The sequence below is a fragment of the Ailuropoda melanoleuca genome, chromosome 7 (genome assembly GCF_002007445.2).
Source record: "Ailuropoda melanoleuca isolate Jingjing chromosome 7, ASM200744v2, whole genome shotgun sequence".
NCBI classification, from domain to species: Eukaryota; Metazoa; Chordata; class Mammalia; order Carnivora; family Ursidae; genus Ailuropoda; species Ailuropoda melanoleuca.
Window position 1 is genome coordinate 88618306 of NC_048224.1, and position 69851 is coordinate 88688156.

The 69851-nt window shown below is 40.7% G+C and overlaps 1 protein-coding gene and 1 long non-coding RNA gene across 5 annotated transcripts; one reads left to right on the top strand and one right to left on the bottom strand.

Annotated features, from left to right (window-relative positions):
• The first annotated feature begins 7355 nt into the window (after positions 1–7355).
• LOC117803099 lies at positions 7356–58407 on the top strand. 3 transcript variants are annotated; one of them, XR_004626751.1, is made up of 6 exons: positions 7356–7415; positions 18973–19094; positions 19190–19248; positions 53262–53374; positions 55530–55630; positions 58125–58407. It is a non-coding gene; the product is annotated as an uncharacterized LOC117803099 (long non-coding RNA). The 3 variants fall into 3 exon arrangements; XR_004626749.1 differs by having other exon boundaries at positions 58173–58407; XR_004626750.1 differs by lacking the exon at positions 19190–19248 and having other exon boundaries at positions 58173–58407.
• FAM216B (family with sequence similarity 216 member B) lies at positions 38360–46438 on the bottom strand. 2 transcript variants are annotated; one of them, XM_019796014.2, is made up of 5 exons: positions 46213–46438; positions 45328–45596; positions 43591–43703; positions 40859–40979; positions 38360–39010 (listed from the first exon to the last, which is right to left on the bottom strand). In XM_019796014.2, the coding sequence occupies exons 3-5, from the start codon at positions 43693–43695 to the stop codon at positions 38811–38813; spliced, it is 426 nt and encodes a 141-aa protein (XP_019651573.1). In that variant the 5' UTR covers positions 43696–43703; positions 45328–45596; positions 46213–46438; the 3' UTR covers positions 38360–38810. The 2 variants fall into 2 exon arrangements, with proteins under 2 accessions (XP_019651573.1, XP_034521116.1); XM_034665225.1 differs by having other exon boundaries at positions 43591–43709.
• Positions 58408–69851: the final 11444 nt, after the last annotated feature.

Consider the following 69851-nt stretch of genomic DNA (forward strand, 5'->3'; position numbering starts at 1 on the left):
ACACCCAGACTGCCAAGGTCTGAGCACTGGCTGTGCCACCATGAAGCTCCTAGGTGGTAAATCTGAGAGGCTTCTCAGTGGTCCCCTATTCCTATTCATGAGATCTCTCCTCTCTCCATCTTGCCGGCCATGAAATCATTTCCTGTACTGAGTGACATGGGGACACCAAAGATCCTATTTTTCCAAATTTGTACCATCTTGTACCTGCACTTCAGCTTGTCAAACGTGAATAAAATATTTGACTCCATTGTTCTCTCCTCTGCTTCTGTATTCCAAAGGCTGTGAGTAATTCCTAATGTCTCACTGAGTTGGGGGAGACTCCTTGTGGAACATATGAAGAAATTCCAAGGAGGGAGAAAGTTGATGTGGGAAGGAGATTGAACTTGATTAAAACTTAGAAAAATATTACCCTGCCATATTTATTTTTAGATATACAAATAATTTCTTAAAGTGTATGGGACCTTGGGTAATTAATTTAACCTCTCTATGGCTCCATTTTTTCATTTTTAGCAGGTATAAAATTTGCACGCAATTCCTAAAGTTGAGAGTATTGAAGGATGTAATGCATACAAAGTACTTCATCTAGTACTGGGCATGTCACATAAAGGTAGTTCATTGTGAGGGAGAAAGCTACCTTTACCACTCTAGCAGGCTGAAAAGCTGATCTAGCTTCCAAAAGCTCCTTGCCACAGCCAGGGATTGGGTCATGTTCTCAGCATTGGAGCCATGTGAAAGGGAAACAGATTTGGGATTTAAAGTCAGAGGACCTGGATTTGAATTCTGGATGACCCTCTTATTACTATTTGACTTTAGGCTTATTTCTCAGTGTAGTGGTTTCCTGTGCTGAACAAATTACCACACACTCTGGCTTAAAATAACAGAAATTTATTCTTCTATCGTACTGGAAGCTGGAAGTCCAAAATCAGTTCCACTGCCCCAAATCAAGGTGTCGACTGGCTGCACTCCTCTGAAGGCTCTAGGGGACGATCCATTCCTTATCTCTTCCAGCTTCTGGTGGCCGCTAGTGCTTCTTGGTTTGTGGCTACATCACACCAATCTCTGCCTCTGTGGTCATGTTGCTTCCGTGTGTGTGTGTGTGTGTGTGTGTGTGTGTGTGTGTGTGAAATCTCCCTCTAGGGACTTCCCTATAAGGACCCTTATTGATTACATTTAGGGCTCAAGGGCTCACTGGATAATCCAGAATCTTTCCATCTCAAAACCCTTAGTTTAATCCCACCTGCAAAGATCTTTTCTCCTTATAAGAGAGCATTTATAGGTTCCAGAGATTAGGACCTGACATTCTCGAAAGGTCATTATTGTGCCTGTTACCCCTGACTTGCCTTAGTTTTTTTTTCAGCTGTAAAATGGGAATAATAGCACCAAACTCACAGGTTATTGTGCGGATTAATCCAATAACATGATAAAATGTCTTAATGCTAATGTGTTATACAATAGTTGCTGAAAGATCTTCAAACATCCATCTGAACTCTCACAGCTGCAGTATGCATCCTGCAGTCCTGTGGCAAGATGCAGCAGGCAGCCTGTGTTTTACAAAATGCTGTTAGAATCATCTAAAATTGAAAATCATAGGAAGTTGTCAGGTTTGTTCAGTTCAAACATTACAGGCCTGCTCTTTGCTGGACACTCTTCTGAAGATGGGAATTACAAGGATGAGAAGCTGTGATCTTGAAAAATTCTATTCCTGATCTATTCCATTTGGGGTGCACAGACACACAAGCTTGGGGACACAGTGGTGGGTGGCATGACAGCATGGTGTGAGAGTGCTGTGGTTCAGAGGCGTGTGGAGTAGGCAGGCTGCTCACCTTCACGGGAGGTAGACCTGGGGGAGGATCCCCCAGTCTGCAGGTCTGACCCACCTCAGTGGCTTTGTCATTGCAAGTTGAACAGATCGTTCCTATACCCTTTGGCTCCTGAATCTGGTGATGAAATAAGTGACAATGTTGTAGAATGAGATACAAACACAGACTTTGCTGCTTGACTCTTCTCCAAAGCTTGGAGGTCACGGAGAGCTGTATCAAGGGGGATGCTATCAATTTAGCACAAAGAGTCCAGGAAGGCTTTTAGTCCTTTTCTCCCACTTCCCAATTTAAACATGCCTGAATCTTTAATAATCAAACCAAATAAATTATAAAATACCCAGTGACAGCTGGTGGGTTTGATGGAGCTGGCCCTGGAAATAGATTTGTAATTCTGTCATGTTGATGGGAAAGAAGATGTTGATCAGCATGTTCCTAATTCATTATCATGCTAGCAAGGGCTGCTGCTTCGAGATTTCCTATCAGGTCCCTTGTTGAGCCTGCAATGGGAGGGAGACGTGGGAATGTGTCATTCATACCTATTGGGAAAAATGTTGTTTTCTCTTTCAGGCGTATTGTTCCAGCACTCTAAGTAATTATGATATGAGAGCTAACAATTGTAGTTCCAGTTTCAGAGGACTGATAATTTATTTTATTTGGAGAGACAGGGCATATTTATCAAAAGATAACAATTCCTAGTAGCGTATTCCCAAGTAGCAAATGAGTGGCTCAGACAAGGAATTCTAAAGACATTTGGAAGAGATTGGTGTTTGGGGAAGACTCCACTGAAGAGGTGGGCCCAGAGCTGAGTTTTAAAGTGTTGGCAGTTAGGAGGCAGTTAGGAAGGGCTTCCGAGGACACAGGAAGTGTTAGAAAGGGACACAGGCAGCGATGTGCTGACATGCTTTGGGGACCATTTATATCCATGTTGATGTAGTATGATTAGAACCATATGATTGTAAAATAAGTTTGAATAGAGAATTGCAGTCCAGATTCATTCATTCATTCATTCATTCATTATCAACTTTTTTTTTCTTTTTTTAAAATTTAAATTCAGTTAGCCTTTGTAGAGTACAACATCATTTTTGGTATGATGNGCATTCATTCATTCATTCATTCATTCATTCATTATCAGCTTTTTTTTTCTTTTTTTAAAATTTAAATTCAGTTAGCCTTTGTAGAGTACAACATCATTTTTGGTATGATGTTCAATGACATTAGTTGTGAATAACACCCAGTGCTCATCACATCACGTGCCCTTCTTAATGCCCATCACCCAGTTACCCCATTCCCCCACCCACCTCCCTTTTCACAACCCTCAAAAACTAATGATATACTATATGTTGGCTAATTGAACATAATTTAAAAAAATAGGGTATCTTTCATCACCTACCTATTAAGAGCATACTATGTGCTGGCGTTGACCCTGAGATATAGACACGTGTATTTTATCATGTTGGCAATGAGAAACTGAGAAGGCTTTTGAGCATTGGAGTAAAGTAAAATAATGTAAAATCATGAAGTAAACTAAAAATCATGATTTGGGAAGGTTTGTTTGGCTGCCTTGCATACAAACAGTGGATTAGATTGGAGAGAAACTGAGAATGGAGAGATGAGCTAGGGGAGAATTGCAGCTGATAAGAGAGGATCTTGGGTAAGAGAGGTAGCAGGAGGAATGGATGCAAGAGATACTATTGGAGGAGAAGTGGCTACTCTTCTTTTTCCCTAATACTTTGTAGGATGTGTTGTTTGCTTACATGTCTGCTTCTCCACCAGACTATGAGCTCCTCAAGGACAAAGACCACACCTAACTTACTGCGTCTCCACAGCCCAGGCTCTGGGCCTGGCGAACTAAGTTCTTCCACAAGGGTCTGTTGACCTTCTGATTATTCAAAATGGATTGGATGTGAGAGGTGAGGAGAAAGAATTTCAAAACTGGAACAGGGGAGGTTTACTTGTCATCAACAGGAGAAGATGGTTACAGCAACACCGCTACTTAGACATATTCTGCTGCTCTCACTGGTCAGGCATTTGTGACATTGAAGTAATAGACACTAGGACTGACTTAAGTTTCTACATTACATTTAAGAAGAGAAACGAGCAGCTGGGTGGCTCAGTCGGTTAAATGTCTGCCTTCAGCTCAGACTCCTGGGATTGAGCCCCACATGGAGCTCCTTGTTCAGCAGGAAGTCTGCTTTTCCCTCTGTCTGTTGCTCCCCCTGCTTGTGCTCTCTGTCTGTCTCTGATAAATAAATAAGTAAAATCTTAAAAAAAAAATAGGAAGAGAAACAAAGGGGCAAGGTTCCAAGAGACTATTTCAAAATCTTGGATAGGAGGGAGACAGGGAGTCAGTGTAGTCTGTAAAAGCATATTTTTTATTCTCACATCTGATTTTATACTTGGGAACAATACAAGTTATAGAAAGGGACTTAAATTTTGCTTACCGACAGGCAAATGAATTTCAAAAGATTAATATACTTTGATAAAAAGTCTAGCCAGATACTTTTCCTAACACCTTTAAATCATACCTCATAGATCTGGACCATCCTCTTGGAAGATGGCTTGGCAGGCAGGCCTAAGAGGAATCTTTTACCCCAGTTTTAAGTTTTTACATACAAAAAAAAATGAGTAACTTGGTGCCTATTGTGATTAGTTCAGTCAAGTGATTCAAAAAATGAAGGCGTATGGAGCAGAAAAGTTCAAGTCTCCTTCACAGCCTTCCATATAATTTGGGGCACCTGGGTGGCTCAATTGGTTAAGCGACCAATTCTTGATTTCAACTCAGGTCATGATCTCAGGATCTGAGATCAAGCCCCAATGTTGGCGCCGTGCTGGGTGTGAAGCCTGCTTGGGATTCTCTCTCTCCCTCTCCCTCTGTCTCCCCCTTCCCCCGCATGTGTTCGCGTGCATGCTGTCACTCTCTGTCTCAAAAATTAATTTTCATTATAGCCAGCTATTGATAAAAGTCTGGTTTGTTTTTTTCTTACATATTTTAACGTGTACACATGCACACACACACACACACACACATACACGGACATGGAGGCATATTTTTTTTTACACATAAGGGAGGTCATACTATACGTATTTGTTTTGGGATCTCTTTTATTTAACATCTATGATCTTTGATGTCCGTACACATCTGTCTTGTGCTTTTAACAGTTGTATAGCATTCTATTGTAATCATAACAATTAATCTTATTTAGACATTTTCTATGAGTCAGCATCTATGCTAAGCATTTAATATGATAATCTCATTTATACTCATACCAATCCTAAGGGGTGGGTATTTTTATTATCTTCATTTTGGAGATGAGAAAAATATAAGATTGGGTACATTTCCCAAGACTACAGAGTCAGCAAGTATCCGAGACAGAATTTTATTCCAGGCAGTCTGATTTTAAATTTTTTATTCCATACTGCCCTTTTATGAATCTACCATAATTTATTTAAATAATCACCATTAATGGACTTTTACGATGTTTTCACTTTTTCAGTTCGTTCATTTATTCATTGAGCAAGTATTTTTTGAGTGCCCACTACCTATCACACATTATTTAGACACTAGGGATTCAACAGTGAACAAACTAAACAAAAATTCCTCCCCTCATGGAGTCTAATGGAGAAAATAGATAAAATAAATATGTAAATATATATAATATAATAAATAAAGAAAAATATAGCAATGAGGAGAGATATGAACTGTCATGGGTAGAGAGCTGGAATTTTAGATAGAGGGTTCAGGTTAGGCCTTTTTGAGAAGATAACATTTGAGCAAAGACCTGAAGGAAACAGGAGCACCAGTCTTGTCAGTGTCTGGGGGAAGAACATTCAAGGCAGAGGGAACAGCATGAACGAAGGCTTTGAGATAGCACAAAGTGGCCAGTGTGGCTGGAGTAGAGTGAGCAAGGGGCATCGTGGTAGAAGACAATGTTAAAGAGGCATAGGTGCCAGATTATGTAGTTCTTCCAGGTCTTCTGGTACAAATTTTGGCTTTAACTCTGGGCGATTTGGAAAGTTATTAAAATTTTGAGCAGAGAAGGGACAGAATTTCACATTTTAACAGCATCAGACTATTGAGTATAGACTGAGGGAGATAAGGGCAGACACAGGGGCTCTTGCTATCATCTAGGCAAGAGAAGACGATGGCTTGGACAGTGCTGGCAGTGATGAAGTAGTCGAATTCTGGGAACTTTTTGAAAGTAGAACCCACAAGAGCAGATGTTGCACGTGAACATAGAAGAATCAATGGTGACTCCATTGTTCTTTACTTAAGCAATGAGATATATTAAATGTGAAAGATCTGTTAGAGGTCTACAGGGAGATAGCAAGTAGAGAGTTGCATATAGAGTTCTGGAATTTGTAGAAGTTCAGACTGGATTATAAATTTAGGAGTTGTCAACATACAAATGATGTTTAAGGCTATGTGCCCAAGTAAAATCACCTGGGAGTAAGCGAAGATAGAGATAAGGGCCAAGAATGAAATCCCGGGTCATGCGAACCTTACAAAAAGGCTGCAATCAACATTCTTGTATGATTCTTTGCATATATATGAAGTTATTTTGTTCAAGATATTTCTATAGAAGGATCAGAGGGCATTTTTTTTCTTTTTAAATTTGGTCGTTGCTCATAGACTGACCTCTATATCAATCTGTATTCTCAGTTGGAAGCAACAGAAGTCCAGACTACCTTAAGCAAATAGTTTTCTTATATATTCCCTTGCACTGAGAAAGTGCAGGGGTCAGTACTGGCTAGAGGCCAGAGTAGTAGGTTCACAAATGAATGAAAATCAAGGGAGCTCTGTGGATGGGGCAGCAGGAAAGGGTTCATCAAGATAGTACTGTAGCCACGGTCAACACTGCAGGCAGATGTGCTGATTGTGGCTTTGACCATTGCACCATTGGCCCTGCAACTGTCATCCCTAAATGAAATTGAACCTTGCCACCATAAATCAGAAGTCAGCAGCTACAGTCCCCTTGTCAAATCCAGCTGTCCACACATTTTCATAAGTAAAGTTTTACTGGAACAGGGGCCACCCGTTCAATTACATATTGCTTATGGCGGCTTTCACGTTACAGTGGCAGAGTTGTCATGGCAACAGAGCATCAGTGGAACACAAAGCCAAAATTATTTACTGTCTAGCTGTTGATGGAAGTTTGCCGACCTGTGCAATAAATGACATTCAACACTCAGTTTGCTAGGGCTGCTGTAACAAAGTCTGTACCACAGACTGGGTGGCTTAAAGAACAAAATTATTTTCTCACAGTTCTGGAGGTTAGAAGTCCAAGATCAAGGTGTCAACAGGAATGTATTTTCCTGGGGCCTCTCTCCTTGACTTGTCGATGGCTGCCTTCTCACAATGCAACCACATGGTCCTTCTTCTGTGCATGTCTGTGTCCTAATTTTCTCTTCTTATTTTTTTAAAGATTTTATTTATTTATTTGACAGAGACAGCCAGCGAGAGAAGGAACACAAGCAGGGGGAGTGGGAGAGGAAGAAGCAGGCTCCTAGTGGAGGAGCCTGATGTGGGGCTCGATCCCAGAACGCCAAGATCACACCCTGAGCCGAAGCCAGATGCTCAACGACTGCGCCACCCAGGTGCCCCTAATTTTCTCTTCTTAGAAGAATACCAGTTAAATGGAGGGTTGCTGGAGGGAAGGGGAGTTGGGGGGGGTGGGGTGGCTGGGTGATGGACATTGGGCAGGGTATGTGTTGTAATGAGCACTGGATATTATATAAGACTGATGAAGCACAGACCTGTACCCCTGAAACAAATAATACATTATATGTTAATTAATTTAAATTTAAAAAAAAGAACAACACCAGTTATATTAGATTATGACCCACTCCAGGGATATCATTTTAACTTGATTACCTCTTTAAAGACCCTACCTCCAAATACAGGTATATTCTGAGGTACTTTTGAGGCAAGCACTTTGTTTCAAAACTTGCTTGGCTGCTCCTTTTTTCCCCTTCAAATAAACATTCAAGTAATCATATTAAATTGTCTTTGCAATGTTGTCTAGGATTTTTACTGGGATTGCATGGAATTTATAGATTAATTTGGGAAAAATAAATGCCATCATCATATTGAATTGTCTCAGTGAGGAGCATTGTATGTCTCTTAATTTATTCAAGAATTCTTTTGTATCCTTTAGTAAAGTTTTGTCTTTTTAAATATGGGTTTATATACCTTTTGCAGTGTTTATTTCTGAGTACTTTATAGAACCTGTTGCTGTTACGTATGGGATATTTTCATTACATTTTCTAATTGGTTATTGTTTCTATATGGGAAAACTGATTTTTGAAAGTTTATCTTTTATTTGAATACCTTACTGACTTTCACAGTTCCAATTAAATTGTTGATTTTTTCGGACTTTCTAGTTGAAAACAGCATTAACTCAAATAAGATTATTTAATCTCTTTATTACACATACATGTACATATATATTACATGTACATAAATATGTGTACATATATAGGAGAGATACAAAGCAAAAGAGGGAGAGAACTTATTTCTTTTTCTTATCTTTTTTCATTGACTTAGGCCATGTAATATTAGTTTTGTCCATTGTGGAAATATCTTTTGTCTCTAAGCATTCATGTATCTTTCTTCCCTTTCATACTTTAGAGAAATACAGACAGGGAACAACAAATATAAAAAGATGAAATGCCTACTTTTGAGTATGTTGCTAACCGCAGTTCTGGAAAGCAATAAAAATTGACATAGAAAATCAGGCAACGAATGCCCCAAATGGATGTGTGATGACTTAGTATTTATTGTGGTCTAGATCCGGACTATCTAGTAGAAATTTAAAATACTTTCACATAAAATAGCCCATCCTTTACTAGAACACACAAATGAATGGATGCACTTCATATAAATTGTTGCTGATTAAGGGAGGAAGGAAAATGGGAATGGGAAATGAGCATTCAGAGGAATGAATAAATAAATAAGAAAAATTTTGAAATACTGCAGAAAAGAAAAAATAGGAGTCGTCTCCCCACAGCCATGCCAACTCTTATACATGTTTAGTTAACATAATATTAACAAGCTTGGGATGTACTAATGCAAAGCTAAGTTTCCTGAATACCTGTCAATATTGAATTATCAAGAGTCTCTTCCTTAGCCCGGTGAAGGGTAGTAAGGAGGGCACGTATTGCATGGAGCACTGGGGGTTATATGCCAACAATGAATCATGGAACACTACACCAAAAACTAATGATGTGCTGTATGGTGACTAACATATCATAATAAAAGAGTCTCTTCCTTAGTAATTGAAGTGACCAGAGAATTAGTGCTTTGTGGTTTTGGTAACTCCTTAGGGGGTATAGGTGAACTATAAATATCAGAGAGCAATAGAAGAAGGAGTCAAGTTGGTTTACTTTTACAGCAAGCTACTCTGGGGTGGGGAATGTCTTCACTCCAAGATAATATGGTGACACATCTTTGCCCACATGTTCTTTCCACCAGCCCTTTCTTTCTGACCCCTGGGAGCCAGGATGGCTCTCTGTTTTGAGAGAGATGATGTACTATTGGCAAAATCTTTCCTAGAGTCTCTTCTAGCTAGGGTTTAAGCAAACCATGAGAGACTCTCAACTGTAGGAAACAAACTAGGGGTTGCTGGAGGGAAAGGGGATGGAGGGATGGGGTAACTGGGTGGTGGATATTAAGGGCATGTGATGTAATGAGCACTGGGTGTTATATGCAAGTGATGAATCACTAAATTCTATCCCTGAAATTAGTAATACATGTAAGTAATATGTTGACTAACTTGAATTTAAATAAAATCTAAAAAAAAAAATTCAAATGGAGTGGAGGAAAGAGCTCTGTGTTGGGTGGTCACCATGAGGAAGCCAAGACTTTTTTCCCCCCAGGGTTGTATTCCTTTCAACAGCCTGCACTGTTTAATTATTCCTCATAGTGTTCTAGGCAGGAGTAACTGTCAGATAGCAAAAAATGAACTCAGCAGGGTGCAATCATAAAATAACTTTATGTTTCTTCCTGTGGCCCTTTCAAACCAACTCAGTGTGCTTGCTTAAGTCCCATGGATTTTCCAGTAACTCTTAGATTATAAAAAGTCCTCAATCACTTCAAGTCACAAGAATAATCTCAGTTCAGCAATTTAAGGATGCAACCCAGTTTAATAACAAAACTCTGAACTTCGCTTGAAGTTTGAGATTCTCCTCTCCCCCAGCTTATACCACTACTTTGAGCTGGGAATCTAAGACTAGGAGAGGTGGGCAATATCGTTTTCGTTCTATCCATTTATGTGTGCTTTGTCTTCACGTGCATCCTTCACTCTACCCCACTTTACTGACTCTGCCTCCATCGGGGCTGAAGCAGGGGCAGGAGAATGAGGTAAGGGAAAGGGAAATTCTTCCTTCATTGAAAATGATGTTATCTGACATTGCAGATAATTCCTCTGCAATTTCTACTTTTACAAATCATAGAAATATAAATTCTTCCAAAGATCTTTTTTAATGAAGTGAACATAACACTGTCATCCAAATGTGAAAAAAATTTATACAAACATTAAGCCACAAGTTTTCATTTCAATAGTAAGACAATTATCCTAAATTTAAAAAGTGAAACAGAATTCAATAATACTCTACAAGATAATACAGCCTGACCATGTAATATGTATTTGAGTCATATGCAGCTGGTTTGTCATAAGAACATACATCATAATATATTTGACCATCATATTAATAGATGTACATTGGGGAAATACTATAATAACATAGATACCAAATACCAAATAATATAGATAATAATACAGATACCAAACAAGCATTTGATAAAGCTTGACATCCATTCTTGATTTAAAAATTCAATGAAGCATTTATGGATCCTTCTTTAACATGATTCTTTAAAATGCCCATCTCCATCAGCAAAATAGCATCATACCTAGTGGAAAAACTCTAGAAACATTTCCACTAGAGTCAGGAAATAAGAATGTCCAGTAATACCACTGTTATTTAACATTGTTTAGACTGAGGTACTAGATGATATAAGTAGGCAAGAGAAAAGCACATTGTAATTGAGATAAAATCTTTACATATGATGTGATTTTTAAATCTGTGAAACCAAAGGTCAGTTGAAAAACTACTATAAACAATAGGATAATTCAGGGAGATGACAGGTACAAAATTAATATACATAAACAATTAACTTTTATATATATGATGAAGCACCAGAGAATAATGGAGGATGCCATTTAAAATCGCATTAACACACTGTGCAGAGTCAGAGTCCAATGTCAAGAAGAGGTGCTCAGTGTTTCATCATATCTGTGAAATGCAGTAAACATTTGACACACTGTAAAATGTAAAATAAATAAAATGAAACAGCAATAAAAAGATGAATTTCTTAGAATGAACTCAAGAGGAAATGTTCAATGTCTATATAAAGAAAACTTCATAAGACCCCTAAGAGACATGAAAACGATGACTTGAACAAATGGAAAGGTCTGCAATATTCTTGGAGAGGAAAATGCTATCTCATAAGTAATATTTGTCAAGTTAAATTATACATTTAATAAAATTCCAATGAAATACTAATAGGAAATCATTGATAGACAAGCTTATGTTTCTGTACACAAATTTTATTGTTGTTCTATATATATATATTTTTTTAAATTCTTTTTAAAGAATTTTATTTGTGAGAGAATGAACCAGGGGGAGGGGCAGAAGGAGAGGGAGAAGTAGACTCCCCACTGAGCAGGAAGCCCAATGCATGGCTTCCAGGAACCCAAGATCATGACCTGAGCAGAAGGCAGATGCTTAACTGACTGAGCCACTCATGTGCCTATATATATACGGATATATGTATAGGTGTGTGTGTGTGTGTGTGTGTGTGTGTGTATATATATATATATATACACACACACACACATTTTTTTTTAAGTGGTCTCCACATAGGGCTTGAACTCAGGACCCTGAGATTAAGACCTGAGTTGAGATCAAGAGTCGGATGCTTAATCAACTGTGCCACCCAGGCACCCCTGCCAACATTTCTGTTTATAGTAGAATGTTCATCTAGGATCACATTCTTTCTTCCTAAGTATAATTTTTAGAATTGCTTTTATTGAGAATTTGCTGGTGATAAATTCTCTCCCTCTCTCTCTCTCTTTCAATTTTTGGGGTCCTGGAAATGATTCATTTTGATTGTGTTAATGTTTGCTTAGCTAGGTACTGTATTTGACTAACAGATTTTTATTTTGGTTTTTCAATGGTATTACCTTACCGTCTTCTGATTTCCATTCTTGCTATTGAGAATTCACTTGTCAGATCAATTGTTGCTCTTATGTAGATGATTTGTGTTTTCTCTTTGACTACTTTTAAAAATGTTCCCTTTATCTTTTTTTTTAAGATTTGTTTATTTGACAGAGAGAGGGAGAGCGTGCGCGCGCACACACACACACACACACACACACACACACCAGCATGAGGAGGGAGGGGAAAGGGAGAACGGAGAGAAAGTCTTAAACAGACTCTGAACTGGGCACCCAGCCTGAGGTGGGACTCGATCTCATGACCCTGAGATCCCGACCTGAGCAGAAACCAAGAGTCTGGCACTTAACTGACTGAGCCACCTAGGCACCCCTAAATATTCCCTTTGTCTTTGATAATCTGCAAATTTACTCCGATGAATCTAGGTGTAGATATAATTTTCCTATCTTATATAGGACTAGTTATCTTTCCTCAATCTAAGGAGCCATATCTTTCATTAATTCTAGAAAGTTCTCATCCATTATTTCTTCAACTATTGCATCTTTCAAATTCTTTTTGCTTTTTTTGGAATGTCAGTTAGGTCTTTCATAGACATTTTTCCATCTATCCTCTATCCTACACATCTCTGATCCTCTTTTCTCTCTTTTTCTTGATGTGTGCTACATTCTGAAAGATTTTTTCTGTTCTATATCAAGCACCTACTTACCTCTAATCAGCTATGTCTGATCTACTCTTTGGGATGCTACCATTTTTTTAAATTTTAGTAATTATAGTTTTGGGGGGAGATATATTTGGCCTCCAGATATATTCTTTTCAATAACATGCAATTACTAGCTCATGTTTTTTATTTATTTTTTATCTCCCTAAATATTTTAAACACATGTATTTTTTATTTTTTATTTGATTACTTTACTCTATGAAACAGGTATGGGTCTAATAGAGCTGTTTATTGTTTATGCTTACTCTTGTTCATGGTAGCTTATTTCCTCATATTTAGTAGCTCTTAATCTGTGAAAATGCAAAGAGGTCCAGTTTGAGGGTACTTGGGCATTGCCTACCTGTGACCATTCAAAGTTACTTGTCTTGATGCTTCATTCTTTTCCCCCCTGACTTATCTTCCAATTCACTAATTCTTTCTCAGAATGTGTAATCTTATACTAAACTTATGCAGAATTAATTTCAGTTGTATTTTTCAGCTCTAGAATTCTCATTTTTTCAAAATGTTTCCATTCTTTGTTGAAATTCTCCATCTAATTTTTTATTTTCTTGAACACATTGGGTATAATTATTTTAAAGTATCTGTCTCCTAACTATTTTATTATTTGCTATTAATCTGCTTATATTACATGTTATTTCCCTTTAATTTTGTTCACATTATCTTGTCTTTGTGTGTGACTAATTATATTTGGTGGAGCACTAATCTTTACTCATGAAAAAATATAGGAATAATTTGAGGCTTAGGATAATTTTATCTTCCTCTGGAAAGGATCTACATTTGTTTCTGGCAAGAGACCAGGGTCTTTAGCCATCCTGAACTACCTTGATTCAATTTCAGGAATTGAGGTGAATCAATGTTGGGCTTCAGTCCCTGTAAGGTCCAGTTTATTCCTGAGTTATCTTTACTATTAGGGTATATTCCTTTTGTGAATACTGAAATCCTTGGACTCTAGTAATTGTCTCTTTACTCCACAAGGCTGTCAAACTTCTTATCTTCTCAGCTGTATCTTTCAATAGTAACAGACACACCTAGAAGGAAAGCAACTCCAGATGTGTGTCTCACTTAATGGAGTTTTCTGTTTTCCATAGGTCTGGTCCTCTAATTCCTCATTGTTTTGTTAGTTCTCCAAATACTTCGAGTATATATTTGTTATATGTTTCCAACTTTTCAAGTTGTCCTCAATGGGAGGGTAGTTCTAATGACATACTACTCTACCATTGTCAAAAGGAGAAGTTCTTTTTTTTCTGTTAAAAATATTTTCTGGGTTTTGTAGCAGTTCTCTGTCAACGTTTGTGGCCAGCTGTTATTGCTAGTCTACTTTGTCTGCTTATGTCTAGCTACTGTTTCCCTTAAGTGCATAGTTTTTTATTTTTCTACGTATAATATATATTATCATTCCCTCAACTGTTGAATCAGACTGTGAGCTTCTTTGTAGAGTTTACAACTGGTAGAAAGGTAGTGGAAGGCACAGCAGTGCTACTGTCAGCAGCTAACTAACAATAAACAAACCAGAGAAAATCTTTAACCCTCTGCTGAAACTTGGAGAGGAAACTTGTTACTGCCAGGTCTCCTCTGATCACAGTCATAAAGACTTTGCAATATTCCCTTCTAGTTTCACTGGGATTGGAAGGATATAACTCCATGAGCAAATAGGTAGTGACTTTCCCCAAAAGGATTCACGGGCCTCTGCCAGCTAATCTACCTCACAGAACCGTGAAATCTCAGACTTAGATCCTGATATGAAAGAGAAGTAAGTCCTTGATTCTCTGGTTACTTCCTTAGCTCTTAGTAGGCTCTTAGAGAGGTGGAGTTTATCGCTAGCTTTCTGCCCTGACTCTGGGAGAATCCTTGGCCTCAGTGGCACCATAGGCTGCTAGCACTCTGCCCTGGCTTCTCTCTTACACCAGAGAAGGAGTTGTTCTGAAGTCCCTTTCTTCTCAGAGCCCTTCTCACCTTCGTGAGTCTACTTTTATGGTTCCAGCTATTTATCTTGTGATGAAATATGAAGAGCACTGGACTGGGTTCTTTTAGAGGAAGAGGATGATAATGATGATGATGGTGATGATGGTGGTGGTGAGGATGATAGTTATGAGGATGGTGGTGGTGATGATGATGATGGTGATGATGACAGCATTGATAATGACAATAATAGCTGGAATGATTTATTGAACACTTATTAAATGATAGCCACACCACTATATGCTTTATGCGTGCTGCTTCATTTAACCTTTTTCAAGAAGATCGAATAAAAATGTTTTATTTCTCTTTACAACTGAAAATTGAGGCTTAGAAAGATGAGCCACTTGGAGCACCTGGGTGGCTCAGTTGGTTAAGCGTCTGCCTTCAGCTCAGGTCATGGTCCCAGGGCTCTGGAATGGAGCCCCACATCCATATCCAGCTCCCTGCCCAGCAGGGAGTCTGCTTTTCCCTCTGCCCCTCCTCATGCTCATGCTCTCTCTCGCTTTCTCTCTCTCAAATAAATAAAATATTAAAAAAAAAAGAAGAAAGAAAGATGAACCACTTGCCTATGGTTCATATAGTTAGTAAGTAGCAATGCTAGGATTTTAATACATAGAAGTCTCCTTTTTTTTTTTTATAACTCTGGTACATTTTCTAAATGAAAATTGTGTGAATGTGCTGTGATAAATAATTCTTAATTTATGTACTTATTTTTGTAATAGTGCTGTAAGGACATTTGTAAAATGTATTACAAATAAACACATTTAGTATTATATTTAACTAGCCATTTAAAGACTCAAAGTCTGAAATGTAAAGATAATCTTAAAAATTTGGCATCTGTTATTGCAAGACTTTTCACTTCTTCTCTCCCACTAACTAGCTGTAGAAACATGGGAGAATTGCATGACATTTCTATAGGTCTGCTTCTCAACTGTATAATGAAAAAGGGGAGCTTAAATTATCTCTAACTCCTTGAGTTCAAAGACTTTTTACATTCTTAAAAATATAAATCAAATGACTTTTAAAAACAATTTAAGAAAGTTATTTTGTAAGCTCGGTGGTCAAGTAGAATTTCCCCCTTTATTTTTAAATCAAATTGTCATATTTGGCATACATGTGGTTTGCTTTAAACAAGACATAAATTTTCTTAGGTAGATTTTAGACGTTGGAAAATATGTATGTGGCAGACACTATTAGCAGCTTTTCTTCTATCTATCCATTCTATCTCATTAATAGAAGCTAATTTATTTAACTTATAATTGAGATATAATTGACATAAAACTGTAAGTTTAAGGTGTACAGTGTGTTGATCTGATAAACTTATAGGTCACAATATAATTACTACCATAGCGATAGCTAACAGCTCCATCACATTACATAATTATCCTGTGTGTGTGTGTGTGTGTGAGAGAGAGAGAGAACATTTAAGATCTAGTCTGTTAGCAACTTTCAAGTATATAATACAGTATTGTTAGCTATAAGTGCGATGCTGTGCATTGGATCACCAGAATTCATTCATCTTTTAACTGCAAGTTTGTACTCTTTGGCCACCATCTCCCCAGTTCCTCTATCCCACAGCCCCTGGTAACCACCATTCTACCCTCTGCTAATAAAAACTAATTTAGTTCAGCATGGCAATGTGCCCAGCTACAAATTCTAGCTTCATCATCACACATGAAATGGGTGAACATGTGGCACGGTACTACCTGCCAATCAAGTATAAAGTATAACATTGTAATAACTTTGTATGGTAACGGATGGTAGCTAGACTTATGATTAGGGATCATTCTGAAATGTGAAAAAATATAAAGTCACTTTGATGTATACCTGAAACCAAAAGGATATTGTATGTCAATTATATTTCAATTAAAAAAATAATAACAAATAAATTTCCCATCTCCAGTCAATACATATATACATATATACATAAAGTGATAGTTTCTGGGAAATATTTGCTTTCCTGATTTAGATACCCCCATTCTTTCTTCCTACCTGGAGTGCCAATGGAAGCCTTACAGGGCAGCAGCCATCCTGCCACCAACTATAGACAAAAGCCACATGCTAAGGGTGGCAGGGCAGAAAGAAAGAAACGTGGTCCCTGATGGCCCTAGTGACCATCTGAATGGTCTACCTCCAAGTTTTTCTGTTACATGAGTGAGTAAAGCACCATATTTTAAATCACCAATAGTAGGGTTTTGCTGCCAAAGGAGATCATAGCTGGTAAAGCAGGTATTGATTTTAGTCTATAATAGTAGAATGAGATATGAGGCACACAGCCCTTTTTGTTCTCAATCAAATTTAGTCTGCTCTGAGTGTCCACTTACTTGGTTGGTGGGAAATTCATCCTCAGTCATTTTTGTGATTCCTGTTGTGTCCTCTCAGGAATGCCAGACTTATGAGGTACTTAAAAACACAAAAACAGGGCAAATGTCAGATCCTTAGTCCACAGTGGCTATATTCACTGAACATTTATTTACCTATTTTCCAGGCAGTGTAGCAAGAAAGAATACACAACGAAAACACCTATAGTTACAAATGTATTGCTGGGTACTCAGCTCCAGGAAGACTTGGGGACACCCACCATGTTTAAGATTTGCCCATGAGATTTTTGGCCCCTGGTCTCCTGACCAAGGTACAGAGTCGTGGGTTCTGGTATCCTTCAGTCTCCCATCAGGGCACTACCTGGTCATCCCCACTAGGGGAAATGTGTAAACTCCTATCCCTATATTCGATCTTAGGACTCTAAACCTTCTAAGGGTCCAGAAACTTCTGCTTTGTCCCCTTCAAATATTTCCTGCAACTCCTCCCTCTATAGAAGGGACCCAACTTAATTTTCAAGATAATAGCAAACACTGTGTGCTCTCCCAGTCATGCAGATAAGGAAACTGAGGCACCAAAGTCAGGGCTGAAGTCAACCAGTTAATAAGTAGCAGAGAGAGAATTTGGGTGCAGATGGCCTGGTTTCCATCCCTGCTCCTAACCATGTATTGTGCTACTCTCTTCCTATAACATGAAGGCTACTCACTTCTGCTCACTCCTGGGAATGGGTAAACATATTCCTGTTGTTAGAAATGTAATGCTGATCTTCCTTTCTTGGGTGTGTTGAAGGCAGGGGTATAAGCTCTCAGTACTTTTCTTAATAACTCACTTTGTTATATAGCCAATGAAAAAGAATGTGTTACTTTAAAAAATGCATTAGCTTAAGCTCCCTGTGTCTTGGTTTTCTCATAATAAGTGGGAGATAGTCATTCAACTATGACTTTGCCTCTATATTTTACCTCATCAAGATTCAGTGATAGGATAAAGAAGGTATTGTCTAAGAAGGTGTTTGAAATCTTCAGGGAAAAAAATGTGATATTATAACTAGAAAATTGATGCAACAAGCAGGTACTATAACTAGTAAAATGAATTTTAGGTTGGTATCCCTAGATGCTCCCTATTCAATTCTTAGTAAAATACATTTCAATCTAGAAGAAAACAGGGGCCCTGCCAACTGTTATTAATGCTCGTTGCCTTTTAATTGAAGCACATTCTTGGAAAATGTCGTATATATCTGGGGAAATAGAATGCATTCAGCATAAGAATAAATCTTTTTTTGAGTGAGTTACATCCAGGGATTTTTTTTTCTTCACTTTTCAGTCGTTCCACAATCTCTCTGCTTGATCAACTCCTTTTTCTTTGCTAAGCGGTGATGGTAATGCACACATTTGCCTTTTCCAGTAAATCATCCTTTTATAATTTGGCTTTCTTTCAATCTCAGATTCCCATCAGAAGGGTTTTACCTCGAGGCATATTGCAACCAATTTCCCTCGTAATTAATGCCATATCTGCCTCAGAGTCCATTTCAACTCCCAAATGAAAATTGATGAGGCAGCCAACCACAAATAAAGATCACATACCACTGATTAAACTCTCAGTCTAGTTTCCAGACTGTCACCTTATAGTGCTGCATCATAACCAGAGGGGAAGTTTTCTGGTCTTTTGCAATGTATATTGCTCATAGTAAGTGTCCATAAATTGCCATTAGCAGATGAGGAGAGGATTTTATGTGACCCCTATCAAATTCTACCAGAAAGACTAATGATTAAAGAGGTTTGTGTTACAGGGACCGAGACTCCACAGCACATGAAAAAAACCCTCAAAAAACAAAAACTGTCTAGGCTTGATAAAACGAGCCATGAACTGTGACAAAAATCTCTAGGAAAAGAAAAACTACTCACATAGGTGTTTTTTCTCATCCAGGTGGAATGTGGATGGTTGAGCTGCTCCATGCTGCCAAGGGAACATGGAGACCAAATCCTCTACCCACCAGCTTTCAACTCCAGACTTCAGGGTGGGAGTAGGATTGGAAATTGGTGTTTGAGGTGAGTATTCAACAAATGGTCAGAGCACGAATGCATTCTTGAGTTTATTCCATTCATTCATTCATTCACTTACTCACTCACTCAATGTTTTCCAGGCATTGTGAGAAGCATGGGAGCACATAATGAAAAAGATTCTTCATCTGTTCTGGTGGAGGTGATACTGTAAGGGTGGGTGGGGGGGTGGGAAGTAAGGAACCAGATCATTCAATCCAGGGGATTGAGTGCTAAAGGGGAATTAAGCATGAGGTACTAGTCAGGTATGCAGGTGTTTGTGAATGGGAATACTTCCTGGAAGGGGTCACTAGAGCTCTCAACAGATGGAGATAGTTAGCCAGGTGAAGAATAGGGACAGGGCAGGGCATTCAACGTAGTGGAAACAATTTGAACCACGTATGGGATGGACAGACAGTAGGACTTGTTTGGTAGCTTTGAAAAGTTAACCATAGCCGGAACAGGAGAATAGCTGTGAGGAGAACCTTGTGGAGAAAAAGAAGACTAGAGGCAGGTTGGCAGATGTTCTCCTCTGAAAAATCCCACTGACCCATCAGTGGGAGCAGTTTGGATACAGGAGCAGTTATGAAAATATATATATGTATGTGAATATACATATGTAAATTTACCGTAAATGCATTACTTATTCAATCATTAGCTTGTGCTTGTTATTTGGGTACCATTTTGAAATATTTTTAAGAAAGTCATTTGAAAAATTCAGGGCAACTGTAGATCTGAACCCCGTCCCCAAGAGACTGTCGTTGACACTCTCAAGCAGATACTTTATGTCCCAATTTGAGTGACCTGACTTTGGTTTATCTCACTAATATCAATAGCCACCCCCAAAGTAATGGCAAGTGTCTTCTGAGATAAGAAAATTCCAGAGCTTTTTCCTATTACAGAACAACCTGCATCGGTGGGGACCTAAATCACATTGACTTACTGAATTAAAAAGGTTGACCTGTCCACTTTTCAAAGGCTCAGCTACCCTGTGCAATTTTCTCGCTGCCTGTGAGCACTGAGTAGCACAGTGTGTGGAAGGCTGTCATGGCAGTCCGCGGGAGGGAACCATGTGGCCTGCTTGTCAGGTATGTCCCGCAGAATCAGCAGGTCCTCAAATAAGACCCTGGTTCAAAAAAAAATAAATTGAAAACAAGAATACACATTGAAAAATGGCTTCATACTATTGGCTACACTTGCACTTTTTAAAAAGCTGTTTTGGTTTTACAGTTTATTTTAGGCCACAAACATCTTGTCTCAAAAATGATAAACTAATTTTATAGCTATTAGAATTCTTAAAACTAACTGATGATGATGATGGTAGTAATTACTTGTACAGTCACATGCCCAAGACAAGTCCCAAGGGAAGAACACAAACAGAATCAAATGGAGAGATTTGTCTCTGCCCAAGGTCCTCTGAACTAGAAATTTCTAAAGGTTTTTTGTGTGGCAAGCTGCACTATTTGCAGTTTTTAGCTTTTAAACTTCAGGGACGTCAAAGTATTGGAAGAGATTCAAAGAAAGATAATAAAAGTCTTCTGAGGCTGCCTTACAGACTTGGGCTAACTGCCCGAGAGAACAGCGCTGTTGAATCAGCCCTTGCTGAAGAAGTTGCCGCCCTGGGCTGCTGAGACCCCTCTATCTCCTCCAGGGGACAAGGGCTGAGATGTTATTCACTGCCTGGCTAGCCTTGAGGTGGCTGGTACACGTTAGAAGAAGAGCAAGGGCAGCCCGTGCCCAGAGCTCAGAGCCATGCTGGGGGGTTTCCTCAAAGTATTTAACTGCAGGTCTGCCTTGGAGTCCTCAAACAATTACAAGAGGGAGGACGTCTCAGGATCTAGATCATGACCTAGACTAGATCAGTGAGTGCCACGACTGCTTCAGAACAAGGCGTGCCTTCCCAGGCCACCTGCCATTGGGTCTACATTGTAAAGAAATGTCCTTAGTTCCGTTCTTGAGAGCAAGTCTCTGCCCAGGAGGCGGGTAAAGACCCTGACACTAGGTCTGGCCACTCACACAGATGGTGTGAAAGTGAAGAGGAGGCAGATGGCAAGGAACCCGGGTTCACTGGGTTTCCACAACGTGCCAGGCACTGAGCTTAAGGTCCTGTGCATGTTCTTTCATTCAGTCCTCGGAGGTATGCTGTAACCTGCACTTTAGTAACCTCTTGCTGGCTCATCCTGCTAAGGCGTTATGCCTAAGGCTTCCAGGGAGTAGATGGTGGGCCTCAGGTCACACACATCTGGATCCATCTTGTTCCTAAGCCCATGCTACTACCATTATGCCACATTTCTTTTCAAGGACATAGACTATCATGGAAACAAACAAAAAAGACTTATCTGTGCTCAATATCCAAAAGTACTAAACCTTCTTCGGTGACCCCTGCTTTATTTACTTATTTTTAAAAAGAGAATAATAACCAGAGAAATGAGCAAGCAGAAACTTCCAGATCCTGCTTCAGGATGAAGCTATTTTGATTAAATAGCTCAGTCACTAGAAAAGGATCTATTTTAAAAAAATTATTCTAACTAGTTTCTGTCTCAGAACAGATTATTCAGAAGCTTTCTGGATTTCCAGTGTTTCTACATTTTGTTCATTAGATCATATGGATATTTTATGATTTTGTGATTACCAGCAAACTCTTAATAAAAAAACTTATCACCTAATGGAGCCCTTAATGTACCCAAGAATAGATTTCCGGGGCCAACTGGCAGTCTCAGTAAATCCCTGCCTTCTACCACTTTAACAGGAACCAAAAGAACTTAGAGCGAGTTGGTTCAAACATGAGTAAGATCCATTGACTCAATATTCCCATCAGGAATCTCAGATACTTCAGTTGCCCAAGTTAGTTTCTCATGTCTCTTTAATACTGCACCACCTAAAAAGTTTAGGATTGGAGCACATAGAGATAGAGGTCAAGGACAGAGGGTGTCAAGTCCCTCAGGTACTTGGGGTTGAAATTCCTTCTAAACCCCTGCCCGTGATCCCCTATGTGGGGAAATGCCATAGCAGAGGTAGCTGGAAAGTTACCCCACGGATTATACAGCCACAGTTACATACGTATTCAGCATCGCTCAACCCACCAGAATAATGGCAAACTAGGAGTAAAAGGAGGTAACAGATAAAGATACAAAGGCTGAATAATAAAATGGATGAGTCAGTTAGCCAAGCAGAAGAAACGTAGGCTTGCAAAGGTTATAATTATCAAGCTCCGTGAGTGTCAGTTCCAACAAGTACTGGGAAAGCAGAGCTAGGAAAGAAAATGGCAGAGGGCAAGGTTAAGGTGGGAGTGACATGGACAAGGGAAAGGGAAATGAGGCCAAGTCATTAGGGATGAATCACAAGAAGCAGAACCTGTGACAGCAGAGAGCAGAGATCAGGAGGAGCAAGACTGTAACAAAATGAGAAAAGGAATGAATTGTATGTGAACATTGAGTTTAGGGGCAAGACAGACATAAATCCCAATGCCTTCTGAGGTTGTCATCACTGGATTATAGCAAAGTACCTATGTTGCTTAGAATGATGAGGCTGAGCCATCGAGAACATTTTATTTTTTTAGGTGTCTCCATGCCCTGTTTGGAGCCCGATGTGGGGCCTGAACTCACAATCCTGAGATCAAAGACCTGAGCTGACACCAAGAGTCAGATGTTTAATGGACTGAGCCACCCAGGCGCCCCTATTGAGAACATACTAAAATATGAATGTATTTTATAATACATATAATACATTTTAGAAGGATTTTAATAAAATATAGTTGAATTTAAGTTTTATTAGTGAATGCATAAACAATTTAACTATTTGCAAGTATAACCAGTTCCTAACCATCCTAGGTAAACTAAAGCATAGACAAAGAGATCACTTGCCACATTTCCAAAAGCACAGAAATGGAAAGGAAATGGATTCCTGCTGCTAGAGTGTAACGTCCATGGGGGAAGGGTGGGGAGGTGGTGTGGAATTGCAAGATTCGGGAGGCGTCTGAGTGTGTCAGGATGTTTTAGCAATAATGTTCTGGCAAGGTACTACAGGAACTTGCATCAGGAGAATAATTGCCAGTGGAGTAAGGCAAGTTTGGCACTCATCTCAGATGCAAAATTTGAAGGGGCATGGAAACCTCCAATAATCAAGAGAAATCATATTTTGATGGAATATTTTTACAAATCAAAATTAGTGCAAAAATCCCATGATGAACAGAATATTTTAAACTTTTAAACAAAGGCAGAATCAGCAGTGACATTGAAAACATCCAGGAGAGGCTGGATGAAGCGGAGAGATAGATGTTTAGGAGGAAGGACAAATGGCTGATGCAGTGTGCTGAAAGAGTGAGACAGGGAAGCCAAGGACAGAGCCCAAGTTTATGACTCATGTGGCATGTCAGTCACTGACTTAAGGGATTCACTGAAGGAGTACATTTGGAGGAACGTGATGATGAATTCCGCTATGAGTTTGTCACATATGAGGTGTACAGGGGCCATCAGATGGAGGAAATCCAGCCAATGACTGGAAATATGGGCTGCTACTTGGCGGAGGAGTCTCGGCTGGCTATAGAGAGAGAGGCTTTCTTGCATATCGCATTCTCATATGCTACTGGAAACCAGTGCATAGGGGAGCCTGCCCAGGGAGCAGATGTATAGACAGAAGAAATAAATGAACGCACTGAACATAATGGTAAAAAGAAATAGTAATATTTATTGAGGTTTACCATGTGCTTGCCACTCTTCTGAGTTGTTTACAAGCAATATCTAATCAAATCCTCACAACAGCTCTAAAAGATCTATGCTATTATTATTCTCATTTTACTGATGAGGAAATGGATACTTAAAAAGCTTAAGTAAGCCAGGATTTGCACTTAGTAAGTAAATGGCAAAGCCAAGATTTAAACTCAGGAAGTCTGAAGGAAAGAGGGGGGCAACCTGAAGAAAAGAGCAAGGACTAGGGTTTGAATTCTGGCTTTGTGGTTTATGGGCTGTGTGATCTTGGCCAGTACCCATCTTCCTGCAGTCTCTGTTTCTTCATCTGTAAAATGGGGATAACAAAGCCTACCTCATAAGGTTGGTGGGAAGATGGGATGGGACATGGTAAGTGTGTGATGCATAGCAGGTGCACAGCAGAATCTAGTTATTTATTGTAATCATTAGAAACACACCAGGGTCATGGCAAACATTTAAGGGACCTTAGTGAAGAGGAGACAGAGGAGAACATAATGAAGAGGGAAAAGCAGAGCCAGGAGAGATGAAGTCAAAGGGAGGAAACACCCACCAGTGTTTGGTTGGTTTGCCAGCCGTTGATGTGCTTAGCAGAAGTAGTAAGTTCAGTGAAGTCGTGGTGGTGGAATGGGGGCATTAAATGACGCTGAGGAAGGAGAGCTAATGACTGTGAACAGTGCTTCCTGAAAGCATGGCTCTGAAGGGCAGGAAAAGATGAGGTGCTGTGTAAGGGGGACACAGAGGTCAGAGGAGGACTTTCCCACCCCATGTATATCCCATGGTGGGGGAGAAATTGGAGAAGTCGTGGAAAGCAAAAGAAAACATCAGGCCTATTTATAGTGATGACTTTCTACTTAAACTTGAACAGTAGTTGAACACATTCCGAAATGCTTTTATATCCCATGTGACATGGAGCCTTCAGAACAATCCTATGGAGTAGATTAGGTGGGTAGAATCCCCAATTTATAGACATTGAAATGAAGATGTGGAAGATTAGAGATAAATGAAAAGATTGTCAATGTGGAAAGATCAAGAAACTTCCTTCTCACCCCGGCTGCTGTGCAGAATGGAGGTAATGGGCTGATTCTCTAACGTAGCCGCAAGAGGGGCTGGAGGAATTGCAGGAGAGGGCTACTAGCAGAAGGGGTGCACTCTGTGTAGGCAAAAATGCATGGGAGGGAGGAAGTGAATGAGACAGAGGAGACCTTTAGCTACTCCCCGCACAAAGTCTACACCATGAGAGAGAGGTCTGAAAAGGATTGTAAAGTTTAACTTTGCATTAAGAATATGCTAAGACTTTTTTTTGGCATTGTCCTAAGACATTGAGAAAAGATTGGAATTGTTCACAGTGGTTTGTTTTTGTTTTTGTTTTTTTTGGTAGCAAAATAATTTCCTTTATTTGCAGGACATTTCTTTTTTTATTATGGTAGTATGTGGTCACCACACAGTACATCATTAGCTTTTGATGTAGTGCTCCATGATTCATTGTTTGTGTATAACACCCAGTGCTCCATGCGATACGTGCCCTCCTTAATACCCATCACCGGGCTAGCCCATCCCCCCACCCTCTTCCCCTCTAAAACCCTCAGTTTGTTTCCCAGTCCATAGTCTCTCATGGTTCGTCTCCCCCTCTGTTTACCCACCCCTTTATTTTTCCCTTCCTTTTCCTAATGATCTCCCTGCTATTCATTAGGTTCCACAAATAAGTGAAACCATATGATAATTGTCTTTCTCTGCTTGACTTATTTCCAACAAATGTTGGAGGGGATGTGGAGAAAGGGGAACCCTCTTACACTATTGGTGGGAATGCAAGTTGGTACAGCTACTTCGGAAAACAGTGTGGAGGTTCCTCAAAAAGTTAAAAGTAGAGCTACCCTATGACCCAGCCATTGCACTACTGGGTATTTACCCCGAAGATACAGATGTAGTGAAGAGAAGGGCCATATGCACCCCAGCGTTCATAGCAGCGATGTTTGCAGTGTTTTTTTTCTGGAGCCCTGGGCACATGGGGCACGGTGATATTTTCTTTTATGGAAAAGAAGAAAGAACAAGGATGGAAAGAAGAGGAAGTGAGTGGAAAGGTAAGGGTTTTAGAAAGGTTGAGGTTTCAGAGAAAGACTTAGAATTTAGAGAAAGTGGTTGAAAGTGAATAGAGATGGNAGTGAATAGAGCTGAGGTCAAATTCTGGGAGAGAAAATCTACACTGAATTTAAAAGAAAAAAGACATGGGGGCGCCTGGGTGGCACAGCGGTTAAGCGTCTGCCTTCGGCTCAGGGCGTGATCCCGGCGTTATGGGATCGAGCCCCACGTCAGGCTCCTCCGCTGTAGGCCTGCTTCTTCCTCTCCCACTCCCCCTGCCTGTGTTCCCTCTCTCGCTGACTGTCTCTGTCTCTGTCAAATAAATAATAAATAAAATCTTTAAAAAAAAAAAAGACATGGAGAGAAGCTGGGGGAAGTGGGATGTTAGACTGAGTGAACGGTGACCCAAATAAAAGCAGTATGAGAAAGATGAAAGGCTTATTTTTCTCACACAGAAGTCTGGGTTGAAGGCAGTCTGGGAGGCTGGAGGTGCTCCATGAGGTTGAAAAGGGCACCCAGGTTCTTTCTATCTTGTTGCTCCCACAGGTGTTGTCCTTATCTGTATGACCGAAGTTGGCCCTCTACATCCATATTCCAACCCAGTGGAGGAGGGATAGAGGAGGTGGGAGCTCTGAATTTTCTTGGAAGAACAGAAGCTCTGAATTGTGCACATCACTCTGGTCACACTGTATTTGCCAGAACATTGTCAGATGGCCCTACTCAGCTACACGGGAGGTTGGGCAACGTGGTCTCTAGGCGTGCAGTCCTGTGCCCAGCCAAAATTCAGGGGAATGTATTACTGAGAGAAAGAAGGGAGGACTGGAAACTGAGAACAATTAGTCTCTACACTCGCAGTTAGAAACCGCAGTTAGAAAATCAGAAGATCCCAAATAAGTCAGCTTGAGTAGGTGATGCATAGTGTGAACGCTAATCTGAGTTCAGATTGCACAAGTGAGGTGTGTGGGTTTTTGAGGGGAGTAAGAGAATAGTAAAGTGTGGAGGGTGCGACGTGTATGGGATGTGACCGAGATTTTACTATAGCAGGACACGCTCCCAGGCCCATGACTCTGGCCCATAAATACGCCTCTAGTTCAGGAGTCAGCAAACGTTTCCTGTAAAGGGACGGATAGTAAGTATTTTAGCCTTTGTGGGCCATAGGATCTCTGTCAAATCTATTCAACTCTGCTGCCGGAGCATGAAAGCAGCCTAAACAGTGAAGCAATAGGTGTGGTTGTTTCCCAGTAAAATGTTACTCATAGAAATAGGCTAGGGGCCAGATTTGACCTGTGGCCATAGTTTGCTGACCTCTGCTCTAGTCTGTTGTTCTGAAAGTACAGTCCTCTGAACCTAGAATCTAATCCTATCAAGCATTAACAATTCCACCTACCATTCACTAATCTATTTATTTAACTGGGTGTGTTCTATGCTAGCCTCCGGGGTATGAAGGAAAGTGAGACGCGGAGCCTGAACATATAGGAAAGTTATTATCTAAGGAGATACACAAGGAAATAATTACAAAACACCATGGTAATTTCTTTCTCCTTCCTTCCTTCCTTCCTTTCTTCCTTCCTTCCTTCCTTCCTTCCTTCCTTCCACTTAGCATACAGTGTTCATTAGTTTCAGGTATACAATATAATGATTCAACAATTCTATACATTACCAGTCCACATCAAGATGAATGATCCCCTTTATTTTACCCCTCCCCCCATCCACTTCTCTGGCAACCACCAGTTTGTTCACTGTATTGGAGAGTCTGGTTTTTTTTGTTCTCTTTTTTTCTTTGTTCATTTGTTTTGTTTCTTAAATTCCACATATGAAGTGAAATCATATGCCGGTAATTTCTTTAATAGGTGCGTGGGTCAGATTCAGTAGGAACACAAGGGAAAGAATGCCAAACTTTGCCTGGTGGTCAGAAGACTTCTCAAGGGCTAAGCTCAAGCTGGGCCTGGAGGAAGAAGGGAAGAATCCCTGGCTCACCAAAGAGGGAAGGGAATTTCAATATGTGTGTGTGAGTGTGTGTGGTGGGGGTGGGCAGTATGTGTACAAAAACGGCAAATGAGAGAGTTTGGCATGTTTGCAGCACCCCAAGCATTCAAGGAGCGGAGAGATGAATGTTAGATTATAAAAGGCCATTTATATGTTATTCCAAGGAATTTTGTTTTATATTGTAGGTAATGGGGAGCCATTGAGAAAGAAAATGAACTGGGCAGTGACATTAGCAGATCTGAGTGTTAAGAGAGCTCCCTCCTGTGGGAGCACATGCCATGGATGGAAGGGAGCAAGACTACAGCAAGGAAACCAGTAACTATGACTGATTATCCTATGTTTGGGCGAGGGGCAATGAGGGCCTGAAATTAGTTACCGGTGGTGGGAGAGGAAGGAAGGAAGGAATGGACTCAAGAGATTTTTAGGAGTTAAGATGGTATGAAATGTTGGCTTATTGGAAGCAAACTATGTAGGTAGAAGGACGAATTCAGTATGACACCCAGGATTCTGGCTTGGGTAACCAAGTTCATGGTAGCATTTATCAAGACAGTAGGGATTACAGAGGACTAGGTTTGGGGATGATATACACTTGGCATGACTGGGAAAATCCAGGTGGACTCCACTGTGCAGATGGGTGTTTATATCTCTTCCTTGGGAGAGAGTCTGGACTAGAACTACAGAGCTAATCGATTAAGATGCTTCAGTTTTAGAGGGTAATTACTCACACTCTGTTACATTCTGGAAAACACAGTTGCAAGACTAAAATGGACAAATATATAAAAGTTGGGGGAAATTCAAAAATGGGTATGAGATATAGAAGGAAACCAGAATCTGCGTATAGTCACAGTAGCCTTCAAATTTTGCACTGAAATTCTCAGTGACCAATACAAAAATGAGGCCATTGCTTGAGTCACAGTATCTGTAGGATAAACAATCAACTACGTAGGGGAAGCTTGTTGGTCTTAGTACTGAAATTCAAGTTTCCCATGTGATACGGTGAGCAATTTCTCCAACAACATCTCCATAAAAAATAAAATGACTTCACTGGGTTCTTTTCTGGCTCTCAAAGGGTCACATTATAGCAAAGTTGTGCAAGAAAGTTGTTTTCAACTCACCTGTCCTCTTCATAAAGTCCCTAGATCAATACACTCTTGGAGGGCTGTGCCAGAGAGCTGAACCAGGTGGAACCTATGTGACATTCTGGTTGCTCCAGTGGACAATATCAAGTCAACAATGGCCTTACAGACTTGTCTTAAAAAAGGCAAATTTCTTCTATTATTTTCGTGAATTTTATTAACTATTATTAACTATTTTTTTATTAACTCTTTTTTATACATTTAAGAGATTTCTCTGAAAGAGGTCAACATTTTAGGGCAGGTATTTTTGAGGTCACTAGGTTTAGGCCAAACAAAGCTTTCTTGTTCAGAATGTTACCAACAGATCAACAGAATACGGCCACTATGAGCCATTATCTGGAACATGGGAATGACTTGTCCTGGGCCTTTATCATCCAGGACTGTTTCCTGCCTCTAAAAAAAGTGAGCTGAGTAAAAGTAGAGTCTGAAATAGAAGAGGAGCAGATTGTTTAAGTTAGGACATAGATTTGTCAATTTTCTTCTCAAAAGAGCATCTCTCAAGAGTATGTTTCCTCATCTTGACTATCCAGATTTTATTCTTTACATTTAAGAATCTGATTCCTTATGTACACTGTGAGAACATCCTTAGTGCGCTACAGAAATCTGCATTTATTTATAATTATCCTTGAAACTTTTATGACTGGGAGATGCTGGGAATTGAGTTGGTAAAAGGAACAAAGGAGTTAGAGGGATATGTGCAGAGAATGATGCTAAGGGTGGGGCACATAAATATAACAATTCCATTCACATCTAGCTAGCTTCCCAGTATCTTTCCTCATAAAATTTTTACTTCAATTTATTAAAAAATTCTAAACTTACATCTTAGATTATAGTCTTTGATCAAAAAATGAATATGTAGTATTATAAGTTGTTATTGAGCACTTAAATAACCACCACACAGGCCAAATGATAAGATATTGACAGCATTGCAGAAGCAGCCACTATTAGCCACATGTCCCCTTCCGTCACCAGCTCTTCCATCCCATAATAGTCATGACCCCCAATGGGATGGTTGTCACTATGCATCCCTAAGTACTAACTTTTTAAACATTCTATAAATGGAATCATATCACATACATATTTTTGTCTGGTTTCTTTCACTCAGTGTTATGTTTTTATAATTCACCTATGGTAGTGTGTAATATAATTCACTTGTTTTCATTCCTGTGTAATATTCTGTTTGAAAAAACCCCAATTACTTGTCTCTTGTATTATTGATAGAATTGGGTTGTTTCCAATTTGGAGCTTCCCCCCTACTCCCAATTTTTCCAGTCACCCCTACTGCTCTCCTCTTGTCATATATTTTCCAAAATATAATAGGATTAGAAACAGGAGACAATGAGACTTACCTATTAACCACTGTTATAAACTTTTTCTGGAAAATTATCTTCAACAAACTCATTTGACCAGACTTACCTTTTGATTAAGTGAGACATACAAAGGTGCCAAGTAAATGGTAACACGTTAAAAATATTGAATATTAGTTGTTCTGTTACCACAATTATTATACTTTTAGAACGAAAGTAATTAGTTAGCTAACATTAATATGCACACAGTGTCAGGCATTGGGTGCTAATCCTCCCCAAGTTCATCAGAGTAGGAGCTGTTATCACCATTTTACAGATGGCGAAACTGAGGCCCCTTACTTGCCATCGCACAGCTGTTAAATGAGAGATCTAGAATGCAAACCAGATGATCAGACTCCATAACTGTGCCCTCACCTGTCACACTACGTACTTTACATACTAGAGGCAAACATGGAGAGAAAAGGTTGAACTTATATTTAAGGTCAGGTTCTGTTTTCAGGACCACATGATATGTAGTTCTGATCGAAAACAACCATGTCTGTGTTAAGGCAGAAGGATTTGTAGGTGGGCTCCCCTGCAGCTTGTTGGGGCTCTTCCTTTGCAGTGGGTCCTGCAGGGGCAGAGGGGCTCTGGCAGTGACCGCACAGAGCACTCACGCAGGAGCCGAGCCCACAGTCTACAGCCACAGTTCCCCAGCCCCTGTGCAGAGGGTCTCCTGGGGCTGGCTCACAGCCTGAGGTTAGACAGGGTCACAGGCCGTGTAAGGTAAACAGCAAAGACAACCTAAGCAGGGACATTTCGTTCCATAGAAAATCTTCAGCATCTTCTACAGGACTGCCTCCTCACCAGCCATCAAGAAATGTCTGGTGAATGATCTAGAAGGAAAAAAAAAAAATGAAACTGGTTTGACCGGCTTTATGAAACAGAATCCTTCTGCTGTTAGTGAGAAGAATTAGGATGTCATTCTGAACAAAGCTCTGATTCCCATGCCTTCGTCCTCTCTGGAAATATTTTATTCTTCAGAACCTGCTGGGGGCACACTCCTAAACAGAGCTGCCTTCGCTGCCAAAGCATCTGTTTGTGGTGGCCCGGATACTGTTGGGAGTGTGTGACATTGTCTTCCTGCAACTGAAAGCAAGGGCAGGCANTTGATTCCCATGCCTTCCTCCTCTCTGGAAATATTTTATTCTTCAGAACCTGCTGGGGGCATGCTCCTAAACAGAGCTGCCTTCGCTGACAAAGCATGTTTGTGGTGGCCCGGATACTGTTGGGAGTGTGTGACATTGTCTTCCTGCAACTGAAAGCAAGGGCAGGCAATTAAAACCCTCATTTATTTATACGTCTCCTCTCTTTCTTTCAATTGAATATCTTCTTCAGAAGAATTCTATTAGTATGATTTATCACAATAAACAGCATGGTTCCTGCTTTAATTGATTTATCTTTTTCTCCATGTAAAATTTTTCCTGTAACTCTATTCTGCATCAACTTCTATTGTCTTTTTTAACCCCCCCATATCTTTGCTGACTTTGATAATTTCTACAGAGACTAGATTTTTTTATACAGTCTGCATCTTAAATCATTCATTTTCTCATTTTTGAAGTGCTGATTATAATCATCCCTTAAATTTACTGAAATTAGCTTGAGTTTTAAACCATTAGTCAAAAAAGAAGAGGCTTTTTTAAAAGAAAGCTCCCTGCTGTTCTTTGTGGATGAAACAGTTGACATTTTGTTAAGAGATTTTTATCTGACTTTAATTCTCTAGCTTTAATGTATTCTTCAGTTATAAATGGAATGGTTTGTCCTAAATGGAAGTGTGTCTATATAAGCATAGTTATATCCAGTCTTTAAAATGGATCATTTCATTTCACGCATGCTATAGAATCTTGAATTTCACCTTTACTCATCTCAATTTCTTGACTAAAAATGACTCTGTTGCTCCAAATTCCTGTATCAATGGGTTGGATATATCAAATTGGGGTAGTAATTGTTCATAAGTACGTATTTTATAACATGTACTAATGGGGTAGTAAAATATATTGCAATAACAATATACTCTGCCTGATAGAATTTCATCATGAGACTCCATTAACACATTCAGCTGGTATCAGCTTTTGAAAATGCCTTCCATTGTGGTGGAATGGAACTACTCTATATACGTGAAGGGAGAAAATGGGATTCAAATAAGAATTTCTAGGAAGGCTGAGTGGAATAAAAAAAAATGCAGAAACATGAATGGATGCTGACCAAGCGTTTTTGACATTGCTTGAAACTGGATTGATCCTGTGGCTCCCGGGACTCTTGTAACACCCCAGCCTTGCACCCCTTCCAGGCCAGGCTCTGCCCGCATGCCTGACTAATGCTGCTTTGCCAAGGTCACCAAGGGGTTCCTAATCAGCAACCCCAAAGGACAGATCTTAGTCTTCATCTTCCTCAGGCAGGCATTAGCCCTTCTTTTTTCTAATTTCCCTCTTCCCTGGACTTCATGCAGGGCTGGCTCTGCCACCTCCCTGAAAGAGCCCCTCAGGCACACTGGTTGCTAGGGTTCCATGTTGCACACCCTGCCTGCTCCCTGGGTTCCGTCTCTGCTCTCCTTCCCCAGAGATTTCCTCTCCGCTTGACTCTTCAAAATTCCCAGGGCTGACTTTTCACCCCATGCCAATGCCTGTGAAATGCATTGAATCCAAGTCAACTTGTCCCAAACCAGACGCTATTTCACTGTCCCTCAAATCAGGTCTTCAGGGGGCCACTCGCCCTGTGCGGCTTCCTCGGGGCTCCTTGTGATCCTGAGTTGTTTCCCTGATTCCTTCCTCATCTTCTCTGATTCATCTGCTCACTATTGGAAATTGGTTCTCAGGCCAAGCTCCTACTAAAAACAACTCCAGTGATTCCTTACTGTTTGCTAATTAAAGTTTGTTAAAGTTTCTCCATGACCAAGCTATAATATCTTCCTAGAGTTATTTTCCACTATAATGTATATATGCTCTCTGCACGGCTGCCAAACTTAATTGCTTGTAAACATTATTGTTAATAAATAACATTTCCACTAGCTCTCAGGTACTATAAATATGTGAACATATAAATGACTAAACAGCATAAGAAGGATGACTTCATCTAGCCCTCTCACCATGTGATACTTAATCATAAAATTATAATTTTGAGATAATATGTAAAGTTCAAAAAATTCTTTACCTGTTTCAATTATGTAGATTATCTTAAAAATTATGCTAAAATCTAAAATAACTTTCTTTTTTTGTGTGTATACCCTTCTCGCGTTTTGTTGGAAACAACCTGATAGCTTGTCCCTTAACACCTGACTTTCTCTTCCCAGTTAAAGGTCGTTTAACTCACATAGATTATACATAAACTTTTTCAATCTTAATTAACTCTTTGCCTGCTTTCATGTGTTTCTTGACTAACATTTCTGTCATCCCGGTCACAATCCATTTGACATACCTCTCAACAAAAGCTGGCCCTTCAGTTAGGGAATGGAACCACATTTTACACCTATTGCCAGACTTTAGCATACCATCTGACCCCTCAGCAGCTGCCCTGCCCTCCATCCACAGACCCTTCCTTTGCAGTCTTGTGCTTCATACAAACCTCTGGACTTATGGGACTTTACCTTCTGATCTTTCCTTATTTACATAAATACACAATGCAACACATACCGGAATAGCTCATTGAATTTAAATAGGTAATATATTTACAGTGGTGTGATTTTTTTTTTCCCGTTCTACAAGGCTGAGCTTCTGAAATGTCGTTTACTTTCTATGATACTTTGTCAAGCCATCTTGATCATCCTTCTAGGCTCATTATATTATTTTTAAAGTAGAATGTGTCTTTCTCTAGAACCCTCTGTTTATAAATAGCTACTCATTTCCCCTCAGGGAACCACGCCTCATGGGCCAGGAGGATGCTGGGAACTCGCACCATGCAGCTGAGTGTTTGGTTTAGTTACAATTGGGTAATTGCCTCTGACCCTGTTCCTAAGCTGTGATTTCTGATAGCTACAGGGATTTCCTCTACTTCTGACCTGACTGAACCCATTGTGTAACTGGCACGGTACGATAGCCCTAATGTGGAGAAAAATGAGCGACAATTCTCTGGAGGCAGACAAGGGATTGATTTCAAACACAGGGATTGATTACATTTCAGGCAACAGGACTGTAATTTAAGGGGCAAAGCAGAGTCAATGAGGCCAATATAATGGTTTCCTCTACAAGCACTGATGCAATTAGCAACTCATTTTAATTGAAGAGATGCAGGAACTCTTGGCCCTATTCCTATGGCCATTGCAAAATAGGAAATGAGAGGGAAAACCAAGTCAGTATAAATTTGGTGGAATTGTAGTACATATTTAGTAATATCAAATCTAGAAACATAAATCACTTTAGTAGGTTCAAGTTCTGATACATTATGCCATTGGTTTGAGCTGGCTTTGAATAAGAATAATTGGCATTTCATTTATACAAGTTATTGAAGGTTAATACGGAGATGCTTTCTGTATCCCCAAAGCCACTCATTTTTTTAAATTTAATTTCAATTAATTAACATATAATGTATTATTTGTTTCAGGGGTACAGTTCTGTCCCAAAGCCACTCTTATCATGCAGTCCACACCCCTAAATTTTCACCAAATTTGCCAAACAGAAATTCAGTTCATTAGGCCTAAAGCATTCTGGCTACTGAAGTCCCTTCGTACATGCTATATACTTTAGTAAACTGAAGTAACACCTGGGGTGCCGTCTCTCTGATTCTGATTCACTGGGTCTAGGATAGGACCCAAGAACTTGTATTTTCCTTACGCATCTCCAGTGAATCTGGTATATGAATTGCATTTTGGTAAATACTGCTCTACATCTAGAGATTATATATGAACTAGTTATCAATTATTAAATGTCTTAGGCTTATCTGAAATCATTTTTTCTTCAACAGCATGTTGGAATATTGAAACACAAATCAGCTAAGTTTCAAGAGAGAGTCATGGCAAGAAGAAAGTGTGCAGCCTGGGTCAGTTGTCTGAGAAAACAGGCTCAGACTGGGTGTCTGGACAGGGAGCCCTGAGTGGGTGATCAGAAGCCAGCATATGTGTATTGGGTGCATGCGGCAAGCAGCAGGGCGAAGATTGAAGTTGGATTGATGTCTGGGGAGATTATCTGGCATTCACTCTTGGGGTCATATAAGAATGGGTGTTTCCTTCCATTTTGCTCCCTAGGCACCTCACTCATCTCACCCGAGTCCTGGCTTTGGCAGATAGCTTCTGAAACGGCTGCCAGTGATCCTACCTTTGGGGATTCATGCCCTTGTGTAATCTGCAACTCGTGTGTGTGGACTGAACCTAGTACTAGTGTTTAATGAGAAGAATAGAGCAAAGGTGATAGGATGCCACTTCCAAGAGTAGGTTAGAAGAGCCTGTGACTTCTACCTTATTCTCTTGCTCCCTCGCTGTCTTTTTTTTTTTTTTAACTCTGATGAAACAAGTTGCCATTTGTGACTTATTGGGACTTATTGACATTTCTGCCATATTGGGAGACCTGTGTGGCAGGGATAGAGAGTGACTCCAGACAACAGCTTGTGGATCCTTCCTTGGTTGAATCTTCACAGAAGACCACAGCCTTTGCCAACACCTTGCTTGCAATCTGTGGAAGACTCTGAACCAGAAGTCCAGCTAAGCCTTGCCCAGATTCCTGACAACAAGCTGTGAGATAGTCAGTATTGTTCAGTCACTGTGTTTTAGAGTAATGTTTTATGCACCAGTAAGTAACTAACATAGTGCGTAAAGATCGTGGTGCTGGTGCTGGTGGTGGAGTGTTGGTTGCTGAACCCGAAGAACACCACAAACAAGGAAAAGTGAGAAGGTGCTGAGGACACACGGAATCCAGTTTTGTGTGTAAGACAGTTTGAGCCAGGGTTGGTTTTTCCTACAGGGGTTGCTTCTTTTTCTTCTTCCTTACCTCCTCCATCCCTTTGCCTCCCTAAGGGGAAAAAAAGAAGCTGGAGAGGTGCTGTATCAGTGTTGACTGCTAAACTTTGACATTTCTTCTATTAGATGTCCAAGATTATTGCCATCACCACCTCCTTGTCTGTCATAAACTCCTTCCCTGAAATTTGCCATGGTTCCAAGTAAGAAGGTGACTGTACTTAATAGTGATAATATCTTCAGTCAGCAGCCCCAGTCACTAGAACAAAGAATTAAAATGTCTGACATTGCAAGGGTGTGGAACAACTTGAACTTTGTGTACATTGCTACTGGGAATGCAAAATGGGCTGGTCACTTAGGAAAATACCATGACACTATCTTATAGTGTTAAACCTCTATCTACCATGTGACCCCAGTAATTATACTCCTAGGTATCTACCCAAGAGAAATAAAAACTTCTGTGCACACAGAGGCTTACATTAAAATATTTATAGCAGTTTTACTTGTAATAGTCCAAAGCTAGAAATAATCCAGATGTTCATCAACTAGTGAATGGATAAGCAAAGCTGGTATTACAGCTTGTCCTCTGTTCCTCTTTGTCTTTCCCAGGGTCCTTTCAAGTGAGCACCTTTCTTCTAGCACTATAATCAGTCATATTCCTCATAGGCTTTCGGTGTGGAGCTCAAGAGGGTGGGCATTATCTTTCTGATGGGAGAGCCAACAAGTGGGACCTTCTACACTAACTTAGATTTGTCCTTTTTATGGACCTCTGACATTGACTTGCCAGTTAGCTCTTAGAAGCCTCTGTTGGAAATAAGGTGCTTCTGAGATTTTTGATGCAGGGACGCAGCTCAGAATTATAAGTGGCCTCCTTAATATTCTGCATCACTAGCTAAGGCTTACACAGCAAATATCCATGCCCATCAAAAAAAAAAGTCTAAGGTAAAAGTGCATGCCTAGCGTAATGTTTAGAGTTGTTGAATCACTATGTTGTACACCTGAAACTAATGCAACATTGTGTGTCAACTATATTTCAATTTTAAAAAGGGCATACAAGAGGTTCATACGAATAAAAGGGCCATTATGGAAGCAATGGAAGAACTAGTACAGGCTAAGTGAAATCTGCCGCGAACTTCAGTTCCTCAAGAGGGCTACCCTATAGCTCACTGTGGTTCCATTTTTTTTTTCTTTTAAGCCGACCTAATGATTTTTAACTTAGAACTGAAAAGCTGCATAGAGTACATCAGTTAGGACCAGGACTTGCAAAGGTCAAGAAACTTTATTCTTTATGAATGGTTGCAGAGAAAAGATAAACAACATCATCAGTGAGGTATTTTTTTTCTTGTAATGGTATAGCATCTTCCTTCCAGATCAATGTCAGCACATCCCTTGGCAAGCAAGTCTATAATTCCATTTCAGGCAATTCCTTTTATGGGCATGACAAAGTCATTGGAGGAAGGGCCCGAACATTTAGAATAAAGATGAAGAAAAGGCATTTTAAAAATTTTGACTTTATGTGAGCACTGGTGACTAACTTTCCACACACAAAAAATCACTAGTGATGAAAATAACTATTAAATATAACTAATATCACTCTATACCATTATATGTTTTTTTTTAAGATTTTATTTATGTATTTGACAGAGACAACAAGAGAGGGAACACAAGCAGGGGGAGTGTGAGAGGGAGAAGCAAGCCTCCTGCCGAGCAGGGAGCCCGATGCAGGGCTCGATCCCAGGACTCTAGGATCATGACCTGAACCGAAGGCAGACACTTAATGGCTGAGCCACCCAGATGCCCCCATTATATGTTGTTTTGACTCATCATCTCTCTCTCTCTCTCTTTTTTTTTTTTTTTTTTTTTTTTTTTTTTTTTGTCTAGTTTTGTGTGCTTCCTTAAAACCAATGAAGCCATGACAAGGTTAGAGTTGAGACCAGTTCTTTAAGGGCTATTTCTTGTTCTGCTGAGAGTGTATCTTCAGTTGTCAGGGGAAGACGTGTGAATGAATTCTCTCACCTGGGTTAAGGTCAACTATAGCTGCGTAGAATGAACCCAGCTATGGCAAGTTGAGAAGTCCAAGTTTCAAGATGACACAAAGGGATTGAATCAGGCAAGAACCAGAGATTTGGGGTCAAGTTAAATGCTATTGCTTGATGGGAAAGAAGAGAGGAAGGAGGACATGGAAATGCACAGGCCAGTTGCTGCTGAGATGGTATGACTCCGAAAACCCTGCATGTTCAGTGTTAACTCAGTGTTGGTTTGTGGCACCCTTTGATGACTTTTCCACTTTCACTGTTTTTGGGACTTGTCTGAGGGGTTCTAATTCAAAGGAAGCTTTTACTTTGAAAGCTTCCAAAGCCATTTCACTCTACAGATTATATGTGGAGTGAAAGGTGTGTTTACGCTTTGCTCCGTTGCTCTTAAACCCCTCAACTTGTTCTTGTTGGCAAAATTTTTGTGAGTGGGAGAGAGATTATTTCTAGGTATGGGGTGTGTGTTAGAAGTAATTTTTTTTCATTCTCATTCAATGAATATGCACTAAGCACCCACTAGATTTGGGGGTTAAGTGCCTGTTTCAGAGCCTGTGCAAAGTCTCAATTCCTGAGAGATCCAAGCCCTGCACTTTGAGCCCTGGGTCGACCCACAGACCCAGGAGGTGCTGACAGCCATGTTCTTGTCATGGCTGAAGGCTTCCGGCGGATGGATCTTTGAGGAGCTTCCTTGGCTGAGGCTCTCTTGATTGAATCTCTAAGTACAGTGGCACTAGCCAAAGCTTCCTGTTGAGTAATGTAGCCTAAGGAGAGAGAAATGAGAGAAAATTCAAAGTCAACAGTCTTACAAAACAAATAAGCAAACAGCCCTGTAAATATTTATGGATTCATAAAATTTCTTCTACTTTGAAGGGTAGAGACGATTGTGTTTAGCACACCCAGATTGTATGATCTTTGAGGGTAGGAAGTAGACTTTTCATCTTTTGCATTTCTCATTCAGTAAGTTAATAAATACATAGTCATTGATTAACATGACTCACCACTTGGAGAGGGAGTTGGGCCTTGAGTAATCTGAGCATGCATTGCATATCTTTGTTTTCGGAACTTGCTTCCAACCAGAAACAGAGATAGTCAATCTCTGTCAGTGTTTTTTAAGTGTAGTCTGCAGACCACCCACTACAGAGTCATCAGGCTGAGACCACATTTAATAATGCTTTTTAAAAATTCAGATTTCTGGCTCTACTCCACAGACTTTCCTGATCAGAAACTCAGAGAGTGAGGCCTGGAAATCTGCCTGTTGGTAGTATGTGCAGGTAGATTTTATGTGCACTCAACACTGAATATCCCTCCTCTGGTTTCATTGGCCTCTGTGCAGTTTTACTCTACAAACCAAGCTCGTAGGTGATGCTTCTGCAGGAATTCAGGCCATCATGGGGAGCAGGCTGCCTCCTGGCTCTGCCATTTACTAGTGACATGACCCTGGTCAAATGCCTCAGTTTTCTCTTCTGTAAAATGTGGGTTATAGAGGCACCTACCATATAGAGGTGTCTGAGTTTCAAATAAGACAATGTAGGCAAAGTGCTTAGAACTATGCCAGGCACAAAGGGAGGCCTAATAACAGATCATTATTGTTCTTGCTCTTGTGAGTCAGTCATTTGCAAATACCATGCCTTCCTTCTGTGTGAATGCAGGAACTGCAATTTAAGGTAGATGTGCTCATGTGAAGTGAGCTGCTTGTAAAAAGAGAGCTCTGCCAGAGTCCAGAGAAGAGTGTAACAGAGGCCAGCTGGAGATTGGGAGAAGAGGGACCGAACAACAATCACACCTCCGAAGGTTGTCGTTTAAAGTCTGTGAAGGTCTTTTACAACCATTTTTTCATGTGTGCTTAGTAAAATCCTATGAGGTTGCTGGAAGAGAGATATCAGAGCGTGTTGGTGAATACGTATGCTCTTAGCCAGCAGTGGCCCTGACATTCGCTATGCGTATGTCTTGATCAAGTTATAGAATCTGTCTGAGCTGCAGTTTCCCACAGCTGTAAAGTGGGGAGAAAATGAGACGTTGTGTGTAGAGCTCCTTAGCACAATGTCTGGAACATGGCAAATGCTTAATAAGTATAACTGTTATTGTTGTGAGTAAACCAAGCCTCTGAATTTGCATATCCAGCAAGGGGCTGAGCGGTGGTTTGAGTCTAGACCATCTGCCTAAGCCCATTGCCATTTCTACTAGATCAAGTTCCTGTAAATCTCAGACAGTTGTTGACATTATATAGCAGTCTACGCTCTGATTTCTTGAAACCCTCTTAATTTATCCATAAANCCAGCAAGGGGCTGAGTGGTGGTTTGAGTCTAGACCATCTGCCTAAGCCCATTGCCATTTCTACTAGATCAAGTTCCTGTAAATCTCAGACAGTTGTTGACATTATATAGCAGTCTACGCTCTGATTTCTTGAAACCCTCTTAATTTATCCATAAAACCTTGCTTTCTATTGTCAGGGATAATCATTTTAAACATGGCCTGCCAACCATCTTATAAAATAGCACGCTGGCAGAGGCCATTCTACGTGAATTATTTATCTGGAAACTTGACTTCTGGCTGCAGCACACGAGTCCCTCCCAAGGGTGCCTGGTTTAGGTCAGGTGGTTAAAACTCACCAAGCAGCTGCTGGTGCTGAAGGCTGTGAATATAGCGGTTCTGCAGGGCCTCCCATTGGGGCCTGGAATTGTAAATCCTCATGATGCTGTAAAAGTAGCGTTGCTGCCCTTGGGTGAGGTCCTGTCAAAGCAGAGCAGGTGATTTTGATGAGTTGCTGGAGTTCTATAGGACGAAGAGTGTGATGTATCCAAAGCTGACTTCTTTGGAAATGAGATAGATATGTACATATACATATATATGTATAACAATTTTATATATATACATTTAACAATTGTAAAACAACAACTGGGTAGTGTCTTCCTCTAGTTTACTTAAACAACTTCCATTGGCCTGCATGATAGTGAAAATGGGTAAATAAAAGATGTTGGGTAAGTAGGTCAGAGTATTGGGCTGAGAGGGTTCTAAGGTTTTCCAACATTTTATAATCTTATTCCTCTATTATGATTATGTTGAAGAACGTAGGCTGTGAGAATCTACACAGTGCCTGACGTAGGCCGGGCCAGTGAATGGGGACTAGAGAACTTTCCACCAAGAGTCGTCAGTAAGCAGGGGTGATAGCTAGATGAGTAGATGGGTAATGTGATAAAGGTTCAACATTATTAGTTAAAAGGTGCTATGAAAACAGAGAAGGAAAACAAAGTCTCAATGCAGCAGTCAAGGAAGGCTTTCGCAGTGAGGTGACCAAAACATCTGAGTCTTAGAGTGAGGGGGATTTCCCCAAGGAACTAGAATACTGGTTTTCAAAAGGCATTGGCATCACCTGGGAACATGTTGGAAATGCAAATCCTCAGGCCCCATCCTAGATCTACAGAATCTTAAATTCTGGGAAGTGGGGCCCAGTACTCTGGGTTTTAAGAAGCTCTCTAGGTGATTCTGATACAAGGACACCAAAATTTGAGAACCATTGTGCTAGAAGAAAAAGAAAGGCTAATGAGTGGGAGAAAGTGGTACAAACTTTTCTACGGGGCACAAAAAACCTGGATATATTAGAAACCGCCTTTTTTTTTTTTTTTTCCCTTCATGCAGAATATAGAGTCTGAGCTGGGGAAGGTTGTAGAGGTAGGCAGGGGAAGGTCATGGAAGCCTTAAATGCAATGTTCAGACTCAAATTTAAAAAATAATAATTAAAAAAAAGAGTTGAAAGATTACCTTTTATATGAGGAGTCATTGAAGGTCTTTATTTAAGTCAGTGGTTCTCAGCGGGGGTGATTTTGACCATTAAGGACCTTCGGCAATATGGGAAGACATTTTTGGTTGTCATAAATGGTGAAAGGGAGAATGGATGCTACTTGCAGTTGGCAGATAGAGGCCAGGAGTGCTGCTGAATATCCCACAGTGAGCGAGACACCCTCCCCCTCGCCACAAAGAATTATCCAACCCAAAATGTCATACTTGAAGGCGACCAGATTTGCATTTTAGAAAGATCACTCTGGTCCTGCTGTGGAGAATGAGCTTATGGGAAGGCAGATTATTGGTAGGGAGAGCATTTAGAAGGCTGCCATGTAGGGGCACCTGGGTGGCTCAGTCGTTAGGCATCTGCCTTTGGCTCAGGTCATGGTCCCAGCGTTTTGGGATCGAGCCCCGAATCAGGCTTCCTGCTCAGCGGGAAGCCTGCTTCTCCCTCTCCCACTGCTTGTGTTTCCTCTCTCACTGCCCTCTCTCTGTCAAATAAATAAATAAATAAAATCTTTAAAAAAAAAAAAAAGCAGCCTGCCATGTAGTGCAAGAGAGGAGCAAGAAGGACTTGGACTACAACTACTGTTATCTATCCAATCTGTTGTCACTGCTTACCGAGAGAGTGGCCTCAACATTCTAGAAAAACCAAGGTAAAATATGTTCACCCCAGGCCAAAAAATTCAAAACAATGATAGAAGTTTCAAAAGTAGTTGATAACCATTGTAATGGAAACTAAATTTAAGTTAATTATATGTAACAGTAAAGTGGCTTTTATCTGTTAGGAATTTTGTGTGGAGTTGAAACCTGTGAAGTCAGATTTTTTTTTTTTTGACATCTAGAGACCTTAAGCTTGCTATCAAAAATATATCCAGAGCGAAAGCAGCAAAGCCAAGTACCTCCCAATTTGAGGCATCATTTGAACTTTACAGTTTCTGAATTAGATGCTTTAAAAGAATATCTTTGAAGAAGATAATTGATTCCTAATTAAGCCTTTTCAAATGATGGGGAACAATATAATATGAAAATAGCAAGCCAGTTTCAAGAGCAAAGCTCCAAAGGGCAATGGGAGTTTCCATTATATAAGATAAAAACTTTAAAGTTACAGCTTTATTTTACAGGGGGAAAAAGTCTATGTCTTTCCTTAGCAGAAATCTAAACTTCCAAATAACACTCTTAATATTCTTACCCTGTTGTTTCTGCTTCCTTGAGGGGATGGAAGAGAACTGAAATTTTTGCAAAAAGTATTAATGAGAATGGTTTTAAATAACTGTGACTGAAAGGAGCTACCATTGCTCTCTAGCAGGGAGCCCCAGCACGGTCAGTAGTGAGCTGCCTGTCCCTGGGAGCGCTTCAGCAATGAAGATGTGACTATCTGCAGAGCTCCTGAAATGGGGTGGGTGTAGGATCGGACCATCCACCACAGGCACCATCAGCGTGCTCTGAGTACCTACGTTGGGCCCGATGTTACCGAAAGCTGGATGAACAGACAGGGGAGCCCTCAAGCCTCGAAGGAGAGACAGGCAAGTTCCCTCCATTAGGGAAAGATACACTATACCTTCATTAAGGAAGTGTTGTGGGTGTAGGCAGAGGAAGGGACGTGAATGCAAGGAATCCGTGGAACATTCCAAAGCTTTTGTTGTCTTTTCTGTTTTTCTCCCATCCTTTATCCTGTACCTCCAGGGAACAACAAAGCATAGCGTGAAATTTCATTTTGTTCAACCTTAGGAATGGACCTAAGTAAATAAGTGAGCAAGCAAGCACGTAAATAAATAAATAAATAAATAAATAGATACATGTTATTTATGTCAAGGGATGAAACGTGTTCTCACATGTTTCTAAGTAATTGGATCTCAGCAGACTGCTTAGTTTAGTCTGCTCAGCCGACTGCACTTTGCCCTATTCTCACCCCCTGTTTGTGGAAAGAATAATTCAGAGTTCTTTGTCTTTCTGCTTCATCTTGTGTTTGCAACAGGTGGACTGTGGAACCATGCCACATCACAAGTCATTTCTTGACCATTTTAAATAATGGTTATTACCTTACCTGATTGTAAAAATAGTATATGTGATGTTTGTAAATTTGGAAAAATCAAAAAATTGAAGAAGAAAATATGATTATCCATAATCTAACTGTCCATAACTATTGGTGGCATTTGCTAGATTTCCTTTTACTCTTTTTTTTCTGTGTACATTTTGTGTGATTTTAGGAGAGACCATACTGTATATGTTGTGCACTTTCCCAGCCCATTGAATATCCCTTAAAAAAAATATGATTTTTAGTGACAGTATAATATTCCTTTACATTTTTCTCCATTTCTTGCACATTTCGATTTGCAATTTTATAGCAATGTACTATAAAGAAACTGTTAAACTTAGTTGTATTTCTTGCCACTTACCTGACAAAAGGAAAGAGCCACACCTGCTATGAGTAAGTCTTTTTTCCTTACTATATAGTTTAAGGTTTGGAATCTGCAATGTTTATAATAATAAAAAATTAATTAAGGGGTAGTGGACATATTAGAATAGGGTTGCCAAGGCATAGAGTGAGAATTCCAAATGTTTTCCCCCCTGCTCACAACTTTGTCCTTGCCACACCTATCCCATTGGGTTCTTTGATTAACTGAGATCGTGGCTATGGAAAGCTCTCACTTTACGCCAGCTCCTTCTCTCTCTCCTCTCCCCGTATTATGTGTTCACACACATGCACACACAAGAGCACCCACATGTACACACTGAAGAAGCATTTTAACATGTGAGGAATCTCTGCTTCTGAGTTCACAAAGCGAAGACTCAGATCTTCCAGAAGAGAAATTTATTAGGAAAACATCAGTCAGCATCTCTGTGTGTCCTGTTTCCATGATAAAACTTATAAATTAAACTATAAATATTTTATTTAATACTGCTTTCCCTCAACATGGACTTCAGAAACCATATCAACTAAGATATACTCTTTTAATATTCTCTGTGATAGAAGCCAACACTCTATCCTGTACTCAGATCATCTTAGTATCCCTCCTCCCATTTCCCGGATCTGTAGAGCAGAGCATAAATATTCTTCAAACTAGAAAGATTTCTTCTTTCCTCAAATAGCATAAGGAAATGACTGGCGATCTTTCTTGTGGCAACAATTCATGTGTGCTTTTCTTGGGCTATTGCTGAGGAAATCCATCTTACCTATTCAAGTGGACTATACCTGATAAAGTTTGATTAAAATGCTTGCAGAATTCAAGGAGGACAAATCTACCAAATACCTTCTGTCTGAAACAAAAAGGACAAACTTGCTTAAAAGACTTACCCTGTATTTTAATCTCCCCCTTTTTAAAAGCTGGTACTCATGTTCAATGTAGTTTCCTCGCAAGGTCTCTTTCTTTGTGTGTTGGTGGTGGTAGAAATTCAGTCTGTTGATAAGCTGATATCCAAGCAACGTCACGTGATGACACAAGGCGCTGGGGGAATTTGGCTGCATGCCTTTCTCTGCTTCTGGGCAACATTCAACTGCACAGTTTATCTTTTTTCTTCCAAATTTCGTGTCTCATCAAGTGCCAACTTCTGCATCTACCATATCTGCATTATGTGCAGACATGAGAAAAGAAAGTGCATGCAGACAGAGAGGCTGAATATTAAAGGTCAAGAAATCCACCAGGGCAATGGGCCATTACATGAGTAGTTCTCACATTTGGAGTCAGTACCCCCCACCCGCATTGCTCAGAATGATGAAGGAACAGTTTCTAAATATAGAGGTTATAGGTATGAATTTTACTGTGGTAACCTATGGAATTGTCCCATTGCTCAAGACAATAGTCCTTTCTTAATTTTTGGAGGAGTGAGATAGTCTCCTTTTTGACCTTGGACAGAGGCTGTGCATGGTGATAATGAACCTGTGGCACAAGGATCTTGCCCACACTGATGTCATCAGCATACGCTTCACGTTAACCTGACTCATGAAACAATCTTACCCCTTCCTCTGGGCTAGCATTATTACCACAGACTTCCTTTTTTCCTTGGAAATCCTCCTTCTGAATGCCAGATTGTCTATCAAAATGAAGGCTTCCTAGAGAAAATGGAAGAAGTACCAAAAGAAAACTACAAATTCAAAATTCTTAGGCGTCTAAAGGGAAGAAAAAACCAGGGAAATGAGAATGATAAATTGTGTAGTTTAAGGAAGAAAGAAGGGACTTACCAGACACAGGAAGTTTGCATTTTCTTCCAAAATTTAAATACAGACCTTCTGGGGAATAACCATGGCAGAAGCAAGCCTGTGAATACCACAAACCTCTCACCGGATCTGAGAGTTTGGTGATTCTCTACTGAGAGATAAAGAACAGTTACATGCAGAGCTGACATCATCAATTGAGTCTGCCTTGAATGTTTTCCCAGCATATGATGAAATGGCTTCTAGGGCACACCACATCTGCTGTTACACACATGGGCTGATTCACAGCAGTGTGCATCAGTCCCTGCATAACCGGAAAACAGACCCAGATCTAGGTGTTTGACAAAGAGGGAATTTAATGTAAGGAATCTGTTACAAAAGTATTGGAGTGACTAGAGGAGCAAAACAAGAAAGGTCAACTTGTGCAAAGATTGGCAATTACACTCAACCACTCTCAGACCTAGAGCTACAGAACAACAGGGAAAATGATTTTACCCAGAGTCCATAAACACTGTGCCACTGGGGCTGCTTCTGTTGGAACATGGCCTGAGTAGCACCTTCAGGACCTGACACTCAGCCAGTGCCCTTGCTTCTGTGTTCTGTCCCTAATGCTAATGTTTCAGTTGCTGTCACCACCATCACCACCCCCACTGCTGCTATCCCTGACGTGGTTGCTGATGCTGCCACTGCCACAGATACAAGCAGAAACCATGAATGCGACTTTTCCTCCCCCTCCTGCCATCTTCTGCCTCCCATTGGATGCCAGCTAATGAGGCATTCTGCAAAATGGATTTTGCAGTCTTCCCACTACTTTGGTAAAGAGAAGGGTATAGAAGTGCAAGTACAAAGCTGAAAGATATTGAACACTATCTGAACACATGGAGGTACCATTAGCAAAAATCTAAGAGATAAGTCTTGTTTCTATGATGTCAGGTGGGAAGCTGAAGAACTTGATAAACAGTCAGCGTTTGCCTATTACCACTAAAGTTTGGAGTTTTTAAAGAAAAAACAGAAGAGATAATTAACTAGCTCTGTAGATAGTATCAAGGAATGAGATATGAGTTTTTGGTCAATAACTTAACATTTAAGAATGATGAAACCATGTATATCATCAATTTTGATCAAAGAAATTATTTTTCCAAAGACCGACTAGATTTTTCAAAAAGAATTAAAACTGACTACAAAAAAAAAATAGAAACAACCAAAAGCTAATTACTATAAGGAATATAATGTTGGGGGCACCTGGGTGGCGCAGTCATTGAAATGAGTTTGCCTTCGACTCAGGGCGTGATCCCAGCGTTCTGGGATCGAGCCCCACGTCAGGCTTCTCCGCTATGAGCCTGCTTCTTCCTCTCCCACTCCCTCTGCTTGTGTTCCCTCTCTCGCTGGTTGTCTCTCTCTCTGTCAAATAAATAAATAAGATCTTTAAAAAAAAAGGAATATAATGTTGACATTGGTAGAAAAGATACATGCTATTTTGTAGCTGAAACATTGGTATAGTAGTGGGACACCATGATTAACACCATGGTGTATCTATATAACAATGCTTAGAACATAGGTAATGATGTGTTTTCATAGAATAGCAGGGTAAATATGATCTCATGGGCATTACCAAGTGAGGAAAAGAGACCCAAGACTGGAATCCAAGATGAGGTTAAACCTTAATTCAAAGAATCCAGTCTGCTAGAACAAGAACAACATAATTATATTTCATTGAGATAAGTACTTCCCTGGAAAACAATGAACCCAAAAGGAAATTACCTGCTCATCCTATCTTTCTACTCTTGCTCCTTCTCCAGGATTTTCTTAGCTGCAGATCTCTCCATGGGGATAGCTCTGCTAGGCACAGATATCCTCCCTGTGCTACCCCAAGCCCTCAGGGGGCCTCAGTGCACCATAACGAAATGAAGGAACTGTCCCTTCCGCACTCTGAGCTGCTGTTTATTACCTGGACTTTTGGATGTCTCCACTCAAGAGTCTTACACAGACTTTGTTAGACTCTCTTTCTTAGAGGACTACCTAGCCCATTGCGTTCAGTCTTGTTTGGTGGGGGTTGGGTGGGTGTCAGTTATTCCTCTACTATCTTGCCTTATTTCTCTGATCTCTTCACATAAAACCCCCACTTCTCCAAGACCCCAGTCCAAAGCTCTCACACATACCAATACCTTAGGAGTCACTGGTCTCAAAAACAAGAATACTTGAGTCCCAGTTTGGGCTCTAAGAGCCACTCTCAGTGAGTAAAAACTACTTTGAACACTTAAATGCATGATTATCAGGAAAGGAAAAGCTGGATATGGTCATCTATATGCTAAGGACTTTGGGGAAACAGATTCAAGGACTTTGGGGAAACAGATTCAAGAAGTACTGAAAAAAATCTAAAATGGAATATAACTCAAGAACAAAATTGTCTATGGATTTAATTTGGACTATAATCCCATGTAAATGCTATGGAAGAAAGAGGTGTAATGTTGAAAGGAACTAGAATAGGTGTACTGGGAGCTTGTAGATAATTCTAGATTCAAGACCATGATTTTTTTTTAATTGTAAGAATTTATGAGAAAGTCTTTCTCATTAGGGACTAGCAGTGGTCCTTTAAAAACAGATCTTATGGCATAGTTATTAAGCAGTAGAGCCAGGACTCAAACTCATGGTTACCTGAGGTCTATGGTTTCTGCCCTTGGCCTCTGGAAATAAAAGGGAATTTGAGCAACACATGCATTGCTATGATAGTAAAGTATTCTTCCTATCGAGCCATTTCCTGCAGACAAAACTCATGCATCTTGATTTTTTCTCTTTTGGGGTGTGTTCTGTTCCCATTTTCAGTATTTCTTTGTCAAATAAGTGGAGGCTTCTGTTTCACAAAGACTTGTGGTCATAATTCTGGATCAGGATAATATTATTATTATCAAGTCATTGACCTTCTAATAAGTCTCCAGGGAAGGCTTCACACAAATAGGCATCCAGCAGGCCAGTCCCATCAGTCCTCAAACCTGCTCGGGCATTTCTGCATTCACAGTGGAGATGGGTACGAAGCTTAGCTCCTTGCCCACAAAAACACTCTCCATATGTGTTCTAATTTTCTAAAAAGTAGATTTAATGAAAATGCCATCTACCACTCAACAGTAGATTGGCAAAGCAACTGTATAAACATTTAAAAGATCTGTACTGACAGCTATGTTTTCAGACAATGTCGTTTTCTTCTTTCTTTCTTTCTTTCTTTTCTTTCTTTCTTTCTTTCTTTCTTTCTTTCTTTCTTTCTTTCTTCTTTCTTTCTTTTTTTGTCGTTGGTGGTGGTGGTTGTTAATGGATAGAGGGCTCTGGGACTCTTAGATGTTGAGACCTGGCATTTCTGCATTTGACAAGGTGCCTTGTGCAGTCCTCATGGACAGATAAGTACAATTTGAAACTTGTTAAAAACTTAGGCTAAAGTGTACTAATTATAGAGTCCATGACAATCTGGATAGGTTTTTGGTGGCATGCTCTGATCTGTCCCACAGTTTTACCAGCTTATTAAGTTTTCAGATGATGAAGATCTAGTTTCCGAGGACAGAGATCTAGGTGGGATGGAAAACAGAGCAGATGGCAGATGACAGAAAGATCTCACAACAAGCTAAAATGATGGACTGCTTGTAATAGGATGAGATGTAGTAATAATAAAAACGATATTCTGTATCAGGGCTTCATTTCTAGCCAGACAAATACAGAAAGAAAACGTGGTGCTTAGTAGCAGTTCAGGCATAGGGAAAGAAAATGCAGCATGAGTCAATGAGGCTGCCAGAGAGATTCATGAGTCTATAGGCTGCATAAACACAAGTATTATTTCTAAAACAAGGGAGGAGCTGGGACTGCCCTGATGTGCTTTGTGCTACAGTGTGTTGTGTGCACACAAGGGACATAGGCAAAGTGAGCTGTGTGGTGAAAAGAGAGGTGCTTTGTCACAGGATGAACTGAAACGCCCATAAGCGCTATTGAATCTGGAAAAGACCTATGCCAGAAGGGGGCAGGGTGGGTAACAATGCTTCACAAAATGTTTGAAGAGCTCATACATTTGAGATTAGACTTACTCTGTATATCCCAAAAGAGAAGAAATTAGGATCCATCAGTAGAAGCTACCAGGATACAAATTTCTGATGAAAGGAACCACTTCAGGAAAGAATGCGGTCCCCATCCCAGGTGTCTTAAAAACAAATTCACTTGATGAGAATGCGGTAAAGGGCATTTACATGTAGTATTGGGTCACTGACACTATAATTCTATAATTCCAAAGGCCGTGTATGAGCCAGAATGTCCAATCGCCCCAGCTCCCCTATTGTGCTATCCTGCCCACCTTCCTGATACTGTCTGTCTGCTATGAGCTTCAGCATTCTATGATTTGACTGAAGTAACAAAATTGGCCAATTCTTATGTAATTGTGGCATACTATGCACCATTCTAGGCACCTGAGTTGCTCTAACTCGGTTGAGCCTTGTAACACTACTATGAGGCATGCACTATGACTAGCTCCATTTCGCTTATGAGATGGTGGCAAACCAGGGTTCCGTAATCTGCCCGTTTCCCACAGCCAAAAAATGGCAGAACTGTCACCTGAGCTCAGGTATCTCTCTGGCACCAGGGCTTGGGTGGCACCAGCCTAGCTCTGAAATGAGAAATCAGTGAACGGGGCTTGTTTCACCTCCTCTCCCCTCTTGCATGGGAATCTCACTTATATATTTCTTAGGTCCAGGTGCGCTAAGGAGACAGGGAGAGGCACGAGAGCCCTTGGGAGGTGGCCAAGTCAAAGTTTCGAGAAGTAACTCTTGGTACATATGGGACATTTGAACCTGGGGAGAAGGTGCATGATGAAAGGGAAGGGAGGTTCTCTGAAAGGAATGAAGCCCTGTACCCATCTGTGTGGTTATGGGGAACACGGTTCCCCGGGGCACATACTAAATGCTTGGGTGTCCCGTGATGAGCAGGCAGTGCTGACTGAATGAGCCTGTGAAATCACAAATAACGACAATATATGACATCTGGTCACAAACCAGAAATAATTCTGGGTGTTGTCAAATACATTAGCTTCAGTTATAAACACTAGAATTCTTAAGTAGTTCTAGAGTTCAGTATTGACATGTATCACTTAGGATATATTCAGCTGCAGATAACAGAGATGCCAAACAAATCGTGGTTTAAACAGATAGGATTTATTCTTGTCACTTTGCAAGAAACGAAGATGGTTGGTGGTATGGGTTTGTGATTCTGGGCCGGTGTCTGTGATTCTCTTCGGGCTTTCTCTTCATGGTCAGAAGCTGACTAGTTCAATCAAAATCAGAATGTGGCACTGAGCAGAGAGTTCGTCTTCACGCACTTTTTTCTTATCGCAGAGGAAAACTATTTTCCAGAAGCTTCCCACCCAATTTTATCTTATATCTCATAGGCAGAGGTGGCTCTGCTTTAGGCTGCAAGTTGGCAGGTTGGCTGGGACAACTGGCCCTTGGGTCTCTCTCCTTCTTAGAGACCTGGGCTACCCAGGGTGTATCCCCTCCAGTTAGCAGCTCCCTAAGGGGCAAACTTTGGCTTGGAATTGGCACACTCTAGTTCTGATGCATTCGAAGTCCAAGGTCAATGGGGCAGGAGGGATAGTCTTCTCAAGGAGGTCATGGGAAGGAGTGAACATTTACTTAAAGGTAATATGATCTTCCATGAAAGGGCTGGATTTTGGTCAACTCCTAGATGGGGGGCCAGGCTGACTTTCCCAGAAGCTAAAGGATATTTGTCCTAATCTTAAATGTGAAAGACTGTGATCCAGGAAGAAAGAGGTAAATGGCTTTTAAGTAGGTAAAGAACAGACAGGGTCAACAGTGTCTGCCTTGATCCAGAAGGAATTTTTATAGTTCTATCCATATCTTGAACTATTAGGCATTAAGATGTACTGTGCCTAAGTAGATAATTGTCTTTTTCTGCTTCATACCTCCAGGGACAGGAAAGAAGATGAGGAAGGGAACAACCATTTATTATGTGTCTAATAAATGCCAGAAACTGTAGGAACTTAAGATAGACTATTTTTTTTGTTGCTAATAATGTTTTAAGATAAATATTATTGTACTTTTATGGAGGAAAAAATTGAGGCTTTGAGAAGTATCTTGACAATTTATATCATACAAGGTGGGGACCAAGACTTAATGCCCAGGTTTGCCTGGCACTGGAACTTTATTCTTTCTATTATACTATGTTGTCTTTACCACATTTTGTTCAATTTATTTAGGAGCTATTTCTAGAACATTCTTTATGGAGTCTCCTAGAAGAAACTTAATTATCCTCAAACGGGATAGTTCTTTATATGTGTGAAATCAATAATTCTAAGTCATTGCCTCCCCAGGTTAAAAATAGTTTTTTAAAACAGTTCCTTTTATTGTATGTGTAAGCTTATAATAATCCTATTTTTCAGAAGGCCTGCAGGTAGTCAGATGTAGAACTCTTATTGAAAATGATCCGAACTAATAGCTGGCTGATTACTCTTGTCATCAGTCTATGTAATATTTAATTAAAGCATGCAATCCCAATAAGAGCAATAACATAAACGGATTTGGGAATATGCCCACATTGGTAAGTATACAATACAACTGGGAGTGCCATTAGGAAATCAGAGGATTCCACAAAAATAAGACCGATTCAGAGATCTTCTACAAAATTATCTTTCCTGGAATCTCCCTTAATGGCCTAAGGAAAATTCCTTGCAGCCCAAATCACAGATGTAGTAGATTGAAATCCAATTTGTGGTTCAATTCCCCATCAGGCTTGTTGCTTGCTTCCCTTCTTTCCCACTATCGTTGGGTCTTCTGCTTTTGTATCTTTTGTTTTGGTCCTTTAACCCTTTATCAGTGCAATATGCAGCTTGAACCCCAGAGAAGAGAAACTTAATGCAGTACAGCCTTTTTTCTCTCTCCCAGGTAATAGGAAAGGGCTTTCCATCTTGGCTTACCTTCTTGTGTTACTGCATTTGGATCTAGTGGTCTAGTTCTAAACAGCTCACCTGGTAAAGATGACCTAGAAATCTTATGATGTCTTGTCTCATAATTTTTTCTCCTACTTATTTCCAGCATGCTGATCCTTAATCCTGGGCACAGTCATCAAAACTCTAGCCTGCCACTCCTTCTAATATCGGAGATTGGACTTGGTGGGCATCATCTGCAGCCCTTTCAAAACCCCACAGGTAATATTGTCACCTGTGGTTTGGCGGTTTGTTCACAGTTGTAAGCTGGGCTCCCTGGTTCTTTTGAAATCATATTAGAGACAATAAAGTCCAGAGGTTAAAATCTCAGATGCTTTGATCAAAAAAATCTGAGTTTGCAGAATGATTCTATAATATTCTGCTTGCATATCTTTGGATAGGTTTCTCAGCCTTTCAAAGTTTTACCTTCCTCATCTGTAGAAGTTATTTCAGTCGTTCCCCTATACTAGGGTTGTTCTGAGCATTAAATCATACAGTAATGCTTGAGATACAGCAAGTGCTCGATCCATGGGAAACTCACATAGTGCTTCTGTGTCAGAGTCTGAGAACTTTACATATATTATCTTGTTTAATCCTCACATAAACCCCACGAGCTAAGTACTGTTAGTCCTATATGATAGATGAGAAATCTGGGGCACAAAGAGTTTTAACAGCTCAGTCAGCTATCTAGCTGTTAAGTGGAAGTCCCAGGATTTAAACTCAGGTTGGCTGGTTCCAGAGTGGGCCCTGCTGAGGTCTCTGCCATGCTGCCTCTGTGTTGCTAGCTCTTACTATCAACGTTACTGCCCACACCTGCACCACCTTCATAGGGGGATGAATGGAGCAAGACCGAGGCTCCCTTTTTTGCATGAGGTCATTTTTCCTGCTTTCTTTTACCACCAACTTATGCTCCCTTCTATCTTTCCTGTATAGAAAAGAAATTTATAGCCTCTTCTGTCCGCTTTGCCACTTGTGCCCAGCAACATTCCTCCCTACCTCACTAGGACACCTGATAAGGCATGAACTCACAAGTTTCTAGGTCATGGCTAATTAGAGCCAATCTCCATGTACTTGAGAAACTTCTCCTATAAGTCTTACTGTGCACTTAGGAACTACTGTGCTTTGTCAGTGGCCTTCCAAAACATTTCCCTTGAACTAAACAGCATGTAAATGACCAGAACAGACTCAGATGAGCCTAATGACTTCCTGTGATCTAGATATTGTACTCCTTTTTAAACTTTGATTGCCTTAGAAGCCACATCTGGGTTAGCATGTGGAATCCTACTAAATTTATAATCAAGTAAACTATCAAAGAGAATTTTCCAAGGATGACCATCCTCTTCGTAAGACAATAAAATCTTAGGAAGTTCTAAATTTTATCTTCGTAATTTTACACTTACATTCAATCCTGTCAAAGTAATTTTTTATTATGCATTGTATTACTTTCCATAGTAGTTACTTTCAGATGTTTGTGTAATCGGAAAATGGTATATGTGTGATGTTGCTCCTTATCAAAATCTAGACTTTCACGGCAAACACCTAATTTATGAACATTTATAAAATAAGACAATGATCACTCAGGACCAGGTCATGTTGTGCTAACCTCATTTCCTTTTGGTTAGGGTCATTATTTAGTTACAGCAAAGCCATACACAAATTGTGTTGTGATTTCCACAAAGTACTTGACAAAAACTCTGATTATGGTGCTGTGAATAAGAAGGTGAGCTATGATCTTTGGGATAGTACATGCTAGGGGAATTCATAGCTCAATGGACTACTGAATCCAAGAATCTAAAAAACACTTGTGAATGACTTTAGGTCAACCTAGATGACATCTCTGTAAGAGCACATAAGAAATTAGCGCTGGGCCTTGTCTTATTTATTTAATTTTTATATTGAAAACTCGTACCATACTATGCTTGAATGCTATGTAGTCCATTCTTATTTCCATTTGAAAATTAGGATACTTTTAAAATCTCTCCTGCATTTTCCATTGTTCAAAAATAGCTGTAGTGTTTCTAAAGTTGATCAAAAGTGCCTTTAGTACCTGAAACATCAGTCAGCTGGGTCTGGAGCTGTGAGCACATACAAGTGTGTGCTCTGAATTGCAATTCTGTCTTTATATCATTGGCTCAGTTCCACCATGCAAGTTTTAATTTTCTTTTCCTTATTGGGCAAGAAAGAAGCAAAATAGGAGTGTAGTAATTTTGCTCCCTGCCATCTGTTGACTTATGCTCAAAATTCCCTAACCCTTTGTGTGCTTATCTGGTTCTTATTCCTGCCCCTTATTGTATAAGAGTCACTTTCTGTTGTTACGACATTGTTTTCAAATTTTAGCTCATCCTTTAATTTTGCCTGTCTGACACCATTGTTACAGGTCTGGGACATTTATGCAACAAATTTATGAAGCACACATTCTAATGGAGGAAGAAAAACAATAATCATCATAAACAGATGAAGTATGTCAGGGATTATAAGGTAAGCATAGTGGAAAATATACAGGAGAGCAGAGATTTGGAGCTCTGGGTTGGGGGATGAATGTCAATTTTAAACAGGGTGGCCGAGGTGGCTCAGTGAGCTAACATCCTTTAAGCAAAGGTTTGAAGGAGATGAGCAGAAAGTTAGCTTTTCGTGATTGGAATGAATTGCATGCTTCATCCTCCCGTGCTTGTACATAGGCTCGTATGTTCTGAATCAGGTGTAGAAGAAGGACATTACATTTATTACCCCTCCAATTATCCGTGAACACCACCCCCCACCTTCTCTCACCTTCTTTGGGACTAAGGGACTAATGTCTACAGCCTACGCTATATCCAATTCTTAATTTCAGCTGTGAGCTAATCCTTTCTTGTCATACAGTAGACACGTAGCAAATGTTTATTAAATAAATGAATAAAGAGCAAATGCCACTAGCTAATTATAGAAGGTGACAACGGAGAGCAGAAACCTCTAGGAATATATTCCCTTGAATGGGATCCTTTGAAGCTGTAGGGCCTGAAGGCAGACCCGAGGAACAAGCAGGTGGAGGATTTGTAGTTTGGGCCCGGAACCTTCTCTGTGCAGCTCCTTGAGGAACACCTTTAGTGAGGTGGGCATAGAAGCTCATTCCATGAGCTGCCCCTGAACTTGGGAATTGCACACTCAGACATTGATTCTGTGAGAATAGGAAGTGGGAAAATCACCCATGAGGTATTTTTCCATTTAGTTTTTAATCTTGTGAGTGAGCTTTGCTGCTCTCCACCACAAAACAAACATCAAGCAGTTTTTCCCAGGGTCCCACATCTTGGGCGGGCTGAACGCAAAAAGGCCCTTGCCCAAAGTCCCTGCATGGGGTGGGCTGTTTGTAAGGAAAGAAAACAGAAATTCACAAACCGTGGAGTTCTGACATGCCATGTAGGAAAACTTTCTGGAATGTACTTTTTCCTTTGGCTTGAAATAAGCAAACTGTGGAAATCTGATGCGTTCCATATTCTGTGAACATAGATAATGAGCAAAAGAAACTTAAAATATGGGTAACCATCGAACTTATTGTCCTACCAGGGATACTTTTGAGAGTGAAAGGGTCTCTGTTAATCATCACATTGGGGAAACAGGCATAAGCCAAGGTTTGACTTTCTTAGGCAAACCAGAATACATGGTGACCCTAAGTAGAGGAAAAGTACTGTGAAAAAGAGTATATAGAGAAGTATAAGTAAAATGTAACATTTCTTCCCTTGCTGCCCATTTTACCTTTGACACTGCCATCCCTACCATAGAATCACCAAATCATAGAATTTTTAGGCTCAGATTGTGCTTACAGATCATATAGCCTTCTACTCAAAAGATGGTCCATGGCTGGCTAGTTTTCCTTCCATAGGCAGTGGTTCTCTCCTGTCTCTCATACCTTCAAAAGCCTGAAGTTGGCAGAGCATACCTGAATTCTAGTCCTGGTTTCACCTCAGGGTCAGCAAAGTCACTGCATCCAGTCTCCTCATCAGTAAAATGAGGAAATTTGACTATCTTGTCCACTGAGTTTCCCTTCGAGTTCTAAAGTTCCATAGTTTTATCAATTTTATGAATTCAGGCATCTTGGAAGCCTGAAGCTAAATGAGAAGAGTCCCAAAAAACGTGGTGTAGGACAATTGTCTTGATTAATGCTTTCCATGAGGAAGACGTGTTGTTTGTAATGAGAAACAGAAAGGGCATTCCAGAAGCTGGAATGGCAGAAGCAAATGTTGATCACAGGAAAGAGTATTTGGGGACAATGGAGAAAGGTGGTATGGGATGTTTAAGAAATGGGAGACTATGGACTATGAGAAACAAACTGAAGACTTCAGAGGGGAGGGGGGTGGGGGAATGGGATAGACTGGTTGGGTAGTAAAGGAGGGCACGTATTGCATGGTGCACTGGGTGTTATACGCAACTAATGAAGCATCGAACTTTGCATCGGAACCCGGGGATGTACTGTGGTGACTAACATAATATAATAATAAAAAAAAGGAAAAAAATAGGGACGCTGGGTGGCTCAGTCGGTTAAGCATCTGCCTTCAGCTCAGGTCATGATACAGGGGTTCTGGGATTGAGTCCTGCTCAGTGGGGAGTAGGCTTCTCCCTCTCCCTCTACTGCTGCCCCTGCTTGTGCTTGCTCTTTCTGTGTGTCGAATAAATAATTAAATAAAATCTTAAAAAAAAAAAAAGAAATGGAAAAAAAAATAACAGGCAGCTTTAAGCATGTTCCTAGTAAATTTAGACCACAGCATACGAAATAGCCTCTAAGTTAACACAATTTTTCCTTCATTGGAGATAGTTTATATGACCACTGCTTCTGAGACTTTCCCTTCCAACCTTGGGCATCTGTCACTATGGGCAGTGTGATGGTTAATTTTAAGTGTCAACTTGGCTGGGTTTTGGTGCCCAGTTGTTTGGTCAAATACTAGTATAAATGTTGCTACGAAGGTATTTCTTAGAAGTGATTAACATTTACAATCAGTAGACTTTAAGCAGATTATCCTCCATGATGTGGGTGACCTCTTCCAATCAGTTGAAAGCCTGAAGAATGAAGACTGCAGCTTTCTGAAGAAGGAATTTTGCCTCAAGACTGCAGTATAGAAATCTTGCCTGAGTTTCCAGACTGCTAACCTGCACTGTGGATTTGGGACTCAAGAATGCAGCATCAACTCTTAGCTGAATTTCATCTGCTAGCCTGCCCTACCAATTTCAGACCTGCCGGCACCCATAACTGCGTGAGCCTATTCATTCCTTCAAATAAATCTCTGTCTTTCTCCTCACACACACGTGGTTCTGTTTCTCTGGAAAACCCTGTCTAACATAAGCAGCATTCACCAATCTCTCTCCATTCTCATTTAACCAGAAGTTAAGTGGCTGGCAGACAGACTTTGGGTGATCTACTGATAAATGTGGAAAGTAGAAAGGCCTTTGTTCCCAAGTTCTACATGAAGAAGGCAGGGTTCATTTCTGACTCACCAGTTTATCCTCAATGTCTACCTGAGACTGTGCCTGGCACAGAGAGAGAAGAGGTACTCAATAAACGTTTGTGAGTGAATTCACATGAGAGTAATACTTAGCTGGGACTTTTGAGGGCTTAGGAGAGGGAAATGGACTAGCCAAGTCCACTCTCAGTATCAGTATACCATCATGATTAAGAACACAGGCTTGGTTGCAAGGTCTAATCCCAGCTCTGCCATTTGGTATTAGTATGACCTTGGGAAAGTTACTTAAACTCTCCTAATCTCAATTTATCCATCCAAAACATGGGTATAATAATGTGCCTGCCACAGAGGGTTTATGTGGGGCTTAAGTGAGTTAATACAAATAAAATACTCAAAACAATGCCTGGTATGCAGTAAACACAATGGGAGTATTCACTGTTACTACTATTGTCTTCTCACATTCAACAATGAACACTCATGTCAGCAACTGTCCTAACTGCTAGATACCAAAAAAAAAAAAAAAAAAAAAAAGTAAGACAAAATGGCAGCCTTGGAGGAAATGAGTCAGACAAAACAACTACATACAGTGTGATGAATGTGCAAAATGTCTTGCGGAAAGTGCTCAGGAACACAGACAGCAGCTGATTATCTAAACCAAGTAACCTGTGAGGCCTTTATGAAGAGGGCAGATTGAAGGTAAGCCTTGAGAAATGAGTAAGAGTTCTCAAGACAAAGAAGGGAGAAGGGCATTTCTTGTGGAAAAAAACAACACATAGAAAAACATAAAGGCATGGTTTGGGACATGATGAATTCTGTGTTGAGTCTGAGTAACTCCCAAGAGGAAATGTTCGGGGGTCATAGGGTGATGGGTATTAAAGAGGGCACATGCTGTGATGAGCACGGGGTGTCACACGTAACTAATGAATCATTAAACACTACATCAAAAACTACTGATGTACTATACAGTGGCTAACTGAACATTATGAAAATAGAAAAAGGTTTTATTCTGGAAAAAAAAAAAAAGAAAAACAAACAAAAAGAAATGTTCCGTAGGTAAATGGCAAGAGAGTCTAGGGCTCAGGAGGAAGTAAAGTCTGGAAGAATAAATCTGGAAGTCACAGTGTCAGCAGATTTGTCACGGCACTTCTGAGCTGTGTCCAAGAATGAGCATGGGGGTGAGAAGATTTGAGGGTCATCAATGTCCACAGCATTTAAGGAGCAATGAGGGGATGATATACTTGAAACAGAATTAAAGATGTAGCAAGGAGACCCAGAAGGGAATAGTACCTTGGAAGCCAAGAAAGAACATTCTAAAAATGAAGGAACGCGGATCTTCTCTCTGTCACTATGGATTTGCCTTTCATATCAATGGAACAATACATGGTCTTTTGTGTCTGGCTTCCTTCACTTAGCATAATGCTTTCAGGTTTCATCTATGTTGTAGCAAGTAATAGTACTTCATTCCCTTTTCTGTGGCTGTATAATTTCCCAAAGCCATATTTTGTTTATTCATTCACCAGTTAATGGTCATTACTTTTGTTCCCACTTTTTGTCTATTATGAATAATACTGCTATGAATATTCATTTACAAATTTTTGTGTGAACATATGTTCTTAATTCTCGTGGGTCCAGCAATTAGAGATTAGCTAAATAATATAATAAATTACCGTGTAACCATCCAAAAGAATGATACAGGGTTATATATGCTCATATGGACAGAATCATTGAATGAAAATACAAGGTACAATGTGTATTGAAAAAACCCATTTTGTAATTATAGACAAACAACTAAATGAATAAATATGCCAAAAAAGAATGAAGAGATATTAGGAGGAACGTAATTCTTTCAAGTCTTCCCTTCCCCCTGATACAAACTCCACAATGCAGATGCCTTCCCCCTAATACAAACTCCACATTCAGAAGGGGATGTTCCAGTGTGCTCCTGTTAAGAAGAAAACAACAACCAAAACAAACCTCCCTAATTACATAACTTAAAGGTAATCTTATTTCACCTCTTTGGTAAGGTTTCCATGAATGTGCAATTAAGATAATTGCCAGTAACTATGTGAATTTAGTCAAAGCAGGAAGTATGCTGTTCTAAAACTTGTGTGGGTACAATTAAAAAATAAAAAAGGAAAACATCTGTTAATGCTCTTGAAGAACTTCCAGTGCTTTCAGTCCTAGGATATCACCCCCAAAAGTGCTATAAATCTTAGCTTTGTCCCCACATAGCCATCGATTCCCAGCGGAGGCGGGTTCTCCCAATTATCTATTTTCCCTTTTGTTTTGTGGAAATCTTTCCCAAGCAGATGCTGCTCTGATCCATTACATTGGTGGCCTCCAGTTCGCCTTCCTTCCGGTGTTCGCACCTTGCGGGGGTCCTTTCCCCCAGAATCTGGATTGGCCTGCGATTCACAATAACCAATAAACTGTGGCCACTGTGAAAAGGGTGCCAAGCCATTTCTGTGCCTAACCCTTAAGAAGGTCTGGCAGCTTCTGCTTTTGTGTACTCCAGAGCCCTAAGCCACCACGTAAGAAGTCTGGGAACTCTGCTGGAGAGACCACATGGAGAGGCCATGGGGAGAGGCCACATGACGCAAGAGAGAGGTCCTGAGAGCCCAGCGATTCCCAGCGTCCTTCTAGATCCAGTGACTAAGTGTACCCTACTGGCCACTGAAAGGCCCAGCAGGGGAACTACCCAGCTGAACCCCACCCAGTTACTGAATCCTGGGCAAAAAACTGGTTGTTGTGTCTTAAGCATAAAGTTTTGGGATAATTTGCTAGGCAGCAATAGGTGACCAAAAGGAATAACTGGTTCTTTTTTCGGGAGAGGTGGAAGAAATTTTGAAGGAATTTCAATAACCTTACCCCGAAGGGTTAAGGACTAGCTATGTCATTGCAAGTAGGCCCTTCCCTAATCAACCCTTTGGTATCACTGGTAGAGAGAGGGTTAAAAGCCAGGCAAACCAAGAGCATAAAGGGAATTCATTTCCTTCAGCCCACACCTTTCCATCACAGCAGCATCCCCTTTCCATTAAGGCTGCAGATCTCAAGTTTTCTCTCCATCTGCTGTTTTTGTGTGTGTGTGTCTGCTAAGTGTGCTCGAACACGCGTTCATTCCCTAGGAAATTCCTTTACCTACCTTTCCAGCTTGACTGTTCCCCTGGAACCTACTGTCCTGAGTGTTTCCTCTCATTTTCTTTCTACCTTCTCCATCCCGTGGAACATCACAGTCCCTGTTTCTCTTTGAACACCCGTTCTCAAAGCGTGCATGGGGGGCCAGCAGCACCAGCAGCGCCTGGGAATTTATTAGAAATGCAATTTCAGATTCCACTTCAGACCTACTGAAGCAGAAACTCCGGAGACGGGCTTGTGATCTGTTTTAACAAGTCCTCTAGGTGATTTCTAATGTACACTAATGTTTGAAAACCACCGCCCTAGATCACAGGTCAGCAAACTTTTTCTGTAAAGAGCCAGATAGTAAATATTTTAGACTTTGGAAGCTGTCCAGTCTCTGTTGCAGCTTCCCAACTCTGCTATTATGATATGAAAGCGGGCACAAACCACATGTAAATGAACCAGCAGGACCGTTCTAATACAGTATCACTTATGGCTACTCATAGCTGAGTTTCGTCCAGTTTTCATGTGTCACAAAGTATTGTGACTCTTTTAATCCTTTTCAACTATTTAAAAATGGGAAAATTATCCCTAGCTCGAAAAGCAGGCTGTGGGCTGAGTATGGCCCTCAAGCCTCAGTTTGCAAACACTGGCCCTAGAACATCTCTGGTTTGCTCTTACTCAGGGCACCTTTAGCCGACACATCCATCTTTTCAGCTCAGCAGTCTTTTCTTTCTGAGGCCCCCCCGGTGATCTTCCACACTCTAGGCCATTGATCTTCCCTGAAGCCATGTCTTGAGGAAATGGTTCCATTTGGGCCATTGGGTCTGATTAAGAAGAGGTCTGTATATGGCTCCCAACCAGAGCCTTCCTTTACCATGAGAACTTAGCCTCAAGTCAGCCTTAATGGGAGTGGATTCAGGGCACTTTGCTCCCAGCAGACCGACAGTATAGTCCCTGATGAGCTGGGCCCCCCCACTGACCCCAATAAACCAGAAGTATGGAGTAGAGGTGGCCTGTCCAGAGTCATTCCAGGTAGGGATGATGGTACCAGGCCACAACCTTTTAGCTACTTCTCTCTGGAGCTATGCTCCCAGGACTGAGTGCTCCCTGGGGGCTGGAATCAGGGTTGTTTATTTAGTGCTTCTCCAGATCACACCTCCCCCTGTGTGGGCTAGGGAAGGAGAAATGGGTGTGTCTTGTGTGTGGGTGTCTTGGCACAGTTGAGAGAGGGCACATAGGGAGCAGTGGGCTGGGAAGGTAGCATGCATTAGAGTCTTCTAATATTATTTATTTCTTATTATTTTTTTATTCATTTGAGAGAGAGAGACAGACAGCACAAGCAGGGGGAGAGGCAGAGGGAGAGGGAGAAGCAGGCTCCCCGCTGAACTGGGAGCCCCAATGCGGGGACTCGATCCCAGGATCTTGGGATCATGACCTGAGCCAAAGACAGACGCTCAACCATCTGAGCCACCCAGGCGCCCCTGAGTCTTCTAATTTTAAAAGAGAAAATAATAGCACTGAGTCCTGCTGCTCTCTGGAATACCAGCCTTCTTCCTCTCCCCTTCCCTTGCCCTCCCCAGGGAAAGTACAGCTACCTTAATGGCAAGTGGTGTTTACTTTCCCAGGCCGCACACAGTCACAAACACTCGCAGCCATTAGACGGCTTCCTCATCCTCTGCCGCTGCTCTGGGAATTGCAGCGCTGCCAGGCTCCGGCGCTAAATGGCAAGCAGATGGAAAGATGTTTTTTTGGTACTATTAAAAGAGGCAAAAACATTTCAGGGCTTCTTGTTTCTGGCAAAGCTGATGATTTTGTTGTCGTTACTATATACGTAAAGCAGAAAGGTGTCAAATTGGTGAACTTTTCCTGCTTCAGGATCAGAACAGAATTCCTCTCCTGAAAAAGATCAGGAACATGGTGTATCTGTTATTGTATACAAGCGTCCCCAGATGGAGCTCAGCAGGCAGCTTTCAGTGGGGTCCAGGGCTGCAGCCTGAGCGGAAGGGGGCTTCCTCACCGGTGACTGCTGCATGGCACAGCATGGGAGAAGATTAGGGCTGGGCTGCTGGAAGGACGGGGACAATTGTCATCATTAGCAGTTATCGTGAATGGGGCGCCCATGAGAGACGATGAAGTAGAGACCCAGAGAGATCAGGTAGCTCGCTCAAGGTCACCCAGTTAAGTGGCCGAAACTGATTGCAGTTCCAGGTGTATTCGGTTCCACGTTCCTTCAAGCATTCCGTGGCACCCCCAGCATTCACGAGTCCTAATTAGCCCTTGTTCTAATACTAGCACTTCGGGGTGCTACGTGCCACGTGTTGTTCTAAGCACCGCATGTAATTAACTCATTTAATCCTCATCATTATATAGTAGACACCATTATTGTCCAAACTTATATACGAGGCAATTGAAGTAGGACGCTAGCCAGTAGCTCAGTCACTATCAGAACGCAAGCCCCCTGGCGTTAGACACTTGCTCTCAGCCACTGCACTCCAGGCTCTGGATCAAGACAAAAGGTTAGAATCCCTGGTTAGGTGTGTGATCTCTGCCACGTTATGTAATATCTCTGAATGCCAGCTATTTTATTTGTAACGTGGACCCAACAGGGTTAACAGCAAGAAGTAAGTGAATGTCCCCTAACAGCTTACTTGCCAGGCAGGTAGCAGATACGTTAGTAAGTGCAGATTTCTTGATTATTATGGAGTCCATCCAGGCTAAAGGGAGGGAAACACAGGCTTTTAAAACCTTTTTAGTGACTTTTTCTTACTAAAAAATATGTGTACATTACAGAAAATGCAGACGAGGATGAAGACGACAGTCTCAAAATTCCAGCAGTATGAGATTATTTTTTTGATATATATTCTTTTGATTTTCTTCTATGCATATAAATGCAATTATTTTTATGAGGTTGAGCTTGTATTGTCCATTATGTGGTACACTAAACTTGTGTTATGAACATATTTCTACGTCCTTAGATCTTCTACAGTCATGTTGAAAACCATACACAGTTTGCACACAGTGGTTACACTGTAATTTTTACAATCAATTCCCTATTGTTGGATGTTCGGGTCACTTTCAATTTTTTCCTATTTTATAAGTAAAGCTTTGATGAAAATTCTTGAGTTAAATGTAAGAACCCAGCCTTTCTTGTCATTTGATACTTAAGCATCCCATTTGAGACCTTCATCTGTGTCCTTTTCTGGCCACATATTTACCATGTAACCTTAACAAGTTACCCTTTATGAGTTTAAGTTTTTCCTTGAAGGAGGACAACAATACTAACAACCACCCCACCTCACAAAATGACTAGAAGCATTAAATTGAGAGCCTCAGCGTAGACCCTCAGTGAGTAACTGTCAGGTCAAATGATATGCATATTTTCACGACATAGGATAAAATTGCTCTATTACCTTCCAGAAAAGTTGAGCTATTTATATCCTTGCCAGCAGTATAAGACAGTACCCGTTTCCTTAGGAACTTGATAACATTGAATATTAACATTAAAAAAAAACTTTGCTAATTTGATTGGCAAAAAAAGAAATTGCAATGCTGTTTTAATTTGCATTTCTGATCATGTGCATTTTTTAATAAATGTGTACCTATGTGAGTCACATAGTTCTACTGACTGAGGAAAGAGAGTGCTGACAAGTGAACAAAAATACTCAAAATGCAGGATGGCAAAGAGTCATAAGATAGGCAGCTGTAGGGGAGAGACCAGACTTGGGAGAATAACACTTCATACTCAGATAAACTGTGCCTCCTGAGACCTAACCTTGTATTTGTAGGGAGCACTTTACATGGGGTTGTCTAGAAATTTGAGGCGCCCAAAGTCCAACATTTAGAATGTAAGTCTCCATTGGAGGACAGATGAGGGAAATGAGCCTGTTGTTCTCCCCAGTTGGTTTGCCACATGGCTCCAAACCTGGCCGTGCTCCCTGTGTGGTGGGGACTTCAGCTCCAACAGCCTCTGTTTTTGGTGCCCTTTGCCTCCCATGGCCACAGTCACGGGGTGAAGGAGCAGCAGGACAAGGCTGCCATCAGTTTGATGATGCAATTGCTCTGGAAGCTGCCGAAGAGAAAGGGCAAGCCAACTTCTGTCAGTTAAGGAGCAGTAAAACTCTGGGAGTTAGTCCTTGGCTCAGCTCAGAGGAAAATAAGTAAGCAGGTTATGGAAAGAGGGCTGAATCCAGCCTTCATGAATCGAGGTCGCCAGACTTCTAGGGTGTCACACATACCCACACACAAACATTAATGAAAGGTACTTTCAATTTTGCCAAGTTCATCTACTGATTTACTTACTGCCTGAGGTCTTTTGCCGTGCACTTGTTACTCTGACCTAGAACCAGAACCGCACGGATTCACTCAATCACGCTTGACGCTGTGGATGCAGAGATATACAAAATATGGTCATGTCCTGAAGATGCTCTTTTTTAAAAAGAGGTTTATTTATTTGAGAGAGAGCGAGCACGTGGGGTGGGGGTGGGGGTGAAGAGCAGAGGGAGAGAATCTTCAAGCAGACTCCCTGCTGAGCACAGAGCCCAACGCAGGGCTCTATCTCAGGACCCATGAGATGATGACCTGAGCTACAACCAAGAGTCAGATGCTTAACCAACGGTGCTACCCAGGTGCCCCCACTGTCCTCTTCTGCCTCCATTTATTCCAGGAAGCAGTTCTGGGTCAGTGTTAGTCTTACTTTCTCTTCTGAATTGCTGTCATTCCTTCTGGCTGTGACACTCAGCTCCAGATTTTATTATATTCTGTGCTAAGTTGTTGGGCTTCTAAGTAGATTCCCCTTGTCTCCGCATTTGTCCTTGAGCGGTAGAAGAGCGATGGCTACCATCTCTGTCTCTCCGTACATTGGGCTAAGGAAGGTCTATATCAGGCACCCTTTCTAGCTGCTTACCCCACACCATGGATGGAGTGGTGGAAAAAATGGAGCAGGAGTTCATCGAAGGAACAAACTGCATGAGAAGGATGGCTGAGGGGTGCCCACGTGGGGTGCCCAGTGAGTCAGTCAAGCCTTCGGAAGTAGTATGGTAGTTTTGTTCACATTTGCCCATGTCCCAGGCCGCTGAATAATCATAAAAGGAAGTATTGCATCCATGGAAAAGGCAAGCAATAGGCTGCTTTGAAAACAAACAGTGTACATCTTATCGATGGGATGTCATTTGGCAAAATAGAAAAACATATGCTGTGGTGGTGGGTGTTAAAATAACAAACCACAGCCCAAACCAAGCATAACAAACCAAGCAGCTTGGTTTTTCTTAATTACAAGTTGTTACAGCTCTTTTCCTTTCTCGATTGTGAGCCTCTATCCTAATTGTCTCACGGACTTGTAGCGAGGAGACTGTTCGGGCTGTATTTACATCATTACCCGTGCGCCATCATATTGTCTTGCTAACCAGTTTTCCCTGCACATGCTTGCTGGGTTTGGTTTGGTTTTGTGTTTTTAATTGTATGTTCCATCACTAAACTACTTTTCTTCATATTCCATCCAAATTCCTTCTACCTCTGCTCTGGTCATGAAGCCCCCCTCTCTCAGATCCTTTAGGTCATAATAATCAGGCTAAATTGCTTTTTCTCTCAGGCATTTTGAATGAGACTCACTTCTCTGAGTCCATTTTCAGAAAAGCAGGTCATAGTCATAAAGAATAGACTTCTTGAGTGGTGACTTTCTGGCTCATCATTCATCACTTTGTCGTGAACAATGGGAAAATAAATTTCATGACTCCAGGCAGGTATCAAGCAAGATACTCTGTTGAGTCCTGTGAGGATATAGGTAATTTTATGGAACTGGAAAAAAAAATAAGTTTTCCGTTTTTCAAACCTGAGATTTCTCCTTTCATTTTAAAATCTCAATTGCTTCCACTTTTATCATTTCAGTAAATCCTGGGAAATGATTCTGAGGAGTTTATTTGTATAGTTTGAGACAGAAGACTGCTCCAGTGAGTAAGGGAAATAAAGGGGTGTTCCCCCCAGTCCAACAGTAGGCACAGTCTTGGATTTATTAAACTAGAGGTTATGGTCCAGGAAAAGGTAATGAGGCATGTGGAACCTTTAGTTCTAAATTGCTTTTACCTAATTGTGACTCAGCTCCACAGGATGAAAAATCATTTGGCTACAGCCCATAATCAAGAGATATTCACACTACAAAAGCAAGTCTCTAAAGAATGACCCCAGACTTGACTAATTATTACCGCAAGGCTTTTGAAAGCTCTGGCAGAGATTTTGACTTAAAATTAGTTGAAGAGATGGAAAAATTCATCCTCTACCCTTCAAGGTCTTCCAGCTGGACTAAGAATTAAATTTACATGAGACAGATTAACAGGAATAAAAACCAAAGTTTTATGACGTGCACACGGAGGCCCAATAATGAAACTGAGTCCTAAAGGAATGACCAAGGCAGAGAGTTTTTATACTTTTTAGACAAAGAGACAATAAATATGTGAGGAATTGATGAGACAAAGAAAAGTTAACATTGGGAGCTTTGACTGGTAAGGAATTCCAAGCAGAATTTGGGCTGGGGTCATCAATTAGTAAAAAGTAACAAAGGTTGCTTATACAGCATTCTGGGTGTTAAATTCCTGTCTCTGGTGAGAAGGTTGTTTCTTTACTTCCTGGTACGGGGAGGGTACCTTTCCCATGGATCAGCAAACACTGCTTTCTGGGGGACGGAGGAGGGTCTGAGTGTCCTGCTTGCACTGGCTATCTCTCAAGTAACTTGTGTTTAAAATAATCAGTCTGCCAAAGTGGCCCGTTCAGGGGCAGCCTGCCCTCGCACCTACACAGTCTAGTATCTTTTCTTGGTAGACTGGGAAACTGTCCTACATCTTTGAGGAATAGTGAACTTAGAATTAAGGTGGAATACACCTTGATTTGGCACGTGGGATTTTAAACAGGGCATTCTGAGGTCCAGCTTCTATGGGGCAGCACAGCTATGAGTAGATGGAGATCGACATCTTAACTATGCATGTCTCTATCAGAAGCCTGGCCCCTAGAACTGAGCCACCAACAGAAACACCTGCAAAGTGGTCAGAACAGCTATTGAGTGAGCAAAGGAGCTTATATGTGTTCCCTCCCTGGAGAAACCCTGGCTCACGACCCGGCCTTCCCAGTGACCTCCTTACACACAGAAGACGGGCATTATCCAGTTCTTCAAGAATAAGCATAAAACGTGGGGCACCATAGACAAAATATGCCTATTTTATTGTACTTGAGAAGCCCAAGAAGAAATTCTGAATGGTTCAAATATGATCCAGGCCAAAACCTAAGGTTAAGGAGGAGAAAGGAGCTATACTAATTTTTTTTTCCAAAGTCCAGTTTGAAAATGTTGGCTTTCTTTTCATCTGTGCTCAGCTTCATTCATTCATTGATTCATTCACTGATTCACACTCATTCACTCATTCACCAGCTGGGAGCCAGGGCCTGGGCGGGGCATGGGGGATAGAATGGTGAAGGAAGCATGAGAAACTCGAAGGCGGAAGAGCGATGGGGCAATGGGCAGGAACAGCCTCATGATTGAAACTGCTCCCTCCTGAAGACTTCCTTTAAAATAATATCACCGCAGTTGCCATAGTTTTCTGGAAGTAACTTGTTAACCGAATGAAGAAATGTTGTTGTTACTTTTTTTTTTAATGATTTTTTATTATATTATGTTAGTCACCATACAGTACATCCCCGATTCTGATGTAAAGTTCGATGCTTCATTAGTTGCGTATAACACCCAGTGCACCATGCAATACGTGCCCTCCTTACTACCCATCACCAGTCTATCCCATTTCCCCACCCCCCTCCCCTCTGAAGTCCTCAGTTTGTTTCTCATAGTCCATAGTCTCTCATGTTTCATTCCCCCTTCTGATTACCCCCCCTTTCTTTATCCCTTTCTTCCACTACCGAGCATCCTAGTTCTTATGTTCCATAGATGAGAGAAATCATATGATAATTGTCTTTCTCTGCTTGACTCATTTCACTTAGCATTATCTCCTCCAGTGCTGTCCATGTTGCAGCAAATGTTGATAATTCGTTCTTTCTGATAGCTGAATAATATTCCATTGTATATATGGACCATAACTTCTTAATCAAGTCATCTGTTGAAGGGCATCTCGGCTCCTTCCATGATTTAGCTATTGTGGACAATGCTGCTATGAACA

Coding starts and splice junctions, on each gene's coding strand:
- FAM216B (XM_019796014.2), bottom strand. CDS start 43,695: ATGGGAGAAAAACAGAAAAGACAACAAAAGCTTTGGAATGTTCCACGG. Junction 40,980..43,590: donor ACAACACTTCCTTAATGAAG/GTATAGTGTATC, acceptor CTGCTTTGACAG/GACCTCACCCAAGGGCAGCA. Junction 39,011..40,858: donor TCAGCACCAGCAGCTGCTTG/GTGAGTTTTAAC, acceptor CTCTCTCCTTAG/GCTACATTACTCAACAGGAA.